The sequence below is a fragment of the Emys orbicularis genome, assembly GCF_028017835.1.
Source record: "Emys orbicularis isolate rEmyOrb1 chromosome 1 unlocalized genomic scaffold, rEmyOrb1.hap1 SUPER_1_unloc_2, whole genome shotgun sequence".
Lineage (NCBI taxonomy): Eukaryota > Metazoa > Chordata > Testudines > Emydidae > Emys > Emys orbicularis.
In genome coordinates this window covers 30,299-85,092 of record NW_027045123.1, presented here as the reverse complement: position 1 = coordinate 85,092, position 54,794 = coordinate 30,299, and the positions used below count along the sequence as shown (strand labels likewise).

Here is a 54,794-nt window from a genome sequence, read left to right as displayed (position 1 = left end):
ATCAATAAGGGGACAAGATACTTTCAAATCGGGGGAGGGGGGGGGAAGGCTTTGTTTTGTCTGTTCTCTGTCTGTCTGTTCTGTGTGCTTGCCGGAGACAGATCTAGAAAGCAAGCAATCCAACTCCATTAGAATTAGTAAGTACTAGCAAGGGAATGTGTTAGCTTACTTTTATTTTGGCTTGTAATTTTCTCTGTGCTGAGAGGGAGGTGTATTCCTGGTTTTCTTTTTGTAACTTTAAAGTTTTGCCCAGAGGGAAATCCTCTGTGTTTTGAATCTGATTGCCCTGTGAGATTATCTTTCATGCTAATTTTACAGAGGTGCTTCTTTTACCTTTTTTCTTTCGAATAAAGTTCTGTTTTTTTTAAAGTGTCCTAAAAAAACCCAAGGTTGGTCTCTGCTCATCTTGTTTATTCTCAAGCCTCCCCGGGAAAGGGGGTGTAGGGCTTGGGGGAATATTAGCGGAAAGTAGGAACTCCAAGTGGTCCTTTCCCTGAGTTTTGTCTAATCACTTGGTGGTGGCAGCGTTACGTAATCCAAGGTACAAGGGAGAATTTGTGCCTTGGGGAGTTTTTAACCTAAGCTGGTAGAAATAAGCTTAGGGGGTCTTTCATGTGGGTCCCCACGTCTGTATCCTAGAGTTCAGAGTGGGGGAGGGAACCCTGACAGTGCCACAAGTACTCCTGATTGTTTTTGGGACCAGTATTCTTCAACAGATTCATAAATGATCTAGAAAAAGGGATAAACACTGAGGTGGCATAATTTGCAGATGATATAAAATTGCTCAAGATAGTTAAGTCCAGAGCTGACTGCAGAGGACTCTAACAAAACTGGGCGACTTGACAACGAAATGGCAGATGACATTCAATGTTAAATGCAAAGTAATGCGCATGGCAAAATATAATCCCAACTATACACAGAAAATGATGGGGTTTAAATTACCTGTTACCCATCAAGAAAGAGATCTTGGAGTCCTTTGCAGTACTCTGTGTACTGCAAATTTATACAAATCTTTCTCACTGTGCCTATATCATCCTGAACTGCGGAACGCTCATTCTCCAGCTTCAGAAGACTTACAAATTATCTCCAGTTATCAATGGGACAGACACAACTGAGTAATGCAGCTGTCCTTAACGTGCATCAAGACCATACCAGGGAACTACATGTAAATAAGATTGCTGACAGTGTCATCCAGAAAGCTACAGTGAGAAGTAATATCTTTAAACTGGCACATTAAGTGAAGATAGCTTGTAGGTGTTTGCAATGATTTTAATATACTGCAATTCATGATAATGTAATTATGTAGTTCATAACAATTGAATCATTATTAAAATAGTAAAGATACTAATGATAAATACATATTCAATAATTAGAATATGAAAGAAGTGTATAAATATGCTGACTGCATTGCAGACAACTTTTTATTTCAGAAGGTTGAAAAAGCTACTGGGGGGAAGCTGTTCTAGACTTGATTTTAACAAATAGGGAGGAACTCGTTGAGAATTTGAAAGTAGAAGGCAGCTTGGGTGAAAGTGATCATGAAATCATAGAGTTTGCAATTCTAAGGAAGGGTAGAAGGGAGTACAGCAAAATAGAGACAATGGATTTCAGGAAGGCGGATTTTGGTAAGCTCAGAGACCTGATAGGTAAGGTCCCATGGGAATCAAGACTGAGGGGAAAAACAACTGAGGAGAGTTGGCAGTTTTTCAAAGGGACACTATTAAGGGCCCAAAAGCAAGCTATTCAGCTGGTTAGGAAAGATAGAAAATGTGGCAAAAGACCACCTTGGCTTAACCACGAGATCTTGCATGATCTAAAAAATAAAAAGGAGTCATATAAAAAATGGAAACTAGGACAGATTACAAAGGATGAATATAGGCAAACAACACAGGAATGCAGGGGCAAGATTAGAAAGGCAAAGGCACAAAATGAGCTCAAACTAGCTACGGGAATAAAGGGAAACAAGAAGACTTTTTATCAATACATTAGAAGCAAGAGGAAGACCAAAGACCGGGTAGGCCCACTGCTCAGTGAACAGGGAGAAACAGTAACAGGAAACTTGGAAATGGCAGAGATGCTTAATGACTTCTTTGTTTCGGTCTTCACCGAGAAGTCCGAAGGAATGCCTAACATAGTGAATGCTAATGGGAAGGGGGTAGGTTTAGCAGATAAAATAAAAAAAGAACAAGTTAAAAATTACTTAGAAAAGTTAGATGCCTGCAAGTCACCAGGGCCTGATGAAATGCATCCTAGAATACTCAAGGAGCTAATAGAGGAGGTATCTGAGCCCCTAGCTATTATCTTTGGAAAATCATGGGAGACGGGAGAGATTCCAGAAGACTGGAAAAGGGCAAATATAGTGCCCATCTATAAAAAGGGAAATAAAAACAACCCAGGAAACTACAGACCAGTTAGTTTAACTTCTGTGCCAGGGAAGATAATGGAGCAAGTAATTAAGGAAATCATCTGCAAACACTTGGAAGGTGGTAAGGTGATAGGGAACAGCCAGCATGGATTTGTAAAGAAAAAATCGTGTCAAACCAATCTGATAGCTTTCTTCGATAGGATAACGAGTCTTGTGGATAAGGGAGAAGCTGTGGATGTGGTATACCTAGACTTTAGTAAGGCATTTGATACGGTCTCACACGATATTCTTATCGATAAACTAGGCAAATACAATTTAGATGAAGCTACTATAAGGTGGGTGCATAACTGGCTGGATAACCGTACTCAGAGAGTTGTTGTTAATGATTCCCAATCCTGCTGGAAATGTATAACGAGTGGGGTTCCGCAGGGGTCTGTTTTGGGACCGGCTCTGTTCAATATCTTCATTACTGACTTAGATATTGGCATAGAAAGTATGCTTATTAAGTTTGCAGATGATACCAAACTGAGAGGGATTGCAACTGCTTTGGAGGACAGGGTCATAATTCAAAATGATCTGGACAAATTGGAGAAATGGTCTGAGGTAAACAGGATGAAGTTTAACAAAGACAAATGCAAAGTGCTCCACTTAGGAAGGAAAAATCAGTTTCACACATACAGAATGGGAAGAGACTGTCTAGGAAGGAGTATGGCAGAAAGGGATCTAGGGGTTATAGTGGACCACAAGCTAAATATGAGTCAACAGTGTGATGCTGTTGCAAAAAAAGCAAACATGATTCTGGGATGTATTAACAGGTGTGTTGTGAGGAAGACACGAGAAGTCATTCCTCCACTCTACTCTGCGCTGATTAGGCCTCAGCTGGAGTATTGTGTCCAGTTCTGGGCACCGCATTTCAAGAAAGATGTGGAGAAATTGGAGAGGGTCCAGAGAAGAGCAACAAGAATGATTAAAGGTCTTGAGAACATGACCTATGAAGGAAGACTGAAAGAATTGGGTTTGTTTAGTTTGGAAAAGAGAAGACTGAGAGGGGACATGATAGCAGTTTTCAGGTATCTAAAAGGGGGTCATAAGGAGGAGGGAGAAAACTTGTTCACCTTAGCCTCTAAGGATAGAACAAGAAGCAATGGGCTTAAACTGCAGCAAGGGAGGTTTAGGTTGGACATTAGGAAAAAGTTCCTAACTGTCAGGGTGGTTAAACACTGGAATAAATTGCCTAGGGAGGTTGTGGAATCTCCATCTCTGGAGATATTTAAGAGTAGATTAGATAAATGTCTATCAGGGATGGTCTAGACAGTATTTGGTCCTGCCATGCGGGCAGGGGACTGGACTCGATGACCTCTCGAGGTCCCTTCCAGTCCTAGAATCTATGAATCTATAAAATAGCCTGTCCCCAAAATTGGCCCGCCCCCCCAAACACACACACCTCTTCAAAAGAACCCAGTGGCAAAAAAAAAGTCAGTGCATCTGCTTGACCTACTTTGCATTAACTTTGCAATGCTGGAGATGAGCTGCTAAAATCTAGGGCAATGGGGCAGAAATGGTTCAGCTTCATATTGAGATTTTGGATTTCATTGAACCAATAAAGCTCAGTTAAATACATCTTCTCATGCTTTGCCCTCGTGTGTTTATCAACTGGTCAGGAGCAATGTCCACTCCTTGGTCAAATGACATGACCAAAAGTTGATTTCACAAGGATGTTGCCAACGCACCTAACTGAGTCCGTTCTCCCCGTACAGACAAATTACACTACGTCAACGTCATCTGCAGGAGTCCGAAATCTCATGTGTGATAGGAAGAGATTCATGCCCAGACCATTCATTCCATACAAGAATCTCATGGTTTTTGAAGTAACTGTGACTCACTACGCTCCATATTATCCGTCTTGTATAAAATCCCCTGGATGTACCATGACTTGATATTACAGGAACTGCAGATAAAAAATTACATTTCCAACTATATTTTTCTTCAACATTTTTGTGGCTCTCAGTTCCCAGAAGATGAACATTTTCCACTAATCAATTTTTTGAATTGACAACACAAAAGGAAAAATTTATCCAGACCTTCTTGCCTGTTTAAGGACACGATACAATACTCAGGAGGGGAGGGGAGATTTAGCCATCTGGCTATGGGTTTTGTGTAAAAGCAATACAGCTCTAGTCTTCAATATCAGACCAAGCCCATGGACCCCTGCTTTGAACAGAAGAACATAGGCATTGCTACAGAAGATCAGGCCTCTCTCCTACAGCGGTCAATACAAGATGCTTCACAGGGAGATGCAAGAAACCCAGCAGGACACAGTTGTTCTGAGATCACCTGCCCATTGAGGAACTTTTTCACTACCCCCTGTCAATCTGATGTACCTGCATGATTGGATGATACCCTGAAGCACAAGAGTTTATACCCTTGCCAAACTCGAAGAAATGCAGTAAATCCATCTCAGTCTCCATTTGCCCCAGAGTGCTGCAAGCGCCATTCTGCGCACGACCCCAACAGACACGTCTCAACTCCTTCCTCCCCTTTGAGATACACCAGGATCAATAACGAATTTAAAGCTGCAGCATTAAAGACCTAAACTGTAGAGGAATAAACCTTTTGATATTAAGCAATGAGCCTTTCACCACCAGATCACAAGCTTCATTGAGAACAAATGCCCAAATATCGCCAAGATGCCTCTCTAAAATATCTTAGTCTTTTCTTTTCTTTTCAATTGGGAGCTCTGAGCCTTTGAATTCCAGTGAGAGGATCTCTTGGAAGACTAAAGACTTAACAGAACGGGGGCTGGGCTAAATCAGGAACTATTCCAATGATTTTGCTTGTGGAAGCAGCTAAGCCAACCTCTTTCCAAAGGAGCCATGGTTTTAGATGCCTGAAAAGAGAGGCTACAGACCCATTTCTCTGAAGTACTGAGTACTCAACATTCCCATTGAAGCAAACTGGAGCTGTTCATGCTCAACATTTCTTGATAATGGGCCACAAGGTTTCCTCAGTTATGCATCACATTAGGGATATCGAAACCTGGAGGACACTTTTGGCCAAGAGATATGGAAGCTGTTGGTGATATAAAGAGATAATGAATGGAAGAGCAATTAAACCAGAAGACCAAGAGTATGAGGTAGTATGTATTTGAATTTGAAATAAAATGGAGTCAAAAATTGCAGAATAATAAAATAAAAAGAATAAGGAAAAAGAAGCAGAGAAGCTAGGCTACATCTCCATGGTTTCATGAAGGGCCATATCCTATCCCCAGCTCCAAAGTGGTGTATTTCTCACACAGTTCTCTTACTTCTTTATTGCAGTTGTAGAGTTTGACAATCAAGTCTGTCTGCCACCATTTTTAATTACTTATTTCACAGGCCAGGCCCTGGCTGTGCTGTAGGGATGCTGCGGGTTGAACACTTGCTCTGGCGGTTCCCACACACCCTCAGGCTCTAGGTGGCAGGACCCTTCTTCCCAGCGTCAGGCCCCCCCCGTCAGGGTTCTGATCCCCGTGTTGGCTGGTGGCATCTCCCTGTGCTGGACCTTCTGCCCAGGGTCCCCCACACTCTCACCAGCTTCTCACCGCACCCGGCTCCAGACGGCTCCAGACCCAGACCCAGCTCCACTCTGCCTCAGCACGACTGCGGCTCTGCTCAGCTCAGCTCTGGCTGCTGCTCTCGCCTTAGCTCGGCCCTGCGCTGGCTCAGGCAGCTCCAGCTCACATGGAGGATGGGACCCCGGGCTTCTGACTCCCTCATTGGCCTGCCTGCTCTGTCAATCAGGCTGACCTGCAGGATTTAGTCTCAGGATCCTGTTTCTCTTTGGCCCTTCCTTTTTCTTTTGGTATTCAGAGAGGGCCATGAAAAAATGCCACTGAGCTTTAGAAAGGGGCCATGTCAGGGTTCCTTCCCCATTCTGAACTCTAGGGAACAGATGTGGGGACCCGCATGAAAGCCCCCTAAGCTTATTTCTACCAGCTTAGGTTAAAACCTGGTACGCTGCCACCACCAAGTGATTTAACAAGAAACACGGAAAGGACCACTTGGAGTTCCTCTTCCCCCAAAATATCCCCCCCAAGCCCTTACACCCCCTTTCCTGGGGAGGCTTGAGAATAATATCCTAACCAATTGGTTACAAAGTGATCAAAGATCCAAACCCCTGTGTCTTTGGACAATGGAAAAATCAGTCAGGTTCTTAAAAGAAGGATTTTTTTTTAAAAGAAAAGGTAAAAATCATCTCTGTAAAATCAGGATGGAAAATAACTTTACAGGGTAATCATATTGAAAGAGCCCAGAGGAACCCCCTCTAACCTTTGTTTCAAAGTTACAGCAAAACAGGGATACCTCCCTCTAGCAAAGGGAACATTCACAAGTTGAGAAAAACAACGATAAACTAATACGCCTTGCCTGGCTATTACTTACAAGTTTGAAATATGAGAGACTTGTTCAGAAAGATTTGGAGAGCATGGATTGATGTCTGGTCCCTCTTAGTCCCAAGAGCGAACACCACCAAAACAAAGAGCACAAAACAAAAGCCTCTCCCACCCCCCACCCCCCGCAAGATTTGAAAGTATCTTGTCCCCTTATTGGTCCTTTGGGTCAGGTGTCAGTCAGGTTACCTGAGATTCTTAACCCTTTACAGGTAAAAGGATTTTGGTGTCTCTGGCCAGGAGGGATTTTATAGTATTGTATACAGGAGGGATCCTCTTTCTCTTTGGCCTTCCCCCTTTCTTTTGGTACTGGGAGAGGGCCATGAAAAAACCCCACTGGCTTTAGAAAGGGGCCAACAGTCCCCTGATATCTACTGACAGACACACGAGTTCAGTCCAGCATGACAAGGCCGTGCTTTGGTTTGTAAACCTCAGCGAGTCACCAACCCTTGCTGATGAATAAAGAAAACTGGGTTTTTTAAAATCAAAACAAAACAAAACACAACCCCCCATCTCCTCCCCTGGTGTAAATCTGCTCTGTTCCACTGGCTTCACTGGAGCTACACTAAGTTAGACCAGATGAGGATCTACACCTAGAATTACTTCTGCAAATGACAACGTAGCAGTTGCCAGGCTGGAAGAAAGGAGTGGCCCATCTAATGTAGTATCCTGTCTCAATGAGTGTCACTCACCGGCAGCTTCAGAAGAAAGCAGAAGAACAATGAATTTGTTCTTTATGCAGGAAACTTGGGGAGTTTCTTCATAAACCCTAAATTAAAAATTGGGGGTGAGATTTTTCAGAGCTCCCTAAGGGATTTGAATGCCCAACTTCCAACTAAAATGAATAGTCTCTAGTGTCCCTAATGTATGTCTTGCTCTGAAAATCCAGGCCTTCACTTCTAACGCATGAAGATACCAAGGCCTCCACCTCGATACGAGAAAAAAAATGAAAAAAACCCCAAACCCTTTCCACTCTTTAGAATCACAGAGTGTCTGTGCAATATTCAGTCCTAAGTTAGTGCAGTTCAGGAGCAGTGGTGAGCATGGGGTGAGTAACCATCATGACTGGTTTTATATCTGACTCTCCCACTTGCTCCCTGTGTAACCTTCACCTCAATGTGCTTGTTCACCTCCACATAAACCAGATCGCATAGTGATATTATTCTCGATGATCAGAGGCTTCCTCAAATCAAAGGATTTCAAAGCACTGCAGGCTCATTAAAGGTGTGTGTGCGCGCACAGGATTGTATTATTTTAATAGCAGATTTTTTTCCTGGGATTAGAGGCCCCCAAATTATGGATTAGGATTCAAGGGTTCTCACAACAATTTTTTGGGTGGCCTTTGACAAACCCTGTCCCTGTCTCTGTCCCTGCCTCCCAGAGCCCTTCACCGAGAGCCTGCCCTGGGGAGGGTAGGTTGGGAACTCACAGGCTGCCTGCAGAGTCCCAGGCTCCCTGTGTCCTATCCAGGTGGGAGTCAGGGAGCAGCCCGGCCACCAGATGCTGCACGCGCCTCCATCGACAAGAGCTGCCTCACATGCCATGGACACGGGCCCCAAGTCTCCAGAGGTGCTGCCTGGAGCCCCCGAGAAGGCTGTGAGGTGCAGGACCCCGACCCCTGATGGTGATGCCACTGCAAACACCAATGTGGCGCAACTCACGGCCTTTGGTAACAGCTACTCAGCAGGAACAGGTGGGCGCTGCCAGAAGGGGCTGCTGCTTTGCACCCCCACAATCCCCACCCGCTTTTGAGGCTGACGTAGCCGGAAAAAAATCCGCGGGTGGCCTCATTAGAGAAACGCTGGATTAAATGAACGTTACAAACCCATGTTAAGGTTTCTGATGTCAAACCAATAGTCAGTGGATGATTCCCAGGGTCCGAATTTGGAGCAGTTTAATTTTCATTCAATAAAGCTTTGAATTTCCCTTTCTTTAGTAAACATTCTTTTACAAAGCTCAAGAGGCAGATACTGAGCCACTGGACATCAGTAGAGTTCCCTAGACTTCAGTGAGGTTCTGTGCTTACAACTGAGGGAAGCATTTAACGCTGCTCGGGCTAGAAGAAATCCTGGTGGGGGTGTATTTTCCACTTTAAAAATCATTCTAATTGTGTCTGAAAAGCTGTGTGCGAGACGGGTCTTGCAGAATGCTCTAGGTTGGTCAGACTTCCAATTAATCCAGACTAAGCCCACAGCTCTCTGATGATTGAGGAAGGTATCCTTAACTGTCAGTGTTGTCCTGCTTCCTTTTCTTTATTAGCTGAAGTCTCTGAGAAGACCCAGTTCTTTTGGCTGCTCATGGGTGGAGATGCAGTACCTGATGTTTCCCACTGGTTTCCGTATACGTTAACTTTGAGCATGGGTGGTGGTTGCATAGGCAGTGGGAGGTGTTGCCACTCCCTACGTGCAATTGCTGCTTCAGTCCTCCCAGCTCCAAGTCCAGCCCTCTACTGCTCTGGGGCTGGGGCCGCTCAACGCCCGCCTTCCTGCACTTCGGGGCTGGGGAGGCTGGGGACGCTCGCCATCCGTCCTTTCGCATTCTGGGGCTGGGCCCGCTCGCCGCCCAGCCTCCCGCGCTCCGTGGCTGGGACAGTGTGCTGCCCACCTTTCCCTCCCTTGGCTTGGGAGGCAGAGGCCACGAACCTCCGCCCTCCCGGCACTCCTTTGGGTCTGGGGGGATAGCCGCGGAACTGGGTCGGTGGCCTCAGTGGTGGGGGGCAGCTCCCAGCTTGGGGGGGTGGGAATTGGCTCCTGCAGGGCCTCGGGCGGAAGTGGAGGGCCCTTGGTGGAAGGGGCGGGGCAAGGGGTAGCCTCTCCCAGTCAGAAGTTCACTCATCACCCATGGCTCTGAGCACCAGGGGGTTGAGATGCCGAGTATGGATAGAGAGAGGAACTCCCAATAGAGGGATGTACTCCCAATAAGGTTTCTCTAACCCGGGCTAGCAAAAGTGCATTCCTTCAATTGGAAGTTCATGGAACAGTTCCCTTTTACACTGGTTCAGTATCTACCCTTACACTTCAAAATATATATAACAGGGAGATGAAAGGTATATGGAATGAAAATCAAAGAGCCCCAATTTCAAAGGCTAGGAATCACAAACTGAGCACTGGAATGACATCTGTGACCTTGACAGGCATTTTTAAAGTAAATCTAATCTTCCGTGTTGGAACACCTAATCCCACTAATAAATTATTACTACTTTAGTAATTCATCTCTTGGGCTGCATAACACTTGATGAATGTTTGTGAAGTGCTTTGAAATGCTTAGATCGGAGGAAGCCTCAGACAATCCACCCTGAAAGTTAAAATTATACCTGTTTGCCACAGAGGTAATAATAATAATAATAATTAATGGAGATATCCCATCTCCTAGAACTGGAAGGGACCTTGAAAGGTCATCGAGTCCAGCCCCCTGCCTTCACTAGCAGGACCAAGTACTGATTTTTGCCCCAGATCCCTAAGTGGCCCCCTCAAGGATTGAACTCACAACCCTGGGTTTAGCAGGCCAGTGCTCAAACCACTGAGCTATCCCTCCCCCCATGTGCCTCAATTCAAGGTAAATTGAGGCACATTCAGGTGAGGGTCATACAGGGATCGACTGGCAGAGTCAGAAATATACCCCAATTTAATACTGCAACCTTGGAAAATTGACAGACTTGTAATTCCTTTGGAAACTATTATCCTCAAGTATAAAAAAGCCACAGTGCGAGTAGATCACAATATTAGCCAGTTTTTTATTGTTGGTCCTGAGATCCAAGGATGCAAAAAAAATTTAACCAGACATGTTACTAAACTTGTCTTGTTACACCGTGTAACGGGGATCAACCTAGACCTCACCTGTGGTCAGAAGTATTGGGTTGTATTTCTGTTTCTGCAACTGACCCCCATATGACCTTCACCTCAACATGCCTCTTTTTTTAGGCCTATCAAACGTAAAGAGTAAGGACATTAAAGCTGAAGATTTCAAAGTGCCTCAAAAACACTCGCTGGTGTTTGACACATGCAAAAGGTTGTAGTCAATACATCGTTGTGACGATTAGACGCCTCTGCACTGAGTCGTACAGTCACTTTAAACAAAATGGAGGCCAAGGTCTCTCGTGTCATTCCCTTCATCGGGTCATGATTTAAGGCCACACAATTTGGGGCTATTTCATTTTCATTCGTATGTAGTTTTGAATTTGGTATTTCCTAAAAACCGTGCAGGGTAGAATGGCCCAGTCCAGTTGCTAGCAGCTTCAAGGAGCTGACCGGTAAGCAGTGCCCTAACTCTGAAGTGGTGATCAGACCCTCACCGGTTCTTGTGACCCTCCCAGGACCATTTCTCCACAATTTCCCTCCTCAGAGCCAAGTGGGACCATAGGAGCCCCTGTGGTCAGAGCCGGTTTTGGGGGTTTATTGCATTTTTGACGAATTTTTTTATTGGAAAATGAAGGTGCTCTCTTGGTGTAAATCAGCTTGGTTGCTTCACCTTCAAAGAGGCGGAGGACCTTAAAATCAAAGCAAGACCCTTCTGCCCTCTTCCCTGGATAGGTAACCCACTCTTGGGGATAGTTTTCACATGTTACACAACATTCTGGTTCAGGCAGGAATGTTTTCTGCAACATGCCCTATGGCTGGTCAGACATTATGTCAAATTTCATCCCACGGCCATCTCCTCCATCACCAAGAATGTCACATTTTCCTCTCTCCTGGGTTTCTTGCTGGGCTCAGTCAGCTGCATTGTCTTGCAAGATCTCAGTTCCTTGACTGCTCATGGATGGAGAGATGGTTTCTGGTAGAGCAGAGGTTCCAAGATTTAACTTAAAATCTTTTTGTAAAAGAGAACTGCTTCCTTTCTCTCTCTGCCATCCCTCCCCTCGACCCATGAGCAAATCTGCTCTAGGCTGCCCTTTGAGACAGCATTGGTGACCCAAGGGGAGGTCCAATGCTAGGTCAACTTTCACTCACCATAGTTAAGATTCACCTCTGGGCAGACGCCCATCACAAAGGCCCATGCTCCACTTAATTCCCTGCTAAGACCGAGTTTGAAAGTGAGGTTCTTACCCACGAAAGCTTATGCTCCCAATACTTCTGTTAGTCTTAAAGGTGCCACAGGACCCTCTGTTGCTTTTTACAGATTCAGACTAACACGGCTACCCCTCTGATACTTGACACCATGCAAGGCACTGCATTTAACCGTATGGAATGGAAATCTATCAACCTCATGAAGAAACTTGCACAAATACAGACAAATATCATCTTCCTTTCCAAATGCAAATGGATGGACATCATACCAAATGGACTGAAGGTGAAAAATCCATTGCTATCTACATACTGCACAGACCACAGTGAGAGATTATGCCATACACTATCAAAGAAACTGAGGAACCACCTGATCAGCATCCTATACAGCAAACAGATAAACATCAAGAAAGAGCTCTCCAACCTGGAGACTTTCATAAATAACCAACCCTCCACACAAATGGACTTTACTAAAATAAGACAGGAGATCTACATTATACACTTCACCTCTCTACAAAGGAAAAAGGACCGTAAGCTGTCTAAAATCCTACCTGGCACATGGGGCCACAGCAGGGGTACCCCTAACTCACCCAGCAATATCGTCAATTTATCCAGCTACACACTCAACCCAGCAGAAGAGTCTGTCCTATCTCGGGGACTCTCTTTTTGCCCCAGCACCCCCACGAACATGATACAGTTCTGCGGTGATCTGGAAGCCTACTTTCGCTGCCTCCGACTCAAAGAATACTTTCAAGATAACACTGAACAGCGCACTGATACACAGATACCCTCCCACCAACAACACAGGAAGAAGAACTCCACATGGACTCCTCCTGAGGGTCGAAATGACAGTCTGGACCTATACATAGAATGCTTCCGCCGACGTGCACAGGCAGAAATTGTGGAAAAACAACATCGCTTGCCTCATAACCTAAGTCGTGCAGAAAGCAATGCCATCCACAGCCTCAGAAACCACCCTGACATTATCATCAAAGAGGCTGATAAAGGAGGTGCTGTTGTCATCATGAACAGGTCTGACTACCAGAAGGAGGCTGCCAGACAACTCTCCAATACCAAATTCTACAGACCACTTTCTTCAGATCCCACTGAGGAATACACTAAGAAACTGCACCATCTACTCAGGACACTCCCTACACTAACACAGGAACAAATCAACATACCCTTAGAGCCCCGACCGGGGTTATTCTATCTACTACCCAAGATCCACAAACCTGGAAATCCTGGATGCCCCATCATCTCGGGCATTGGCACTCTCACTGAAGGACTGTCTGGATATGTGGAAGCCCTACTCAGACCCTACGCCACCAGCACTCCCAGCTATCTCCGTGACACCACAGATTTCCTGAGAAAACTACAATGCATTGGTGACCTCCCAGAAAACACCATCCTAGCCACCATGGATGTAGATTCTCTCTACACAAACATCCCACACACAGATGGAATACAAGCTGTCAGGAACAGTATACCTGATGATGACACAGCACAACTTATTGCTGAGCTCTGTGACTTTATCCTCACGCACAATTATTTCAAATTTGGTGACAAAATATACCTCCAGACCAGTGGCACCGCTATGGGCACCCGCATGGCCCCACAATATGCCAACATCTTTATGGCTGACCTGGAACAACGCTTCCTCAGCTCTCGTCCACTCACGCCCCTTCTCTACCTACGCTACATTGATGACATCTTCATCATCTGGACCCATGGGAAGGAGACCCTGGAAGAATTCCACCATGATTTCAACAGCTTCCACCCCACCATCAACCTCAGCCTGGACCAATCTACACGGGAGGTCCACTTCCTGGACACCACAGTACAAATAAGCAATGGCCACGTTAACACCACCCTATACCGAAAACCCACCGACCGCTATGCCTACCTTCATGCCTCCAGCTTCCACCCCGGACACACCACACGATCCATCGTCTACAGCCAAGCACTGAGGTACAACCGCATCTGCTCCAACCCCTCAGACAGAGACCAACACCTACAAGATCTTCACCAAGCATTCTCAAAACTACGATACCCACACAAGGAAATAAAGGAACAAATCAACAGAGCCAGACGTGTACCCAGAAGCCTCCTGCCCAAGACAGGCCCAAAAAAGAAACCAACAGAACTCCACTGGCCATCACCTACAGCCCTCAGCTTAAACCTCTCCAACGCATCATCAGTGATCTACAACCCATCCTGGACAATGATCCCTCACTTTCACAGACCTTGGGAGGCAGGCCAGTCCTCGCCCACAGACAACCCGCCAACCTTAAGCATATTCTCACCAGCAACCACGCACCACACCATAACAACTCTAACTCAGGAACCAACCCATGCAACAAACCTCGATGCCAACTCTGCCCACATATCTACACCAGCAGCACTATCACAGGACCTAACCAGATCAGCTACAACATCACCGGCTCATTCACCTGCACGTCCACCAATGTTATATATGCCATCATGTGCCAGCAATGCCCCTCTGCTATGTACATTGGCCAAACTGGACAGTCACTACGCAAGAGGATAAATGGACACAAGTCAGATATCAGGAATGGCAATATACAAAAACCTGTAGGAGAACACTTTAACCTCCCTGGCCACACAATAGCAGATGTTAGGGTAGACATCTTACAGCAAAAAAACTTCAGAACCAGACTCCAAAGAGAAACTGCTGAGCTCCAGTTCATTTGCAAATTTGACACCATCAGATCAGGATTAAACAAAGACTGTGAATGGCTATCCAACTACAGAAGCAGCTTCTCCTCCCTTGGTGTTCACACCTCTACTGCTAGCAGAGCACCTCACCCTCCCTGATTGAACTAACCTCGTTATCTCCACACTGATTTATACCTGCCTCTGGAGATTTCCATTACTTGCATCTGAAGAAGTGAGGTTCTTACCCACGAAAGCTTATGCTCCCAATACTTCTGTTAGTCTTAAAGGTGCCACAGGACCCTCTGTAAAATGGAACTAACATTGTTCACAGGTATTGTACTATCCCCCTGCCAAAGGGTGAATTTCAGTCTTAAAGTCTTGACAGGAAACATACTGGAGGCAATGAATGATTCCCATTGATTTCAAAGGGAATTGGATCTGACCTGCTGGGAATGTAGGTGGTTAGAATGGAGAAAAATGATTCCCTGCTTCCTACCATGTTTAGAATGAACTGCCTCATGCCCCTAATCCCGACCAGCATGAATTGAAAGGACCAAACTGGATTCCTTAAGTGACACCCACCTGTTCTACTGATGCTTCTCAGGATCACCTTGACATTCATTCTCATTGCAGAACCTATAAAGTCAGTAAAATGACAAAAGAAATGCAGTTGGCCTGTACAATTTTAAGATGAAAGACAGCTGAAGAGTGCAACGTGCATGTCACGCCCTCTGAGGCTGAGAGTAGCCCAGTAATCACCAACAGTGAGGAAAACAGCTCCATCCAAAGAAGGATTTAGCAAGGCAATCAAGTTTGTTTGGTAACTAAGAACATAAGAACATAAGAATGGCCGTACCGGGTCAGACCAAAGGTCCATCTCGCCCAGTATACTGTCTACCGACAGTGGCCAATGCCAGGTGCCCCAGAGGGAGTGTACCAACAGGCAATGATCAAGTGATCTCTCTCCTGCCATCCATCTCCATCCTCTGACAAACAGAGGCTAGGGACACCATTCCTTACCCATCCTGGCTAATAGCCATTAATGGACTTAACCAGCATGAATTTATCCAGTTCTCTTTTAAACGCTGTTATAGTTCTAGCCTTCACAACCTCCTCAGGTAAGGAGTTCCACAAGTTGACTGTGCGCTGCGTGAAGAAGAACTTCCTTGTATTTGTTTTAAACCTGCTGCCTATTAATTTCATTTGGTGACCCCTAGTTCTTGTATTATGGGAATAAGTAAATAACTTTTCCTTATCCACTTTCTCCACATCACTCATGATTTTATATACCTCTATCACATCCCCCCTTAGTCTCCTCTTTTCCAAGCTGAAAAGTCCTAGCCTCTTTAATCTCTCCTCATATATGACCCTGTCCAACCCCCTAATCATTTTAGTTGCCCTTTTCTGAACCTTTTCTAGTGCCAGTATATCTTTTTTGAGATGAGGAGACCACATCTGTATGCAGTATTCGAGATTTGGGCGTACCATCGATTTATATAAGGGCAATAATATATTCTCAGTCTTATTCTCTATCCCCTTTTTAATGATCCCTAACATCCTGTTTGCTTTTTTGACTGCCTCTGCACACTGCGCGGACATCTTCAGAGAACTATCCACGATGAATCCAAGATCTTTTTCCTGATTTGTTGTAGCTAAATTAGCCCCCATCATATTGTCTGTATAGTTGGGGTTATTTTTTCCAATGTGCATTACTTTACATTTATCCACGTTAAATTTCATTTGCCATTTTGTTGCCCAATCACTTAGTTTTGTGAGATCTTTTTGAAGTTCCTCACAGTCTGCTTTGGTCTTAACTATCTTGAGCAGTTTAGTATCATCTGCAAACTTTGCCACCTCACTGTTTACCCCTTTCTCCAGATCATTTATAAATAAGTTGGATAGGATTGGTCCGAGGACTGACCCTTGGTGAACACCACTAGTTACCCCTCTCCATTCTGAGAATTTACCATTAATTCCTACCCTTTGTTCCCGGTCTTTTAACCAGTTCTCAATCCATGAAAGGACCTTCCCTTTTATCCCATGACAACTTAATTTACCTAAGAGCCTTTGGTGAGGGACCTTGTCAAAGGCTTTCTGGAAATCTAAGTACACTATGTCCACTGGATCCCCCTTGTCCACATGTTTGTTGACCCCTTCAAAGAACTCTGATAGATTAGTAAGATACGATTTCCCTTTACAGAAACCATGTTGACTATTGCCCAACAGTTTTTGTTTTTCTATGTGTCTGACAATTTTATTCTTTACTATTGTTTCGACTAATTTGCCCTGTACCGACGTTAGACTTATCGGTCTGTAATTGCCGGGATCACCTCTAGAGCCCTTTTTAAATATTGGCATTACATTAGCTAACTTCCAGTCATTGGGTACAGAAGCCGATTTAAAGGACAGGTTACAAACCCTAGTTAATAGTTCCGCAACTTCACATTTGAGTTCTTTCAGAACTCTTGGGTGAATGCCATCTAGTCCCGGTGACTTGTTAATGTTAAGTTTATCAATTAATTCCAAAACCTCCTCTAGTGACACTTCAATCTGTGACAGTCACCTACAAAAGCTGGCTCAGGTTTGGGAATCTCCCTAACATCCTCAGCCGTGAAGACTGAAGCAAAGAATCCATTTAGTTTCTCCACAATCACTTTATCGTCTTTAAGTGCTCCTTTTGTATCTCGATCATCAAGGGGCCCCACTGGTTGTTTAGCAGGCTTCCTGCTTCTGATATACTTAAAAGACATTTTGTTATTACCTTTGGAGTTTTCGGCTAGCCGTTCTTCAAACTCCTCTTTGGCTTTTCTTATTACATTCTCGCACTTAATATGGTAGCGTTTATGCTCCTTTCTATTTGCCTCACTAGGATTTGACTTCCACTTTTTAAAGGAAGTCTTTTTATCTCTCACTGCTTCTTTTACATGGTTGTTAAGCCACGGTGGCTCTTTTTAAATTTTTTTACTGTGTTTCTTAATTTGGGGTATACACTGAAGTTGGGCCTCTATTATGGTGTCTTTAAAAAGCGCCCATGCAGCTTGCAGGGATTTCACTTTAGTCACTGTTCCTTTTAATTTCTGTTTAACTAACTCCCTCATTTTTGCATAGTTCCCCTTTTGAAATTAAATGCCACAGTGTTGGGCTGTTGAGATGTTCTTCCCACCACAGGGATGTTAAATGTTATTATATTATGGTCACTGTTTCCAAGCGGTCCTGCTATTATTACCTCTTGGGACCAGCTTCTGCGCTCCATTCAGGACTAAATCTAGAGTTGCCTCTCCCCTTGTGGGTTCCCGTACCAGCTGCTCCAAGAAGCAGTCATTTAAAGTATTGAGAAATTTTGTCTCTGCATTTCATCCTGAGGTGACATGTTCCCAGTCAATATGGGGATAATTGAAATCCCCCACTATTATTGAGTTCTTAATTTTGATAGCCTCTCTAATTTCCCTTAGCATTTCATCATCACTATCACTGTCCTGGTCAGGTGGTCGATAACACTGGTCTACAATTTTTGAGAAGTCGTCTGCTTCAGAGATAAAATGTGCTATTTATTATGTATTTTGATGTGCTGAATTCAAATATGACAATTAAAACAACTGATTGGCTACTGTTTCTAAGATATTTAAGTTTTTACGTTTTATGTCTATGTATATTGTGTAGATAGTAGAGTTTTAATCATAAATTGTAAACCTAGGTCTTTTCATGTGTTTATGGTTGCTTTACATGATAATATTTCACCTGTCCTGTTTATGTAACACTTTAAAAATCAGCAAAAGGGTTATATAAATAAAATTTATTATGAAACAAAAGGCAAAAAACTATTCTGTACATAGTTTAGTCCTATTCAGTGTCTACTCGGCGCTTCTTGGCTTGTCTCTTGTATTCATTAAATGGAGCATCTCTTGTCACTGTCCAGCAATAGTCTGCAAGCATTGATGGGCTCCATTTGCCCTGATAGCATTTCTCCATTGTTGCAATGTCCTGGTGAAATTGCTTGCCGTGCTCGTCGCTCACTGCTCCACAGTTCGGTGGGAAAAAAATCTACTAACTGGAAGGCTTTCCATGCCGTCTTTTCCTTGCCACGCAGTGCATGGTCAAATGCATCATCTCGAAGAAGTTCACGAATCTGAGGACCAACAAAGACACCTTCCTTTATCTTAGCTTCACTTAACCTTGGAAATTTTCCACGGAGGTACTTGAAAGCTGCTTGTGTTTTGTCAATGGCCTTGACAAAGTTCTTCATCAGACCCAGCTTGATGTGTAAGGGTGGTAACAAAATCTTCCTTGATTCAACAAGTGGTGGATGCTGAACACTTTTCCTCCCAGGCTCCAATGACTGTCGGAGTGGCCAATCTTTCTTGATGTAGTGGGAATCTCTTGCACGACTATCCCATTCGCAGAGAAAACAGCAGTACTTTGTGTATCCAGTCTGCAGACCAAGCAAGAGAGCAACAACCTTCAAATCGCCACAAAGCTGCCACTGATGTTGGTCATAGTTTATGCACCTCAAAAGTTGTTTCATGTTGTCATAGGTTTCCTTCATATGGACTGCATGACCAACTGGAATTGATGGCAAAACATTGCCATTATGCAGTAAAACAGCTTTAAGACTCGTCTTCGATGAATCAATGAACAGTCTCCACTCATCTGGATCGTGAACGATGTTGAGGGCTGCCATCACACCATCGATGTTGTTGCAGGCTACAAGCTCACCTTCCATGAAGAAGAATGGGACAAGATCCTTTTGACGGTCACGGAACATGGAAACCCTAACATCACCTGCCAGGAGATTCCACTGCTGTAGTCTGGAGCCCAACAGCTCTGCCTTACTCTTGGGTAGTTCCAAATCCCTGACAAGGTCATTCAGTTCACCTTGTGTTATGAGGTGTGGTTCAGAGGAGGAGGATGGGAGAAAATGTGGGTCCTGTGACATTGATGGTTCAGGACCAGAAGTTTCATCCTCTTCCTCTTCCTCTTCCTCGTCTGACTCAAGTGAGAATGATTCTGGTGCATCAGGAACCGGCAGTCCTTCTCCGTGGGGTACTGGGCGTATAGCTGATGGAATGTTTGGATAATGCACAGTCCACTTTTTCTTCTTTGACACACCTTTCCCAACTGGAGGCACCATGCAGAAGTAACAATTGCTGGTATGATCTGTTGGCTCTCTCCAAATCATTGGCACTGCAAAAGGCATAGATTTCCTTTTCCTGTTCAACCACTGGCGAAGATTTGTTGCACAAGTGTTGCAGCATATGTGTGGGGCCCACCTCTTGTCCTGATCTCCAATTTTGCAGCCAAAATAAAGGTGATAGGCTTTCTTAACCATAGTGGTTATACTGCTCTTTTGTGATGCAAAAGTCACTTCACCACAAACATAGCAGAAGTTATCTGCACTGTTCACACAAGTACGAGGCATCTCTGCTCACTTTGGCTAAACAGAAATGTGTCCCTTTGCAAAATCAAACACTGATAAATAAGAGAGCACGACACTGTATGATTTCTAGAGCTGATATAGGGCAATTTGTTCAGCAGAGTGATGTAAGTTTTGTTATGATTGCATCATCCATGACTTCTAGGAATAACATGATGCAATTCGTATCATGTATGATGCAATACCAGCTTCAGATTGCATCATTCATTGTTTTGCCTAAAAAGCAAGTACTGTCCAAACCCAGTCATAGATTTATTCATAGATCCAGTCAAAGATGTATTTTAGTCATTTCTGGTTTAAATTGAGATCCCTTCCCTTTATAACTCACTTATCCTCCGCCATTCCCAAGTCAAGGGTCGTATATACTGACCCAATAGCATATCTTGAAAACTAGAGCCAATCAACAATTTTAAGCATCATTTTCGTTCTCAGTGACCCAGAATTAGTAAAGTTTGACTACATTTATTTCAGAAGTATTTTGGCTGTAGAGCAGTGTAATAGATCCCTAATGTTGTATTCTTATTAGAGCATGACATTTCTATCCATAGAGATTCTATGGAACATGTGGATTCACTTAAGATTTCTACTTCATTTGATTCTACATTTTCTTTCACATATAGTGCCACTCTCCCCCCCGCACGACCTGTTCTGTCCTTGCGATATATTTTGTACCCCAGAATGATTGTGTCCCATTGATTGCTCTCAGTCCACCAGGTTTCTGTGATGCCTATTATATCAATATCCTCCTTTATCACAAGGCACTCTAGTTCACCCATCTTATTATTTAGACTTCTAGCATTTGTGTACAGGCACTTTAAAAACTTGTCACTGTTTATTTGTCTGCCCTTTTCTGATGTGTTAGATTCTTTTTTATTTGAATGTTTCTCGTCTGATCTGGCCTTTACATTATCCTCTTCCATCCTCTGTTCCTGACTATAACCTAGAGAATCTCTATCAATAGAGATGAAAGGTATATGAAATGAAAATCAAAGAGCCCCAATTTCAAAGGCTAGGAATCACAAACTGAGCACCGGAATGACACCTGTGACCTTGACATGCATTTTTAAAGTAAATCTAATCTTCCGTGTTGGAACATCTAATCCCAGTAATAAGTTATTACTACTTTAGTAATTCATCTCTTGGGCTGCATAACACTTGATGAGTGTTTGTGAAGTGCTTTGAAATGCTTAGATCGGAGGAAGCCTCAGACAATCCACCCTGAAAGTTACAATTATACCTGTTTGCCACAGAGGTAAATGGAGGCACATTCAGGTGAAGGTCAGACAGGGAGCTATTGGCAGAGTCAGAAATATACCCCAACTTCATATTTAAAAAGCTACTGCAACCTTGGAAAACTGACAGACTTGTAATTCCTTTGGAGAACTATTATCCTCAAGTATAAAAAAGCCACAGTTCAAGTGGATCACAAAATTAGCCAGATTTTTATTCTTGAAGCTGAGATCCAAGGATGCAAAAAATTTTTAACCAGACATGTTACTAACCTTGTCTTGTAACACAGTGTAACACGGATCAACCTAGACCTCAGCCTGTGGTCAGAAGTATTGGGTTGTATTTCTGTTTCTGCAACTGACCCCCATATGACCTTCACCTCAACATGCCTCTTTTTTTAGGCCTATCAAACGTAAAGAGTAAGGATGTTAAGGCTGGAAGTTCTTATGGGTATGTCTATACTACGAAATTAGGTCGAATTTATAGAAGCCGGTTTTATAGAAATCGGTTGTATGCAGCCGATTGTGTGTGTCCCCACATAAAATGCTCTAAGTGCATGAAGTCGGCGGACCGCGTCCACAGTACCGAGGCTAGCGTCGACTTCCGGCGCATTGCACTATGAGTAGCTATCCCACAGTTCCCGCAATCTCCGGCGCCCATTGGAATTATGGGTTGAGATCGCAATGCCCGAATGATGCAAAACAGTGCCGCGGGGGGTTCTGGGTACATTGCGTCAGGCCCCTCCCCCTCCGTCACAGCAACGGCAGACAATAGATTCGCGCCTTTTTACCTGGGTTACCTGTGCAGACAACATACCATGGCAAGCATGGAGCCCGCTCAGCTCAGCTCACCGTCACCATATGTCATCCGGGTGCCGGCAGACGTGGGACTGCATTGCTACACAGCAGCAGCTGCTAACTGCCTTTTGGCGGTAGACGGTGCAGCATGACTGGTAGCCTTCATCGGCGATCTGGGTGCTGGTAGCTGTGGGGCTGGCAGCCGTAGGGCTGCATTGCACCAGCCCCTTACCTTTTGCCTTTTGGCAGTAGATGGTTTATTACGACTGGTAACCGTCCTCGTCGTACAGCCGTGGCCATCAATCATTGGCACCTGGACAGACATGCTCTGTCCTATCGAACTGTCTTGACGATGATGGCTATCAGTCGTAGTATACTATTTTCTGCCAAGTATTGTCTGCTAAGCACCCAGAAGAGGCCGAGGGCGATCTGGGTGCTGGCAGACATGTGGCTGGCAGACGGGGGGCTACATTGCTACACAGCAGCAACCCCTTGCCTTTTGGCAGTAAATAGTATATTATGACTGGTATCCGTCATCATCATACTGCCAAGCGCCCAGTATTTGCTGCCAAGCACCCAGAAAATGCCGAGGGCTATCAGTCATGCTGCACCGTCGTCTTAAGATGTAAAAAATAGATTTGTTCTGTATTCATTTCCTTCCCCCCTCCCTCCGTCAAATCAATGGCCCGCTAAACCCAGGCTTAGGAGTTCAATCTCGGGGGGGGGGGGCATTCTGTGTGACAGTTGTTTGTATTTCTCCCTGATGCACAGCCACCTTTCTTGATTTTAATTCCCTGTACCTGTACGCCATGTTGTCACTCGCCCCTCCCTCCCTCCCTCCCTCCCTCCCTCTCTCCTTCCCCTGGTCCTTCAGATACTAGTTTCGCGCCTTTTTCAGACCAGACGCCATAGCTAGCACTGGGATCATGGAGCCCGCTCAGATCACCGCGGCAATTATGAGCACTATGAACACCATGCGCATTGTCCTGGAGTATATGCAGAGCCAGGACATGCCAAAGCAAAACCAGGACCAGCCGAGGAGGAGGCGATTGCAGCACGGCGACGAGAGTGATGAGGAAATGGACATGGACCTAGACCTCTCACAAGGCACAGGCCCCAGCAATGTGGAAATCATGGTGTTCCTGGGGCAGGTTCATGCCGTGGAATGCCGATTCTGGGCCCGGGAAACAAGCACAGACTGGTGGGACCGCATCGTGCTGCAGGTGTGGGACGATTCCCAGTGGCTGCGAAACTTTCGCATGCGTAAGGGCACTTTCATGGAACTTTGTGACTTGCTTTCCCCTGCCCTGAAGCGCCAGAATACCAGGATGAGAGCAGCCCTCACAGTTGAGAAGCGAGTGGCGATAGCCCTGTGGAAGCTTGCAACGCCAGACAGCTACCGGTCAGTCGGGAATCAATTTGGAGTGGGCAAATCTACTGTGGGGGCTGCTGTGATCCAAGTTGCCAGGGCAATGAGAGACCTGGTGATATCAAGGGTAGTGACTCTGGGAAACGTGCAGGACATAGTGGATGGCTTTGCTGCAATGGGATTCCCAAACTGTGGTGGGGCGATAGACGGAACCCATATCCCTATCTTGTCACCGGAGCACCAAGCCACCGAGTACATAAACCACAAGGGGTACTTTTCAATGCTGCTGCAAGCCCTGGTGGATCACAAGGGACGTTTCACCGACATCAACGTGGGCTGGCCGGGAAGGGTACATGATGCTCGCGTCTTCAGGCACTCTGTTCTGTTTCGAAAGCTGGAGGAAGGGACTTTCTTCCCGGACCAGAAAATAACCGTTGGGGATGTTGAAATGCCTATCGTGATCCTTGGGGACCCAGCCTACCCCTTAATGCCATGGCTCATGAAGCTGTACACAGGCAGCCTGGACAGGAGTCAGGACCTGTTCAACTACAGGCTGAGCAAGTGCCGAATGGTGGTGGAATGTGCATTTGGGCGTTTAAAAGCGCGCTGGCGCAGCTTACTGACTCGCTCAGACCTTAGCGAAAAGAATATCCCCATTGTTATTGCTGCTTGCTGTGCGCTCCACAATATCTGTGAGAGTAAGGGGGAGACATTTATGGCGGGGTGGGAGGTAGAGGCAAATCGCCTGGCCGCTGATTACGCGCAGCCAGACACCAGGTCGGTTAGAGCAGCACAGCAGGGCGCGGTGCGCATCAGAGAAGCTTTGAAAACTAGTTTTGTGACTGGCCAGGCTACGGTGTGAAACTTCTGTTTGTTTCTCCTTGATGAACCCTCCACCCCCCCCCACCCGGTTCACTCTACTTCCCTGTAAACCAACCACCCCACCCTCCCCTACCCTCCCCCCTTCAAGCACCACTTGCAGAGGCAATAAAGTCATTGTTACTTCACATTCATGCATTCTTTATTAATTCATCACACAACTAGGGGGATAATTGCAAAGGTAGCCCGGGATGGGTGGGGGAGGAGGGAAGGAAAAGGACACACTGCAGTTTAAAACTTTAAAACTTTAACACTTATTGCTCGGGAAATCATCTAGGGTGGAGTGACTGGGTGGCCGGAGGCCCCCCCACCGTGTTCTTGGGCGTCTGGGTGAGGAGGCAATGGGACTTGGGGAGGAGGGCTGTTGGTTACACAGGGGCTGTAGCAGCGGTCTCTGCTCCTGCTGCCTTTCCTGCAGCTCAACCATACGCAGGAGCATATCAGTTTGATGCTCCAGCAGCCGGAGCATCGACTCTTGCCTTCTGTGTGCAAGCTGACGCCACCTCTCCTCTTCAGCCCGCGATTCAGCACGCCACCTCTCCTCTCGCTCATATTGGGCTTTTCTAAAATCAGTAATTGACTGCCTCCACGCATTCTGCTGTGCTCTGTCAGCGTGGGAGGCAGTCTGTAGTTCAGTAAACATTTCATCACGCGTCCTTCGCTTCCGCTTTCGAATATTCACTAGCCTCTGTGAAGGAGAAACATTTGCAGCTGGTGGAGGAGAAGGGAGAGGTGGTTAAAAAAGATACATTTTAGAGAACAATGGGTACACTCTTTCACGTTAAATTTTGCTGTTCACATCACACAGCACATGTGCTTTCGTTACAAGGTCGCATTTTTCCTCTTATATTGAGGGCCTGCCGGTCTGGTGTGAGAGATCACTCACGCAGTGCCAGGCCACAGATTTCAGCTTGCAGGCAGCCATGGTAAGACACAGTCTTTTGGCTTTTTTAACCTTGTTAACATGTGGGGATGGTTTAAAACAGTACTGCTCTCATTAACCATACCAAGCACCCGTTGGGTTGGCCATTTAAAATGGGTTTGCAATGTAAAAGGAGGGGCTGCGGTTTCAGGGTTAACGTGCAGCACAAACCCAACTAATTCCCCTCCCCCCCACACCCAATTCTCTGGGATGATCACTTCACCCCTCCCCCCCACCGCGTGGCTAACAGCGGGGAATATTTCTGTTCAGCAGAGCAGGAAGGGGCACCTCTGAATGTCCCCTTAATAAAATTGCCCCATTTCAACCAGGTGACCGTGAATGATATCACTCTCCTGAGGATAACAAAGAGCGATAAGGAATGGATGTTGTCTGCATGCCAGCAAACACCGGGACCATACGCTGCCATGCTTTGTTATGCAATGATTCCAGACTACGTGCTACTGGCCTGGCGTGGTAAAGTGTCCTACCATGGCGGACGGGATAAGGCAGCCCTCCCCAGAAACCTTTTGCAAAGGCTTTGGGAGTACATGAAGGAGAGCTTTCTGGAGATGTCCCTGGAGGATTTCCGCTCCATCCCCATACACGTTAACAGACTTTTCCAGTAGCTGTACTGGCCGCGATTGCCAGGGCAAATTAATCATTAATCATTAAACACGCTTGCTTTTAAACCATGTGTAATATTTACAAAGGTACACTCACCAGAGGTCCCCTGTGTGCCCACAGGGTCTTGGGTGAGTTCGGGGGTTACTGGTTCCAGGTCCAGGGTGATAAACATATCCTGGCTGTTGGGGAAACCGGTTTCTCCGCTTCCTTGCTGCTGTGAGCTATTTACATTATCTTCATCCTCATCTTCCTCGTACCCCGAACCCGCTTCCCTGTGTGTTTCTCCAGTGAGGGACTCATAGCACATGGTTGGGGTAGTGGTGGCTGCACCCCCTAGAATGGCATGCAGCTCCGCGTAGAAGCGGCATGTTTGCGGCTCAGCCCCGGACCTTCCGTTTGCTTCTCTGGCTTTGTGGTAGGCTTGCCTTAGCTCCTTAATTTTCATGCGGCACTGCTGTGCGTCCCTGTTATGGCTTCTGTCCTTCATGGCCTTGGAGACCTTTTCTAATATCTTGCCATTTCGTTTACTGCTTCGGAGTTCAGCCAGCACTGATTCATCTCCCCATATGGCGAGCAGATCCCGTACCTCCCGTTCTGTCCATGCTGGAGCTCTTTTGCGATCCTGGGACTCCATCACGGTTACCTGTGCTGATGAGCTCTGCGTGGTCACCTGTGCTCTCCACGCTGAGCAAACAGGAAATGAAATTCAAACGTTCGCGAGGCTTTTCCTGTCTACCTGGCCAGTGCATCTGAGTTGAGAGTGCTGTCCAGAGCGGTCACAATGAAGCACTGTGGGATAGCTCGCGGAGGCCAATAACGTCGAATTCCGTCCACACTAACCCAATTTCGACCCCCTAAGGCCGATTTTATCGCTAATCCCCTCGTCGGAGGTGGAGTAAAGAAACCGGTTTAAAGGGCCCTTTAAGACGAAAGAAAGGGCTTCGTCGTGTGAACGTGTCCAGGCTAAATTTGATTTAACACGGCTAAAGTTGACCTAAACTCGTAGTGTAGACCAGGCCTCAGTGTCCTTAGAGCACGTGGGCAAGACTTACCAGCCAGCACCCAGGAAAGAATTCTCTGTAGTAACTCAGATCCCACTCCATCTAACATCCCATCACAGACCATTAAGCATATTTACCGCTAATAGTCAAAGATCAATTAATTGCCAAAATTAGGCTATCCCATCATACCATCCCCTCCATAAACTTATCAAGCTTAGGCCTGGTCTACACTAGGCTTTTATGTCGAATTTAGCGCCGTTACATCGAATTAACCCTGCACCCGTCCACACCACGAAGCTATTTAGTTCGACATAGAGCTCTCTTAAATTCGACTTCTGTACTCCTCCCCAACGAGAGGAGTAGCGCTAAATTCGAAATGGCCATATCGAATTAGGCTAGGTGTGGATGGAAATCGACGCTAATAGCTCCGGGAGCTATCCCACAGTGCACCACTCTGTTGACGCTCTGGACAGCAGTCCGAGCTCGGATGCTCTGACCAGCCACACAGGAAAAGCCCCGGGAAAATTTGAATTCCTTTTCCTGTCTGGGCAGTTTGAATCTCATTTCCTGTTTGGACATCGTGGCGAGCTCAGCAGCACTGGCAACGATGCAGAGCTCTGCAGCAGAGATGGCCGTGCAATCCCAGAATAAAAAGAGGGCCCCAGCATGGACTGATCGGGAAGTCTTGGATCTCATCGCTGTGTGGGGCGATGAGTCTGTGCTTTCCGAGCTGCGCTCCAAAAGAAGGAATGCAAAGTTCTACGAGAAGATCTCTAAAGCCATGGCAGAGAGAGGATACAGCCGGGATGCAACGCAGTGCCGCGTGAAAATCAAGGAGCTGAGACAAGGCTACCAAAAAAACAAAGAGGCAAACGGACGCTCCGGATCCCAGCCCCACACATCCCGTTTCTACGAGGCACTGCATTCCATCCTAGGTGCGGCCGCCACCACTACCCCACCACTGACCGTGGACTCTGAGGATGGGATATTGTCCGCGGCCGGTTCCTCGTCGGAAATGTTAGCGGACGGGGAAGATGAGGAAGGAGATGAGGAGGACGAGGCAGTCGACAGCGCTTGCAACGCTGATTTCCCCGACAGCCAGGAGCTCTTCATCACCCTTACCGAGATCCCCTACCAACCGTCCCCATCCGTTACCCCGATCACAGAATCAGGGGAAGGATCAAGCAGTAAGTGCTTTAAACATCTAAACATTTATTTTTAACAGAACTGGAATATTTATAATATTAACAATGGGTTTTTCATTAAGTCATTTAAACATGTAAACTTCTATTTTTAACAGAACTTGAATATTTATAATATCAACAATTGGTTTTTCATGATTTCGTTGCCTTAGGCGCTTAACTATTTAGTCCCAACTATTTAAAAAAAATCTAACAATGTCCGGATTTTCATGATTTTGCTGCCCAAGACGCTCCACTCTGTAGTCCCTGCCAGTACAGCTACACCAAAATCCGGTCTATATGTCCGGGAATTGACACGAAATCCTCATGGGAGATCTCAACGTAGGTCTCCTGGAGGTAATGTTCAAGCCTGTGCATCAGGTTCCTTGGCAGGGCGATCTTATTAGGTCCACCATGGTACGACACGTTTCCACGCCAGGACTCTATCAAGTACTCTGGGATCATTGCACGGCAGAGCATGGCGGCATACGGCCCTGGTTTCTGCATGCTCTCCCTAAGCATCCGTTCCCTGTCGCTCTCCGAGATCCTCATCAGGGTGATGTCGCTCATGACGCCCTGCTTTGAATTAGGGAGGGGAATGTTAGTATTGGGACTGCTTTACAGCCACGCGGTGGAGGCGGGAGAGGGGCAGCATACAGGGATCTTTCCCTGGGACAGCCGCGAGGGGGTGGGACAGGGGCAGAGCTCATGCTTCCCTGATTGCTGCCAGCAGAGACTGGCATTGCTTTCAATGCGAAAGGAGCCCAGTGCTACTATTAAAGTTTTAAGCAGCCACAACTCTACGGCTTACCATGGTTGCCTGCTACACAAGTTCAGGTGTCCTGCCCCGCTTCTCAGATCGCAACTGCAAGACCCCAGGCACTGAAGGCGAGGGCCGAAAATTCGACCTTGTCCTGAGTGCGCATGTGAGAGGTGCAGTGCATGGTCTTGTTCACAGAGAAAGACTATGTTCTTTGTTCACAACTTCATTTATCTGTCTCAGGAATTCACTCCCTTTTTCCCATTCCCACAGACACATCTGCGACTGTCTCCCAACCCAGCCTGGCATCACACTCCCAGAGGCTAGCGCAGATTAGGCGGAGGAAGAAGAAGACGCGTGAGGACATGTTCTCAGAACTAATGGACTGCTCCAGAGCCCAGGCAGCCCAGCAGACAGAGTGGAGGGAGAACTTGTCCCAAATGCACCGAGCAATCATGGAACGGGAGGAGAGGTGGCGTCAGGAAGACCAGCAGGCGACTCAAACGCTGCTTGGACTAATGAGGGAGCAAACGGACACGCTCCGGCGCCTGGTGGATGTTCTGCAAGACCGGAGGCAGGAGGACAGAGCCCCGCTGCAGTCTATCTCTAACCGCCCTCCCCCGCCACCAAGTCCCACACCCCCCTCACCCAAAGTCCAAAGAAGGAGGGGCGGCAAGGGCCGTTAAAACTTTCAGTCAACCCCTGCAGACTGCTCTAGCACTAGAAGGCTCTCATTCCCCAAAATTTGAAAAGTCCTTTCCTACCCACCTCACACAAGCCCCCGTCCAAGTCTCACTCCCCCCCCCCCCCCGTTTCATGTGTGGTTCATAATAAAATATTCGTTTCTGTTAATTACTGTTTCCATGATTTTCTTTTGGAGGAGACTCTGTCTGAAGGGGGGGAAGGTGCTTGGTAATTGGACAGGACAGTCACCTTTAGCAGGGTACAGAGGCAGGGGCAGGTCCAGCATCAGGACACATACACAGTGCAGTCACCAGTTGCCCTGGTCAGTCTGGGAGGTGGTTTTCATGTTCTGTGGGGGGGGGGTTGATCTGTGACTTTGTCGCGGGGAAGGGCAGTTAGAGATGTTATGCCGCGGTCCTTATCCTGGATCACAGAGCCACGCAGCAGGGGATCTGTAACCCTCCTCCCCCTGCCATAAAGTCACATAGCCGACACATACACACAGTCCCGCCCAGGAGTGCTGGCAGGCTCCGCTGAAACAACCAGTCCACCACTGCGGAGCCTGTCATTCCTGGAGTTTAGAAGCATCATTTGCATCAGAACACTAAACCCGCCCCCCGCCACAGTCTGCGTCCCCGGTTTAAAACATTCCAGCGAAAACAGTAATAAAGACAACGGTGTTCATTAACAAAACAGAACAGATTTTATTTTTTGGGAAGGTGGTGAAGGGGGTATGTAACTTGGAAGGATAGTCAACATTAACTGGGTAAAGAAACGGGGGCAGGTTCAGCTTCTGTGTCCACTAACTGAACAGTCACTGGTTACCCTGCTCAGTCTGGAACCTAGCTTTCAAAGCCTCCCGGATGCACAGCGCGTCCCGCTGGGATCTTCTAATCGCCCGGCTGTCTGGCTGGGCGTAATCAGCAGCCAGGCTATTTGCCTCAACCTCCCACCCCGCCATAAAGGTCTCCCCCTTGCTCTCACACAGATTGTGGAGCACACAGTAAGCTGCTATAACAATGGGGATATTGGTTTCGCTGAGATCACAGCGAGTCAGTAAGCTTCTCCATCTCCCCTTGAGACGGCCAAAAGCACACTCCACCACCATTCTGCACTTGCTCAGACGGTAGTTGAACAGTTCTTTTTCAGTGTCCAGGGCGCCAGTATAGGGCTTCATGAGCCAGGGCATTAGCGGGTAGGCTGGGTCCCCGAGGATCACTGTAGGCATCTCCACATCCCTAAGACTTATTTTGTGGTCCGGGAAGTAAATACCTTCCTGCAGCCGTCTAAACAGACCAGAGTTCCTGAACACGCGAGCGTCATGAACCTTGCCCGGCCATCCGACGTTGATGTTTGTAAAACGTCCCCGATGGTCCACCAGTGCTTGCAGCACCATTGAAAAGTAGCCCTTTCTGTTAATGTACTGGCTGGCCTGGTGGTCCGGTCCCAGGATAGGGATGTGAGTCCCATCTATAGCCCCACCGCAGTTTGGGAATCCCATCGCGGTGAAGCCATCTATGATGACCTCCACGTTTCCCAGGGTCACTACCTTTGAGAGCAGTACCTTGACGATTGCCTTGGCTACTTGCATGACAACAACCCCCACGGTAGATTTGCCCACACCAAAGTGGTTCGCGACTGACCGGTAGCTGTCCTGCGTTGCAAGCTTCCAGAGGGCTATGGCCACTCGCTTCTGGACAGTCAGGGCTGCTCGCATCCGGGTGTCCTTGCGCTTCAGGGCAGGGGACAGCAACTCACAAAGTTCGAGGAAAGTCCCCTTCCGCATGCGAAAGTTTCGCAGCCACTGGGATTCATCCCAGACCTGAAGCACTATGCGGTCCCACCAGTCCGTGCTTGTTTCCAGGGCCCAGAATCGCCGTTCCACAATATCCACAAGACCCATTGCCACCGTGATGTCCTGGGCGCTGGGTCTCATGGTTTCTGACAGCTCTGTGCTACTCTCCGACTTCAGGCCCACACGGCGGTGCCGTAGCCTCCTCTCCTGATTTCTCTGCATCTGCCTCAGGGAAAGGTGTATGATAACCTGTGAGGCGTTGAGAACGGCCACAACTGCAGCGATGGTCGCAGCGGGATCCATGCTCGCACTGCTGTGGCGTCCGCGCTGTCACTGATCAGAAAAGTGCGCGAACTGATTTCCCGCCGGCGCTTTCAGGGAGGGAGGGAGGGCGGGAGTGACGGACGGATGACGACAGGTACCCAAAAGCACCCTCGACACATTTTTTTACCCAGAAGGCATTTGGGGCTCGACCCAGAATTCCAATGGGCAGCGGGGACTGCGGGAACTGTGGGATAGCTGCCCACAGTGCACCGCTTCCAATGTCGATGCTTGCCCCGTTAGTGTGGACTCACAAAGTCGAATTACTGTCCTTAGTGTGGACACACACGTTCGACTTTGTAATATCGATTCCACATATTCGATTTAAGTGAAATCGAACTACTCTCGTAGTGTAGACATACCCTAAGTCTTGAAGCCAGATATGTCTTTTGCCCCCACTACTCCCCTTGGAAGGCTGTTCCAGAACTTCACTCCTCTAATGGTTAGAAACCTTCGTCTAATTTCAAGTCTAAACTTCCTAATGTCCAGTTTATATCCATTTGTTCTTGTGTCCACATTGTACTAAGCTTGAATAATTCCTCTCCCTCCCTGATATTTATCCCTCTGATATATTTATAAAGAGCAATCATATCTCCCCTCAGCCTTCTTTTGGTTAGGCTAAACAAGCCAAGCTCTTTGAGTCTCCTTTCATAAGACAAGTTTTCCATTCCTCGGATCATCCTAGTAGCCCTTCTCTGTACCTGTTCCAGTTTGAATTCATCCTTCTTAAACATGGGAGACCAGAACTGCACACAATATTCCAGATGAGGTCTCACCAGTGCCTTGTATAACGGTACTAACACCTCCTTATCTTTACTGGAAATACCTTGCCTGATGCATCCCAAGACCGCATTAGCTTTTTTAACGGCCATATCACATTGGCTTCTCATAGTCATCCTGTGATCAACCAATACTCCGAGGTCCTTATCCTCCTCTGTTACTTCCAACTGATGTGTCCCCAATTTATAACCAAAATTCTTGTTATTAATCCCTAAATGCATGACCTTGCACTTTTCACTATTAAATTTCATCCTATTACTATTACTCCAGTTTACAAGGTCATCCAGATCTTCCTGTATGATATCCCGATCCTTCTCTGTATTGCCAATACCTCCCAGCTTTGTGTCATCCGCAAACTTTATTAGCACATTCCCACTTTTTGTGCCAAGGTCAGTAATAAAAAGATTAAATAAGATTGGTCCCAAAACCGATTCCTGAGGAACTCCACTAGTAACCTCCTTCCAGCCTGACAGTTCACCTTTCAGTATGACCCGTTGTAGTCTCCCCTTTAACCAGTTCCTTATCCACCTTTCAATTTTCATATTGATCCCCATCTTTTCCAATTTAGCTAATAATTCCCCATGTGGAACTGTATCAAATGCCTTACTGAAATCGAGGTAAATTAGATCCACTGCATTTCCTTTGTCTAAAAAATCTGTTACCTTCTCAAAGAAGGAGATCAGGTTGGTTTGTCACGATCTACCTTTTGTAAAACCATGTTGTATTTTGTCCCAATTACCATTGACCTCAATGTCCTTAACTACTTTCTCCTTCAAAATTTTTTCCAAGACCTTGCATACTACAGATGTCAAACTAACAGGCCTATAGTTACTCAGATCACTTTTTTCCCCTTTCTTAAAAATAGGAACTAGGTTAGCAATTCTCCAGTCGTACGGTACAACCCCTGAGTTTACTGATTCATTAAAAATTCTTGCTAATGGGCTTGCAATTTCATGTGCCAGTTCCTTTAATATTCTTGGATGAAGATTATCTGGGCCCCCCGATTTAGTCCCATTAAGATGTTTGAGTTTTGCTTCTACCTCGGATGCGGTAATATCTACCTCCATATCCTCATTCGTCATCCTACCATTATCCCTAAGCTCCTCATTAGCCTCATGAAAGACTGAGGCAAAGTATTTGTTTAGATATTGGGCCATGCTTAGAATATCCTTAACCTCCACTCCATCCTCAGTGTTTAGTGCTCCCACTTCTTCTTTCTTTGTTTTCTTCTTATTTATATGGCTATAGAACCTTTTACTATTGGTTTTAATTCCCTTTGCAAGGTCCAACTCTGCATGGCTTTTGCCTTTCTCACTTTATCCCTACATGTTCTGACCTCAATAAGGTAGCTTTCCTTGCTGATCCCTCCCATCTTCCACTCCTTGTAGGCTTTCTGCTTTTTCTTAATCACCTCTCTGAGATGCTTGCTCATCCAGCGTGGTCTACAATTCCTGCCTATGAATTTTTTCCCCTTTCTTGGGATGCAGGCTTCTGAGAGTTTCTGCAACTTTGACTTGAAGTAATTCCAGGCCTCCTCCGCCTTTAGATCCACAAGTTCTTCAGTCCAATCCACTTCCCTAACTAATTTCCTTAATTCTTTAAAGTTAGCCCTTTTAAAATCAAAACCCTAGTCCCAGACCTACTTTTGTTTATCCTTCCATCTAGTTTAAACTGAATTAGCTCATGAGCACTCTGTGACGAAGTGGGGGATTTTCTTGGTTTTTTCTTGTTTTCGGTGGGGTTTCAATGGTTTGCATGCGGAGGGGGTGGGACTCAGTTTCCTTGGGTGTTACTGGTTTAACGAGGTGAGGGGAGAGGGAGTTTGTTGTTACAGAGGACCGGAGAGGCAACGTGGGACCCCAGCCAATGGCCTGGAGGATGGATACCCCAGCGACCGGTGACCTGAGACCCCGACCTTGAGACCCAGCTCAGGAGTTGCAGCCGGTTTTGGCCAGTGGGAGAACAATGGGCTGCAGAGTGAGGACCCAGTGACCTAACCAGCCGGTTCCAGCCAGAGGACAGAAGCGAGGAGAGGAGGCCCCGTTTTACGACCCTGTTTACCTGGAGAGAAGACAATGGACAGAGGCAGGGCTTGGGGCCGGGGATCTCAGATGCCCAGCTGGGAATCAGGGGGGCTCTGGGCTGGAGAGGGGGGGCAGGCAGAGCCCACCTGGATGCAGGGAGACTGGGATGTGCTGAGCTGAGAGAGGCCAGGCCTGAGGCCCTGAGAGTTTCCTGTGCTGTGTTCAACTCTCAATAAACCCTCCTGTTTTACGCTGGTTGGGAGTCACTCCGGTCTAGAGAACAGGGTTGCATCAACCTCTTCGGGGGGTGGAGGCCCGGGGGCTCCAGAGCGAGTGGACTCCCTGAGGGGGCCCACGGCGAGAAACAGACGTGCTAAGGCTCAGAGAGGTGCGGCTCCAGGAGGTGGAGGGGCCTGACCCCAAGAGAGAGTGGATCCCCGAGAAGGGCTGTTGCACTGAAAGGGACACCCCCCCACGGACCGCACGGGGCCAAGAGTGGGCACGATCTGTGAGTCCGTGACACATTCGAACCAAGGTTGTCCCCTACAACCATTTCTTCTATGAGGTCCTCACTACTCACCAAAACCAAATCTAAAATGGCATCCCCTCTTGTTGGTTCAGCAACTACTTGGTGAAGGAATCCATCAGCTATCGCATCCAGGAAAATCTGAGCCCTATTATTATTACTAGCACTTGTCCTCCAGTCTATATCTGGGAAGTTAAAGTCTCCCATGATCACACAATTCCCATTAGTGTTTACTTCATTAAAAACATTAAAGAGGTCTCCATCCATATCCAAATCGGATCCCGGCGGTCTGTAGCACACCCCAAGCAGTATCTAAGGGGAGGCTCTAGTAGCTTTCTTTCCCAATGTGATTTTTGCCCAGACAGACTCTGTCTTATCCATTCCATCACTTCTTATTTCTTTACAGTCTACCTCATCATTCATATACAATGCTATTCCACCACCTTTGCCTTTATTTCTGTCTTTCCTAAACAGCACATAGCCTTCAATACCAGTACTCCAGTCATGAGTACTATTCCACCATGTTTCTGTTATCCCTACAATATCCATATAGGGTAACATGGGAAACATTGGGCATGTTTGCAGAGGTGGTGATGAAATGCAGCTCTCTCATTATTTCACACGGAGTTCGGTGTACTCAACGCTTCTCAAAGCCAGGCCTGTGCGATCAGACATGAATCTGTATCTTGCTGTTCATTTCCTGCTGTTCCCATGCATATGCCTGCTCAATTTAGCATGGCCCACAGGTTCCATTAAGGCACCGATAACCCCATCAGAATCCCCCCTAACCCTATTTTCTCCCACAACCATATGGCCCCTTTAACCACAGATACCCTCCTGCCCATATACAATTTTTAAAAATGGACAAAGAAACAAAGATAACCAGAAGACTGATATTATGATGCAGCAGAGTTTTTAATGCAAAGGAAATTGGCAGTACACAGTTACAGGAAGAAATACTACAGAGCGGAAAAAATGTATTTCCAGTGTTTCAAGAAGGGCTCCGACCGATCACCTGCGTCAATGGGATGTATTTCACACAAGATGTTCTTTGTGCTTTGTTGCAGCTCCAGAGGTTGACAAACAAGTCCCCTTTTGAAATCATTTTATGTTCTTTTTTTTTTTTACCCCAGTCAGGTGTGAAATGAGACAAAGGAATATAGAAGCAGAGACTACGCAACTTCTCCATTAGACATGTGAAGTAGCCAAGGTTAAAGTGAGTTGCTAAAGGTACGTATTGATAGAAAGGATAGCACATGTAGGGCCTAATTCTCCTTGAGAGGGACTTAGAGGGATAATGAACGTAAATGATGCCTATCTTAAGGCCTCTGTTTCCTTCACACTACAGGGTCAGTGTAAACAGCCTGTGTGTAATTCAGAATGAGTCCACAAGAGAAAAAGAGAATCAGCACTTGGTTGGCAAAGCCTTGGCAGAAAGAGTCATAAAGCGTAACATTAAAAATGCAGCATGGCTATCAGCCCAAGGTGCTGAGCACACACAGCTCCCACCGAGTTCAACTGGAGCCATGTTTGCACAGCACTTCTGAAAGCCATGCCCAAAAGATTAGGGGTGAATCTGTATCTTGCTGTTCATTTCCTCGTTCTTCCTTCTTCCATGAATATTCCTGGTGGGTTTAACATGGCCCACTGCTTCCACTGAGGTACCTATGGCAAGATACCCCAGAACCACTAAATCCCCCATAACCATAAAGGCCCGGGTAACCGCAGTGTCCCCCATTTCCCCATAATCCCCCATAACCATAAAGGCCCGGGTAACCACAGTGTCCCCCATTTCCCCATAATCCCCCATAACCATAAAGGCCTGGGTAACCACAGTATCCCCCATTGCCCAATAATCCCCCATAACCATAACGGCCACCGTAACCACCTAATCTCCCTAAACCATACAATCCTCCGTAATGGCCTCCATAGCCGTACAATCCCCCCAAACCATAGGAGCCTCCGAAACCGGCTCCGACCACAGGTGCTCCTACAGCTGCCACATCGCTCTGTTGAGGGAAATTGCTGAGAATTGGTCCAGGGAGGGTCACGACAACCGGTGAGGGTCTGATCACCACTTCGGAGTCAGGGCACTGCCTAACGCACGGCTCGTTGGAGCTGCCAGTGACTGGACTGGGTCGGGCCACCCCACATTCTGGATAGCACAGGCTGGAGAAAGTCATCTTTCTGGGATGGAGGTAAACCTGAAACACACAACAGGGACTACGGATAAAAGAAGGTACAAGGATTGGTGGAAGAAAGGCTTGAAAGCTCGGTTACAATTGTATTGAGGTCTGCATGGGGCCCAAAAGAGAGAGAAGAAGTGGACTTAGTCTTTTTTTGTGTGGTCATGCAGTTGTCACTATTTTCTCTTTCTACACTTCTTCTCCGCTCGCAGTAAACTTCCCTCCCAACCGGCCCCTTGATCTCCTCTCAATGACTTTGTCATTTGGGCCAAAAGAAACCTGATGAGGTTCAACAAGGACAAGTGCAGAGTCCTGCACTTAGGACGGAAGAATCCCATTCACTGTTACAGACTAGGGACCGAGTGGCTAGGCAGCAGTTCTGCAGAAAAGGACCTAGGGGTTACCTTGGACGAGAAGCTGGATATGAGTCAACAGTGTGCCCTTGTTGCCAAGAAGGCTAATGGCATTTTGGGCTGTATAAGTAGGGGCATTGCCAGCAGATCGAGGGACATGATCATTCCCCTCTATTCGACATTGGTGAGGCCTCACCTGGAGTACTGTGTCCAGTTTTGGGCCCCACACTATAAGAAGGATGTGGAAAAATTGGAACGAGTCCAGTGGAGGGCAACAAAAATGATTAGGAGGCTGGAGCCCATGAGTTATGACGAGAGGCTGAGGGAACTGGGATTGTTTAGTCTGCAGAAGAGAAGAATGCAGGGCAATTTGATAGCTGCTTTCAACTACCTGAAAGGGGGTTCCAAAGAGGAAGGATCTAGACTGTTCTCAGTGGTAGCAGAAGACAGAACAAGGAGTAACGGTCTCAAGTTGCAGTGGGGGAGGTTTAGGTTGGATATTAGGAAAAACTTTTTCACTAGGAGGGTGGTGAAGCACTGGAATGCGTTACCTAGGGAGCTGGTGGAATCTCCTTCCTTAGAGGTTTTTAAGGTCAGGCTTGACAAAGCCCTGGCTGGGATGATTTAGTTGGGATTAGGTCCTGCTTTGAGCAGGGGGTTGGACTAGATGACCTCCTGAGGTCCCTTCCAACCCTGATATTCTATGATTCTTTGATTCTATGAAAACACCGACTAGAATAAGAGTAACTATTTCCGTGATGGACACTTGGGATTCTGGGACCATTTTAGACATTTCTCAAAGAGAATATGGCTGGGATCATGGTAATCACTTCCTTTCATTTGAGGATTTAACCTCTTCATGCAAACGAGTTGAGTCTGCTACCACACTGTGACTCTTTGGTTTTCCAAACCTTGGGAGTCACCAAAACTTGCTGATGAATAAACAGAAACTTTGCTTTTCTCCTAACAAATCACTAAAGACAAACTCCTCAGCTGGGAAAAAATGGGTTCAGGTCCACTGACTTCCATGGAGCAACATGAAATGACACCATCTGAGGAGAAGCACCTTCAATGGGTATTTCTGCTCAGGAGAACATAGGAATTGCTTGACTGGAGCTCAGCGCTTCTCAGCTTCATCCATTCTCGTGCCTCCAATAGTGAGGAGTAACAGCTACTTTAGAATAAAATAGATGAGCACTGAATTGGCTCTTTCTGGACTAACCTGGGAAAGTTTCTTCCTAATCCAGATAAGTGAAAAGTTGCTAAGAGAGTTTTAAAGTTTAAATGCCCTAATTCTTACTCTAGTTAATGGGAAATACGTTTCACAATTGCAGATGTTGTTCTTAAAATCCCTCCTTTAGCTTCAAATCATAAATCCACAAGCTCCTGTAACTGAATAATGACACATGATAGATACAAATAAATAAATAAAATAAAAATAATTTTATAACTATTAAATAATATATATTATAGATATTATATATATAAAATAAATATAATTAATAAATAAGTAAAAATCACAGCAAGTACATGCAAGATTCCACCTTAAATGAAAAGAGGCCCGACTGTGAAATCTCTGGGGTTAGAAAGAGAGGGAGTTGAATTGGACTTACCGAGTTCACTAAGGAGATGAAGTCCGGAGAAGGGTTTAGAAGAGTGCTGAGTCGAGAGCACTTTTATACAGTTCCTAGGACAGCCTGGAGGATCTGCGACGCTGTTTGTGGAGGAGGTCCTAATTAGTTGCCAAACAAACTTGATTGCCTTGCTAAATCCTTCTTTGGATGGAGCTGTTTTCCTCACTGTTGGTGATTACTGGGCTAATCTCAGCCTCAGAGGGCGTGACATGCACGTTGCACTTTTCAGGTGTCTTTCATCTTTAAATTGTACAGGCCAACTGCATTTCTTTTGTCATTTTGCTGATTTTATAAGTTCTGCAATCAGAATGAATATCAAGGTGATCCTGAGCAGTATGAGTAGCACAAGTGGGTGTCATATAAGGAATCCAGTTTGGTCCTTTCAATTCATGCTGGTCGTGATTAGGGGCATGAGGCAGTTCATTCTAAACATGGTAGGAAGCAGGGAACCATTTTCCTCCTTCTAACCACCTACATTCCCAGCAGGTCAGATCCAATTCCCTTTGAAATCAATGGGAATCATTCATTGCCTCCAGTATGTTTCCTGTCAAGACTTTAAGACTGAAATTCACCCTTTGGCAGGGGGATAGTATAATGCCTGTGAACAATGTTAGTCCCATTTTAAACTTTCAAACTCGGTCTTAGCTGGGACTTAAGTGGAGCATGGGCCTTTGTGATGGCCGTCTGCCCAGGGGTGAATCTTACCTATGGTGAGTAAAACATTGGACCTCCACTTGGGTTACCAATGCTATTTCAAAGGGCTTCCTAAAGCAGATTTGCTCATGGGTCAAGGGATGGGAAGGCAGAGAGAGAATAGAAGCAGTGCTCTTTTACAGAAAGATTTTGAGTTAAGTCTTGGAACCTCTGCTCTACCAGAAACCCTCTCTCCATCCATGAGCAGCCAAGAAACTGAAGTCTTGTTAGACAATGCAGCTGAGTGAACCCACTAGAAAACCCAGGAGAGATTAAAATGACACATTCTTGGTGATGGAGGAGATGGCTGTGGGATGAGATTTGACATAACGTCTGAGCAGCCATAGGGCATGTTGCAGAAAACATTCCTGCCTAAACCAGAATGTTGTGTAACATGTGAAAACTATCCCCAAGGGAGGGTTACCTATCCAGGGAAGAGGGCAGAAGGGTCTTGCTTTGATTTTAAGGTCCTCCGCCTCTTTGAAGGTGAAGCAACCAAGCTGATTTACACCAAGAGAGCACCTTCATTTTCCAATAAAAAAATCCGTCAAAAATCCAATGAGCCCCCAAAACCGGCTCTGACCACAGGGGCTCCTATGGTCCCACTTGGCGCTGAGGAGGGAAATTGTGGAGAAATGGTCCTGGGAGGGTCACAAGAACCGGTGAGGGTCTGATCACCACTTCAGAGTTAGGGCACTGCTTACCGGTCAGCTCCTTGAAGCTGCTAGCAACTGGACTGGGCCATTCAACCCTGCACGGTTTTTAAGAAATACCAAATTCAAACCTACATATGAATGAAAAAGAAATAGCCCCAAATTGTGTAGCTATAAATCATGACCTGATTGTTGAAAGTGACTGTATGACTCAGTGCAGAGGCATTTAATCGCCACAACAATGTATTGACTACAAACTTTTGCATGTGTCAAACACCAGCGAGTGTTTTTGAGGGGCTTTGAAATCTTGAGTTCTAAGCCAACACCTCCCCTGCCTATGCAACCCGCCACCCGTGCTCAATGCCAACGTATAGGGAAACCAATGGGAAACATCAGGTACTGCATCTCCACCCATGAGCAGCCAAGAGAACTGTGTCTTGTGAGAGACTTCAGCTAATGAAGAAAAGGAAGAAGCACAACGCTGACAGTTAAGGATACCTTCTTGAACCATCAGAGAGCTGTGGGATGAGACTGGATTCATTGGAAGTTTGACCAACCTAGTGCATTCTGCAAGACCCGTCTCCCACACAACGCTTTTCAGCCACAATTAGAATGAATTTTAAAGTGGAAAATACACCCCCACCAGGATTTCTTCTAACCCGAGCAGTGTTAAATGCTTCCCTCAGTTGTAAGCACAGAACATCATTGAAGTCTGTGGAGCTCCACTGATGTCCTGTGGCTCAGTATCTGCCTCTTGAGCTTTGTAAAGGAATGTTTACTAAAGAATGGGAAATGCAAAGGAGATTTGCACGAGCGGAGGAGATGGGGGTTTGTGGTTTGTTTTGATTAAAAAATCCCAGTTTTGTTTGTTCATCACCAAGTTCTGGTGACTCGCTAAGGATTACAAACCAAAGCACCGCCTTGTCATGCTGGACTGAACTCGTGTGTCTGTCAGTAGATGTCAGGGGAATGTTGGCCCCTTACTAAAACTTAGTGGGTTTTATTCATGGCCCTCTCCCAGTACTAAAAGAAAGGGGAAGGGCCAATGGGGAATCAGGATCCTAAAACTGACCGTCCCCAGGGGCAATGGGGCGAGGCCAACCCTGCAGGTCAGCCCGATTGACAGCACAGCAAGCTAATCAGGGAGTCAGGAGTCCGGGGTCCCATTTCGCTGTGTGAGCTGCAGCTGCCTGAGCCAGCGCGGGGCCGAGCTAAGGCGAGAGCAGCAGCCAGAGCTGAGCTGAGCTGGAGGCAGAGCCGCAGCCGTGCTGAGGCAGAGTGGAGCTGGAGCTGGAGCTGGGGCTGGAGCCGCCCAGAGCCGGGTGCGGTGAGCAGCTGGGGAGAGTGGGGGGGACCCTGGGCAGAGGGTCCAGCACAGGGAGACGCCACCAGCCAAGACGGGGATCAGAACCCTGACGGGGGCCTGACGCTGGGAAGAAGGGTCCTGCCACCTAGAGCCTGAGGGCATGTGGGAACCGCCAGAGCAAGTGTCCGACCCACAGCGTCCCTGCAGCACAGCCAGGGTCTGACCAGAGTGAAATAAGTAATTAAAAATGGTGGCAGACAGACTTGATTGTCAAACTCTACAACTGCAATAAAGAAGTAAGAGAACTGTGTGAGAAATACACCACTTTGGAGCTGGGGATAGGACATAGTCCTTCATGAAACCATGGAAATGTAGCCTTGCTTCTCTGCTTCTTTTTCCTTATTCTTTTTATTTTATTATTCTGCAATTTTTGACTCCACTTTATTTCAAATTCAAATATATACTACCTCATACTCTTGGTCTTCTGGTTTAATTGCTCTTCCATTCATTATCTCTTCATATCACCAACAGCTTCCATATCTCTTGGCCAAAAGTGTCCTCCAGTTTTGGATACCCCAATGTGGTGCACAAGTCAGGAAAGCTTGTGGCCTATTATCAAGAAATGTTGAGCACGAACAGCTCCGGTTTGCTTCAGTGGGAGTGTAACAAGGTGCAGCTTCTGCCCCCACAAACCAGCTAGAAACCTCTGAACAAACAAAACTGTTTTTTTTAATCAACACAAACCACAAACCCCCACCTCCTCCCCTCGTGCAAATCTGCGGTGTTCCACTGACCTCAATGGAGCTATATGAACTTAGACCAGACGAGGATCTGCACCTAGAATTACTGCTTCCTATGAGAAGGTAGCAGCTGCCATGCTGCAGGAGACGAGTGGCCCATCTAATGCAGTATCCTGTCTCAATGAGTGAGAGTCACCAGCTGCTTCACAGGAAACCAGAACAACAATGAATTAGTCCTTTATAGGGGAAACTTGGGGAGTTTCTTCATGAATCCTAATTAAAAATTGGGGGTGAGATTTTTCAGAGCTCCCTACGGGATATGAATGCTCAAGTTCCAACTAAAATGAATAGGCTCTAATGTCCCTAATGCATGTCTCGCTCTGAAAATCCAGGGATTAACTTCTAAACAATGAAGAAACCAAGGCCTGGACCTCGATACGAGAAAAAAATTGAAAAAACCCCCAAACCCTTTCCACTCTTGAGAATCACAGAGTGTCTGTGCAATATTCAGTCCTAGATTAGTGCAGTTCAGGAGCAGTGATGAGCATGGGGATGAGTAATCACTATGACTGGTTTCATTGCTGACTCTGCCACTTGCTCCCTGTGTAACCTTCACCTCAATGTGCTTGTTCACCTCCACATAAACCAGATCTCATAGTGATATTATGCTCCATGATCAGAGGCTTCCTCAAATCAAAGGACTTCAAAGCACTGCAGCCTCACTAAAGTTGTGTGTGTGCACAGGGTTCTATTATTTTAATATCAGAATTTTTTTGTGGGATTAGCTGCTCCCAAATTATGGATTAGGATTTAAGGGTTCTCACAACAATTTTTTCGGTGGCCTTCACCGAGACCCTGTCCTGGGGATGGTGGACTGGGAACTCACCCGGTGCCTGCAGAGTCCCAGGCTCCCCGTGTCCCATCCAGGTGGGAGCAGGGAAGCGGCCCAACAACCAAATGATGCAGCCACGTCCACTGACAAGAGCTGCTCACGTGCTGTGGACACTGGCCCCACATGTCTCCAGAGGTGCTGCCCGGAGCCCCCGACGAGGCTGTGAGGTGCAGGACCCCGACCCCTGCTGGCAATTCCACTACAAACACCAATGCGGCGCATCTTTCATAACAGCTACTCAGTAGCAACAGGTGGGCGCTGCCAGAAGGGGCTGCTGCTTTGCACCCCCAAAATCCCGCCCATTCATTTGAGGCTGACGTAGTTGCAAAAAAATCCACTGGTGGCCTCCTTTGAGAAACGCTGGATTAAACAAATCCATGTTAAGGTTTCTGAGGTTATGCCAATAGTCAGTGGATGATTCCCAGCCTCCGAATTTGGGGCTGTTTGATTTTCATTCAGTAAAGCTTTGCATTTCCCTTTCTTAGTAAACATTCCTTTACAAAGCTCAAGAGGCAGATACTGAGCCACGGGAAATCAGTACAGCTCCACAGACTTCAATGACGTTCTGTGTTTACAACTGAGGGAAGCATTTAATGCTGCTCGGGTTAGAAGAAATCCTGTGGGGGTGTATTTTCCACTTTAAAATTCATTCTAATTGTGGCTGAAAAGCTTTGTGTGGGAGACGGGTCTTGCAGAATGCACTAGGTTGGTCAAACTTCCAATGAATCCAGTCTCATCCCACAGCTCTCTGATGGTTGAAGAAGGTATCCTTAACTGTCAGCGTTGTGCTTCTTCCTTTTCTTCATTAGCTGAAGTTTCTCACAAGACACAGTTCTCTTGGCTGCTCGTGAGTGGAGATGCAGTACCTGATGTTTCCATTGGTTTCCCTATACGTTGGCTTTGAGCACGGGTGGCGGGTTGCATAGGCAGGGGGAGGTTTTCCCTCCCCAAACAGACAAAGGTGACCCCGCCCCCTTCCGCGACACTCCCTACGTACAGTTGCTGCTCCAGTCCTCCCAGCTCCAACTCCAGCCCTCCAGTGCTCTGGGACTGGGACCGGTCCCCACCCACCTTCCTGCACTCCGGGGCTGGGGAGGCTGGGGCTGCTCGCCACCCACCCTTCCGCACTCTGGAGCTGGGGCCACTCGCCGTCCGGCCTCCCGCACTCCGTGGCTGGGACAGTGCGCTGCCCACCTTTCCCTCCCTTGGCTGGGGAGGCAGAGGCCACGCACCTCCGCCCTCCCGGCACTCCTTTGGGTCTGGGGGGCTAGCCGCGGAACTGGGTCGGTGGCCTCAGTGGTGGGCAGAAGTGGAGGGCCCTTGGTGGAAGGGGCGGGGCAAGGGGCAGCCTCTCCCAGTCGGAGGTTCACGCATCACCCATGGCTCTGAGCACCAGGGGGTTGAGATGCCGAGTATGGATAGAGAGAGGAAATCCCAATAGAGGGATGCACTCCCAATAAGGTTTCTCTAACCCGGGCTAGCTAAAGTGCATTCCTTCAATTGGAAGTTCATGGAACTGTTCCCTTTTACACTGGTTCAGTATCTACCCTTACACTTCCAAATATATATAATAGGGAGATGAAAGGTATATGGAATGAAAATCAAAGAGCCCCAATTTCAAAGGCTAGGAATCACAAACTGAGCACTGGAATGACATCTGTGACCTTGACATGCATTTTTAAAGTAAATCTAATCTTCCGTGTTGGAACATCTAATCCCACTAATAAGTTATTACTACTTTAGTAATTCATCTCTTGGGCTGCATAACACTTGATGAATGTTTGTGAAGTGCTTTGAAATGCTTAGATCGGAAGAAGCCTCAGACAATCCACCCTGAAAGTTACAATTATATCTGTTTGCCACAGAGGTAAATGGAGGGACATTCAGGTGAAGGTCAGACAGGGAGCTATTGGCAGAGTCAGAAATATACCCCAATTTAATATTTAAAAAGCTACTGCAACCTTGGAAAATTGACAGACTTGTAATTCCTTTGGAGAACTATTATCCTCAAGTATAAAAAAGCCACAGTTCATGTAGGTCACAAAATTAGCCAGATTTTTATTCTTGAAGCTGAGATCCAAGGATGCAAAAAATTTTTAACCAGACTTGTTACTAACCTTGTCTTGTAACACAGTGTAACACGGATCAACCTAGACCTCAGCCTGTGGTCAGAAGTATTGGGATGTATTTCTGTTTCTGCAACTGACCCCCATATGACCGTCACCTCAACATGCCTCTTTTTTTAGGCCTATCAAACGTAAAGAGTAAGGATGTTAAGGCTGGAAGTTCTTCGGTGTCCTTAGACCTCAAGATCTCAAAGCGCCTCAAAAACACTCGCTGGTGTTTGACACATGCAAAAGGTTGTAGTCAATACATTGTTGTGACGATTAGACGCCTCTGCACTGAGAAGTACAGTCACTTTAAACAAAATGGAGGCCAAGGTCTCTCGTGTCATTCCCTTCATCGGGTCATGATTTAAGGCAACACAATTTGGGGCTATTTCATTTTCATTCATATGTAGTTCTGAATTTGGTATTTCCTAAAAACCTTGCAGGGTAGAATGGCCCAGTCCAGTTGCTAGCAGCTTCAAGGAGCTGACCGGTAAGCAGTGCCCTAGCTCTGAAGTGGTGATCAGACCCTCACCTGTTCTTGTGACCCTCCCAGGACCATTTCTCCACAATTTCCCTCCTCAGAGCCATGTGGGACCATAGGAGCCCCTGTGGTCAGAGCCGATTTTGGGGGTTTATTAAATTTTTGACGGATTTTTTTATTGGAAAATGAAGGTGCTCTCTTGGTGTAAATCAGCTTGGTTGCTTCACCTTCAAATAGGTGGAGGACCTTAAAATCAAAGCAAGACCCTTCTGCCCTCTTCCCTGGATAGGTAAATCACTTTTGGGGATATTTTTCACATGTTACACAACATTCTGGTTCAGGCAGGAATGCTTTCTGCAACATGCCCTATGGCTGGTCAGACGTTATGTCAAATCTCATCCCACAGCCAATTCCCCATCACCAAGAATGTGTCATTTTAATCTCTCCTGGGTTTTCTAGTGGGTTCACTCAGCTGCATTGTCTTACAAGACTTCAGTTTCTTGGCTGCTCATGGATGGAGAGAGGGTTTCTGGTAGAGCAGAGGTTCCAAGACTTAACTCAAAATCTTTCTGTAAAAGAGCACTGCTTCCTTTCTCTCTCTGCCTTCCCATCCCTTGACCCATGAGCAAATCTGCTTTAGGAAGCCCTTTGAGACAGCATTGGTAGCCCAAGTGGAGGTCCAATGTTTTACTCACCATAGGTAAGATTCACCCCTGGGCAGACGGCCATCACAAAGGCCCATGCGCCACTTAAGTCCCTGCTAAGACCGAGTTTGAAAGTTTAAAATGGGACTAACATTGTTCACAGGCATTATACTATCCCCCTGCCAAAGGGTGAATTTCAGTTGTAAAGTCTTGATAGGAAACATACTGGAGGCAATGAATGATTCCCATTGATTTCAAAGGGAATTGGATCTGACCTGCTGGGAATGTAGGTGGTTAGAAGGAGGAAAATGGTTCCCTGCTTCCTACCATTTTTAGAATGAACTGCCTCATGCCCCTAATCACGACCAGCATGAATTGAAAGGACCAAACTGGATTCCTTAAATGACACCCACTTGTGCTACTCATACTGCTCAGGATCACCTTGACATTCATTCTCATTGCAGAACTTATAAAATCAGCAAAATGACAAAAGAAATGCAGTTGGCCTGTACAATTTAAAGATGAAAGACACCTGAAGAGTGCAACGTGCATGTCACACCCTCTGAGGCTGAGATTAGCCCAGTAATCACCAACAGTGAGGAAAACAGCTCCATCCAAAGAAGGATTTAGCAAGGCAATCAAGTTTGTTTGGCAACTAATTAGGACCTCCTCCACAAACAGCGTCGCAGATCCTCCAGGCTGTCCTAGGAACTGTATAAAAGTGCTCTCGACTCAGCACTCTTCTAAACCCTTCTCCGGACTTCATCTCCTTAGTGAACTCGGTAAGTCCAATTCAACTCCATCTCTTTCTAACCCCAGAGATTTCACAGTCGGGCCTCTTTTCATTTAAGGTGGAATCTTGCATGTACTTGCTGTGATTTTTACTTATTTATTAATTATATTTATTTTATATATATAATATCTATAATATATATTATTTAATAGTTATAAAATTATTTTTATTTTATTTATTCATTTGTATCTATCGTGTGTCATTATTCAGTTAGAGGAGCTTGTGGATTTATGATTTGAAGCTAAAGGAGGGATTTTAAGAACAACATCTGCAATTGTGAAACGTATTTCCCATTAACTAGAGTAAGAATTAGAGCGTTTAAACTTTAAAACTCTCTTAGCAACTTTTCACTTATCTGGATTAGGAAGAAACTTTCCCAGGTTAGTCCAGTAAGAGCCATTCAGTGCTCATCTATTTTATTCTGTAGCAGCTGTTACTCCTCACTATTGGAGACACGAGAATGGATGAAGCTGAGAAGCGCTGTGCTCCACTCAAGCAATTCCTATGTTCTCCTGAGCAGAAATACCCATTGAAGGTGCTTCTCCTCAGATGGTGTCATTTCATGTTGCTCCATGGAAGTCAGTGGACCTGAACCCATTTTTTCCCAGCTGAGGAGTTTGTCTTTAGTGATTTGTTAGGAGAAAAGCAAAGTTTCTGTTTATTCATCAGCAAGTTTTGGTGACTCCCAAGGTTTGGAAAACCAAAGAGTCACAGTGTGGTAGCAGACTCAACTCGTTTGCATGAAGAGGTTAAATCCTCAAATGAAAGGAAGTGATTACCATGATCCCAGCCATATTCTCTTTGAGAAATGTCTAAAATGGTCCCAGAATCCCAAGTGTCCATCACGGAAATAGTTACTCTTATTCTAGTCGGTGTTTTCATAGAATCAAAGGATCATAGAATATCAGGGTTGGAAGGGACCTCAGGAGGTCATCTAGTCCAACCCCCTGCTCAAAGCAGGACCAATTCCCAACTAAATCATCCCAGCCAGGGCTTTGTCAAGCCTGACCTTAAAAACCTCTAAGGAAGGAGATTCCACCAGCTCCCTAGGTAACGCATTCCAGTGCTTCACCACCCTCCTAGTGAAAAAGTTTTTCCTAATATCCAACCTAAACCTCCCCCACTGCAACTTGAGACCGTTACTCCTTGTTCTGTCTTCTGCTACCACTGAGAACAGTCTAGATCCTTCCTCTTTGGAACCCCCTTTCAGGTAGTTGAAAGCAGCTATCAAATTGCCCCGCATTCTTCTCTTCTGCAGACTAAACAATCCCAGTTCCCTCAGCCTCTCGTCATAACTCATGTGCTCCAGCCTCCTAATCATTTTTGTTGCCCTCCACTGGACTCGTTCCAATTTTTCCACATCCTTCTTATAGTGTGGGGCCCAAAACTGGACACAGTACTCCAGGTGAGGCCTCACCAATGTCGAATAGAGGGGAATGATCATGTCCCTCGATCTGCTGGCAATGCCCCTACTTATACAGCCCAAAATGCCATTAGCCTTCTTGGCAACAAGGGCACACTGTTGACTCATATCCAGCTTCTCGTCCAAGGTAACCCCTAGGTCCTTTTCTGCAGAACTGCTGCCTAGCCACTCGGTCCCTAGTCTGTAACAGTGAATGGGATTCTTCCGTCCTAAGTGCAGGACTCTGCACTTGTCCTTGTTGAACCTCATCAGGTTTCTTTTGGCCCAAATGACAAAGTCATTGAGAGGGGATCAAGGGGCCGGTTGGGAGGGAAGTTTACTGCGAGCGGAGAAGAAGTGTATAAAGAGAAAATAGTGACAACTGCATGACCACACAAAAAAAGACTAAGTCCACTTCTTCTCTCTCTTTTGGGCCCCATGCAGACCTCAATACAATTGTAACCGAGCTTTGAAGCCTTTCTTCCACCAATCCTTGTACCTTCTTTTATCCGTAGTCCCTGTTGTGTGTTTCAGGTTTACCTCCATCCCAGAAAGATGACTTTCTCCAGCCTGTGCTATCCAGAATGTGGGGTGGCCCGACCCAGTCCAGTCACTGGCAGCTCCAACGAGCCGTGCGTTAGGCAGTGCCCTGACTCCGAAGTGGTGATCAGACCCTCACCGGTTGTCGTGACCCTCCCTGGACCAATTCTCAGCAATTTCCCTCAACAGAGCGATGTGGCAGCTGTAGGAGCACCTGTGGTCAGAGCCGGTTTCGGAGGCTCCTATGGTTTGGGGGGATTGTACGGCTATGGAGGCCATTACGGAGGATTGTATGGTTTAGGGAGATTAGGTGGTTACGGTGGCCGTTATGGTTATAGGGGATTATTGGGCAATGGGGGATACTGTGGTTACCCAGGCCTTTATGGTTATGGGGGATTATGGGGAAATGGGGGACACTGCGGTTACCCGGGCCTTTATGGTTATGGGGGATTATGGGGAAATGGGGGACACTGCGGTTACCCGGGCCTTTATGGTTATGGGGGATTTAGTGGTTCTGGGGTATCTTGCCATAGGTACCTCAGTGGAAGCAGTGGGCCATGTTAAACCCACCAGGAATATTCATGGAAGAATGAAGAACGAGGAAATGAACAGCAAGATACAGATTCACCCCTAATCTTTTGGGCATGGCTTTCAGAAGTGCTGTGCAAACATGGCTCCAGTTGAACTCGGTGGGAGCTGTGTGTGCTCAGCACCTTGGGCTGATAGCCATGCTGCATTTCTAATGTTACGCTTTATGACTCTTTCTGCCAATGCTTTCCCAACCAAGTGCTGATTCTCTTTTTCTCTTGTGGACTCATTCTGAACTACACACAGGCTGTTTACACTGACCCTGTAGTGTGAAGGAAACAGAGGCCTTAAGATAGGCATCATTTACGTTCATTATCCCTCTAAGTCCCTCTCAAGGAGAATAGGCCCTACATGTGCTATCCTTTCTATCAATACGTACCTTTAGCAACTCACTTTAACCTTTGCTACTTCACATGTCTAATGGAGAAGTTGCGTAGTCTCTGCTTCTATATTCCTTTGTCTCATTTCACACCTGACTGGGGTAAAAAAAAAAAAGAACTTAAAATGGTTTCAAAAGGGGACTTGTTTGTCAACCTCTGGAGCTGCAACAAAGCAGAAAGAACATCTTGTGTGAAATACATCCCATTGACGCAGGTGATCGGTCGGAGCCCTTCTTGAAACACTGGAAATACATTTTTTCCGCTCTGTAGAATTTCTTCCTGTAACTGTGTACTGCCAATTTCATTTGCATTAAAAACTCTGCTGCATCATAATATCAGTCTTCTGGTTATCTTTGTTTCTTTGTCCATTTTTAAAAATTGTATATGGGCAGGAGGGTATCTGTGGTTAAAGGGGCCATATGGTTGTGGGAGAAAATAGGGTTAGGGGGGATTCTGATGGGGTTATCGGTGCCTTAATGGAACCTGTGGGCCATGCTAAATTGAGCAGGCATATGCATGGGAACAGCAGGAAATGAACAGCAAGATACAGATTCATGTCTGATCGCACAGGCCTGGCTTTGAGAAGCGTTGAGTACACCGAACTCCGTGTGAAATAATGAGAGAGCTGCATTTCATCACCACCTCTGCAAACATGCCCAATGTTTCCCATGTTACCCTATATGGATATTGTAGGGATAACAGAAACATGGTGGAATAGTACTCATGACTGGAGTACTGGTATTGAAGGCTATGTGCTGTTTAGGAAAGACAGAAATAAAGGCAAAGGTGGTGGAATAGCATTGTATATGAATGATGAGGTAGACTGTAAAGAAATAAGAAGTGATGGAATGGATAAGACAGAGTCTGTCTGGGCAAAAATCACATTGGGAAAGAAAGCTACTAGAGCCTCCCCTGAGATACTGCTTGGGGTGTGCTACAGACCGCCGGGATCCGATTTGGATATGGATGGAGACCTCTTTAATGTTTTTAATGAAGTAAACACTAATGGGAATTGTGTGATCATGGGAGACTTGAACTTCCCAGATATAGACTGGAGGACAAGTGCTAGTAATAATAATAGGGCTCAGATTTTCCTGGATGCGATAGCTGATGGATTCCTTCACCAAGTAGTTGCTGAACCAACAAGAGGGGATGCCATTTTAGATTTGGTTTTGGTGAGTAGTGAGGACCTCATAGAAGAAATGGTTGTAGGGGACAACCTTGGTTCGAATGTGTCACGGACTCACAGATCGTGCCCACTCTTGGCCCCGTGCGGTCCGTGGGGGGGTGTCCCTTTCAGTGCAACAGCCCTTCTCGGGGATCCACTCTCTCTTGGGGTCAGGCCCCTCCACCTCCTGGAGCCGCACCTCTCTGAGCCTTAGCACGTCTGTTTCTCGCCGTGGGCCCCCTCAGGGAGTCCACTCGCTCTGGAGCCCCCGGGCCTCCACCCCCCGAAGAGGTTGATGCAACCCTGTTCTCTAGACCGGAGTGACTCCCAACCAGCGTAAAACAGGAGGGTTTATTGAGAGTTGAACACAGCACAGGAAACTCTCAGGGCCTCAGGCCTGGCCTCTCTCAGCTCAGCACATCCCAGTCTCCCTGCATCCAGGTGGGCATTGCCTGCCCCGCCTCTCCAGCCCAGAGCCCCCCTGATTCCCAGCTGGGCATCTGAGATCCCTGGCCCCAAGCCCTGCCTCTGTCCATTGTCTTCTCTCCAGGTAAACAGGGTCGTAAAACGGGGCCTCCTCTCCTCGCTTCTGTCCTCTGGCTGGAACCGGCTGGTTAGGTCACTGGGTCCTCACTCTGCAGCCCATTGTTCTCCCACTGGCCAAAACCGGCTGCAACTCCTGAGCTGGGTCTCAAGGTCGGGGTCTCAGGTCACTGGTCGCTGGGGTATCCATCCTCCAGGCCATTGGCTGGGGTCCCACGTACCCTCTCCGGTCCTCTGTAACAACAAACTCCCTCTCCCCTCACCTCGTTAAACCAGTAACACCCAGGGAAACTGAGTCCCACCCCCTCCGCATGCAAACCATTGAAACCCCACCGAAAAGAAGAAAAAACCAAGAAAATCCCCCACTTCGTCACAGAGTGCTCATGAGCTAATTCAGTTTAAACTAGATGGAAGGATAAACAAAAGTAGGTCTGGGACTAGGGTTTTGATTTTAAAAGGGCTAACTTTAAAGAATTAAGGAAATTAGTTAGGGAAGTGGATTGGACTGAAGAACTTGTGGATCTAAAGGCGGAGGAGGCCTGGAATTACTTCAAGTCAAAGTTGCAGAAACTCTCAGAAGCCTGCATCCCAAGAAAGGGGAAAAAATTCATAGGCAGGAATTGTAGACCAAGCTGGATGAGCAAGCATCTCAGAGAGGTGATTAAGAAAAAGCAGAAAGCCTACAAGGAGTGGAAGATGGGAGGGATCAGCAAGGAAAGCTACCTTATTGAGGTCAGAACATGTAGGGATAAAGTGAGAAAGGCAAAAGCCATGCAGAGTTGGACCTTGCAAAGGGAATTAAAACCAATAGTAAAAGGTTCTATAGCCATATAAATAAGAAGAAAACAAAGAAAGAAGAAGTGGGAGCACTAAACACTGAGGATGGAGTGGAGGTTAAGGATATTCTAAGCATGGCCCAATATCTAAACAAATACTTTGCCTCAGTCTTTCATGAGGCTAATGAGGAGCTTAGGGATAATGGTAGGATGACGAATGAGGATATGGAGGTAGATATTACCGCATCTGAGGTAGAAGCAAAACTCAAACATCTTAATGGGACTAAATCGGGGGGCCCAGATAATCTTCATCCAAGAATATTAAAGGAACTGGCACATGAAATTGCAAGCCCATTAGCAAGAATTTTTAATGAATCAGTAAACTCAGGGGTTGTACTGTACGACTGGAGAATTGCTAACCTAGTTCCTATTTTTAAGAAAGGGGAAAAAAGTGATCTGAGTAACTATAGGCCTGTTAGTTTGACATCTGTAGTATGCAAGGTCTTGGAAAAAATTTTGAAGGAGAAAGTAGTTAAGGACATTGAGGTCAATGGTAATTGGGACAAAATACAACATGGTTTTACAAAAGGTAGATCGTGACAAACCAACCTGATCTCCTTCTTTGAGAAGGTAACAGATTTTTTAGACAAAGGAAATGCAGTGGATCTAATTTACCTCGATTTCAGTAAGGCATTTGATACAGTTCCACATGGGGAATTATTAGCTAAATTGGAAAAGATGGGGATCAATATGAAAATTGAAAGGTGGATAAGGAACTGGTTAAAGGGGAGACTACAACGGGTCATACTGAAAGGTGAACTGTCAGGCTGGAAGGAGGTTACTAGTGGAGTTCCTCAGGAATCGGTTTTGGGACCAATCTTATTTAATCTTTTTATTACTGACCTTGGCACAAAAAGTGGGAATGTGCTAATAAAGTTTGCGGATGACACAAAGCTGGGAGGTATTGGCAATACAGAGAAGGATCGGGATATCATACAGGAAGATCTGGATGACCTTGTAAACTGGAGTAATAGTAATAGGATGAAATTTAATAGTGAAAAGTGCAAGGTCATGCATTTAGGGATTAATAACAAGAATTTTGGTTATAAATTGGGGACACATCAGTTGGAAGTAACAGAGGAGGATAAGGACCTCGGAGTATTGGTTGATCACAGGATGACTATGAGAAGCCAATGTGATATGGCCGTTAAAAAAGCTAATGCGGTCTTGGGATGCATCAGGCAAGGTATTTCCAGTAAAGATAAGGAGGTGTTAGTACCGTTATACAAGGCACTGGTGAGACCTCATCTGGAATATTGTGTGCAGTTCTGGTCTCCCATGTTTAAGAAGGATGAATTCAAACTGGAACAGGTACAGAGAAGGGCTACTAGGATGATCCGAGGAATGGAAAACTTGTCTTATGAAAGGAGACTCAAAGAGCTTGGCTTGTTTAGCCTAACCAAAAGAAGGCTGAGGGGAGATATGATTGCTCTTTATAAATATATCAGAGGGATAAATATCAGGGAGGGAGAGGAATTATTCAAGCTTAGTACAATGTGGACACAAGAACAAATGGATATAAACTGGACATTAGGAAGTTTAGACTTGAAATTAGACGAAGGTTTCTAACCATTAGAGGAGTGAAGTTCTGGAACAGCCTTCCAAGGGGAGTAGTGGGGGCAAAAGACATATCTGGCTTCAAGACTTAGGGTATGTCTACACTACGAGAGTAGTTCGATTTCACTTAAATCGAATATGTGGAATCGATATTACAAAGTCGAACGTGTGTGTCCACACTAAGGACAGTAATTCGACTTTGTGAGTCCACACTAACGGGGCAAGCATCGACATTGGAAGCGGTGCACTGTGGGCAGCTATCCCACAGTTCCCGCAGTCCCCGCTGCCCATTGGAATTCTGGGTCGAGCCCCAAATGCCTTCTGGGTAAAAAAATGTGTCGAGGGTGCTTTTGGGTACCTGTCGTCATCCGTCCGTCACTCCCGCCCTCCCTCCCTCCCTGAAAGCGCCGGCGGGAAATCAGTTCGCGCACTTTTCTGATCAGTGACAGCGCGAACGCCACAGCAGTGCGAGCATGGATCCCGCTGCGACCATCGCTGCAGTT

At 46.3% G+C, this 54,794-nt stretch overlaps 2 protein-coding genes across 2 annotated transcripts; one reads left to right on the top strand and one right to left on the bottom strand.

The window, feature by feature from the left end:
* Positions 1-36,425: 36,425 nt before the first annotated feature.
* LOC135894762 (claw keratin-like) lies at positions 36,426-36,974 on the bottom strand. The gene has a single exon (XM_065422858.1). It carries the CDS (start codon positions 36,972-36,974, stop codon positions 36,426-36,428), a length of 549 nt encoding a protein of 182 aa, XP_065278930.1.
* A 12,260-nt stretch (positions 36,975-49,234) lies between these two features.
* Positions 49,235-49,783, top strand: LOC135894763 (claw keratin-like). Its single transcript, XM_065422859.1, has one exon. It carries the CDS (start codon positions 49,235-49,237, stop codon positions 49,781-49,783), a length of 549 nt encoding a protein of 182 aa, XP_065278931.1.
* The last annotated feature ends 5,011 nt before the right edge of the window (positions 49,784-54,794 follow it).

Bases quoted from the DNA above. Each gene is read 5' to 3' on its own strand.
- LOC135894762 (XM_065422858.1), bottom strand. From the start codon at position 36,974: ATGACTTTCTCCAGCCTGTGCTATCCAGAATGTGGGGTGGCCCGACCC.
- LOC135894763 (XM_065422859.1), top strand. From the start codon at position 49,235: ATGACTTTCTCCAGCCTGTGCTATCCAGAATGTGGGGTGGCCCGACCC.